At 35.9% G+C, this 72,089-nt stretch overlaps 1 protein-coding gene and 2 pseudogenes across 1 annotated transcript; 2 read left to right on the top strand and 1 right to left on the bottom strand.

Moving 5' to 3' along the window:
* The first annotated feature begins 19,240 nt into the window (after positions 1-19,240).
* Positions 19,241-23,219, top strand: LOC118062001 (putative disease resistance protein RGA4). The gene has a single exon (XM_035075669.2). It carries the CDS (start codon positions 19,585-19,587, stop codon positions 23,035-23,037), a length of 3,453 nt encoding a protein of 1,150 aa, XP_034931560.1. The 5' UTR covers positions 19,241-19,584; the 3' UTR covers positions 23,038-23,219.
* Positions 23,220-26,483: 3,264 nt separating this feature from the next.
* On the bottom strand, positions 26,484-56,224 carry LOC118062011 (pentatricopeptide repeat-containing protein At1g30610, chloroplastic-like; annotated as a pseudogene).
* Positions 40,110-43,998, top strand: LOC140954577 (putative disease resistance protein RGA3; annotated as a pseudogene).
* Positions 56,225-72,089: the final 15,865 nt, after the last annotated feature.

The raw sequence follows: 72,089 nt of genomic DNA on the forward strand, positions 1-72,089 counted from the left end.
AAAGATGCTCTTGCAAAATTAACATCTGCTCTCAGTTTCCAAGAGAAAGGTAAGTTTCCATCTCAACCACAACAAAATCCAAAGGGGCAATACAATGCAAACGCAAGTAGTTCTGGAAGCCAACACATGGATCAAGTCAAATCAGTCATCACTCTTCGTAGTGGTAAGGTTATTGAAAAACCCATTCTTGAACCTTGTGAGAAAGATGATGAGTCTATCTCTGAGGGTAAGGAAGGGGTTGAACCTGAACATTGCAAAGAAAAGGCTGATTCCCCGCCAGCACTTCCATTTCCTCATGCCATGACCAAACAAAGGAAAGTCAATCACAACTCTGAAATCTTTGAAATTTTCAAACAGGTAAGGATCAATATACCTTTGTTGGATGCTATTAAACAGGTTCCTTCCTATGCTAAATTTTTGAAAGATCTGTGCACTGTGAAGAGAAAACTGAATGTGAAAAAGAAAGCCTTTTTAGTCGAACAAGTAAGTGCCATTCTTCAGAACAATAATGCTTTGAAATATAAAGACCCTGGTTGTCCTACAATTTCTTGCTTTATTGGAGAACATAAAATTGAAAGAGCCTTACTTGATCTTGGAGCTAGTGTGAATTTACTTCCATATTCAGTTTTTCAAAGTCTCAATCTAGGTGAGTTAAAACCAACTTCTGTAACTCTTTTACTCGCCGATAGATCTGTAAAAGTGCCTAGAGGAATAATTGAAGATGTGTTAGTACAAGTCGATAAATTCATTTATCCTGTGGATTTTATTGTCTTGGACACGCAACCTGTTGAAGCATGTAATTCATTTCCTATTATTTTAGGACGTCCGTTTCTTGCAACTTCTAATGCATTGATTAATTGTAGGAATGGACTCATGAAGTTATCTTTTGGAAACATGACATTAGAGATGAATATTTTCAACGTTTGCAAGCAGCCTGGAGATGATAATGATTTACAAGAAGCAGATCATATTGAAGAATTAGTTCATGATCAACTTGAATCTACTTTGAGTAAAATTGAGTTGGATGAATATGAAGATTTGCAAATGATTTATTCTCAGGAAGAAATCAAGGATGAAAAAGGCACCGAAAATATTGATGCCGATCTTTTGTCAAGAGTGACAACAGATTTGATATCTGACATCACACCAATCGATGATTACTTTCCTGAAGAATCCTTACTTTCTCTCAGTTCAATGCCTTGGTTTGCTAAAAATATCAATTTTCTTGCAACAGGAGATTTGCCAGCTCACTGGAGTACCGAAGACAAAGGAAAGTTTTTGAACGAAGTGAAGAACTTTTACTTAGATGACCCTTATTCAAAAATTGTCCTGATCAAATATTTCAAAAATGCATTCCCGACAATGAGGTAAGTAATGTCATTAAACTTTGTCATTCTGAAGCATGTGGGAGTCAATTCTCATCAAGAGAGACGACTGCAAAAATCTTACAAAATGGATTTTATTGGCCCACCATGTTCAAGGACACACATGCATTCTGCAAAACTTGTGAAAATTGTCAAAAAGTTGATACTGGTCAAAAAGTTTTGCTTTATAATTCTCAACTCCATTTATTTCCTGAAAAACTAAGATCAAGATGGAGCGGTCCATTTATTTTGAAACATGTGTATCCTTATGGGGCCCTTGATATTGAGAATCCAAAGAATGACAATGTTTTGAAGGTAAATGAACATCGTTTAAAAGCTTACTTTGATGAGTTTCCTAGTGAAAATGAATCCACTGGTTTGAATAATCTTATTGATAAAGGTTGATTATTTTGTTTTTCTCACTTTTTTTTTGTTGCTTTTTAGTGTGACTTTTGTTTTGCTAGTCTCTCACCTCGGTCAAATGGCGGATAACGGTACTCCGTGACTCTTAAGTTGGTTCTTTCAGTTTCCCAAATAACTGATATTTGTATATATTTGTACAATTCTCTGCTCTTTCTCCCTTCTTTGAATATTTTCCCCAATTCTAATTTTAAAATGGACACCACTCTTGAAAAGTTGAAAAGGTATTTTCCCACTCTGCCTCAGAATGCGATTACAAAAATTTATCGTGCTAGGTGTGCAAGATTGAGGTTGTTAATGAATCATGGAATTCCTGAAGATATTCGCTGGCTAATTGAAGCAAAGGTCCGATTATCAGGTGAGTCCTCCAATTCTTTCATTTCACACATGCCTGGAACAGGTAAAAGCACTTTTGCAAAGAAACGTCGTGCAAAATGACTGAAAGTCTGTCATCGATGTGCCAGATGGACTTGTAATGCGACATGTCGTTCTTTAGGAATGGTATCTGTAAACCGTGAAGATAAAATACAATTCATTAAGGATGGCCTGAGTAAGGGGTCTTTAAATAATCTTTTATTGACCCTTGAGACGCATCCTAGTGGAGATGTGCATCGTGTAATTCATGATTTATGGCCACAATTCCATAAAGAACATGATCGACTTAGTCTTGGGAATCTGACTAAAAAAGACCCTGTTTGCCAGTTTTTAAGAAAACTGGATGGGAAGCCTATCCCCGACCCATAGAGGGCGTTTAAGCCGTTCTTGGACGTAAAACCAAGGGAAGATGTGAGCCACAATCACAACTACCTGTACATACACATGCTTTTTCAAAATAAATAATTAATAAAGAGAGAGAGAGAGAGAGAGAGAGAGAGTTTGTGAGACTACAGCTGGCCTACATATAGGTGGTATGATTGCATTTTCAATTTTCATCTATAAATTCTTCTCTTCCTTCCCTTCATTTCTACTCATCCCATACATTCATCAAATATAGAAGTGTGTAGAAATGGCATGTTCCTCAAGTCATCACATAAAAAATATTTGTGTTTTCGGTGGATCCAGTCCTGGGAAAGAAAAAGAGTTTTTAGAATCAGCAAATCATCTTGGTCGGGTACTAGCTGAGAGAAAGATTCATTTAGTGTATGGGGGAGGTAGCCTTGGGTTAATGGGAGGTGTGTCAATGGCTGCATTTTTAGGAGGCAGTCAAGTTTTGGGGGTTGTCCCCAAAGCTTTAGCAAATGGGGACATCATTGGAAAAACAATTGGAGAAGAACTACAGGTCCCAACAATGTCTGACCGACTGAATACCATGTTTAACCATGCTGATGCCTTCATTGCCTTACCAGGTGGTCTGGGCACATTGGAAGAGATCTTTCATATTTCATCTTGGGCCCAACTGCACATTCACCATAAACCCATAGGTTTGTTAAATGTTAATGGTTTTTATGATAAGTTGCTGTCTTTCCTTGATCAAGCTGTGGAACAGGAATTTCTAACATCTTCGGCACGACGAATCATAATCTCTGCTGCTACTGCTGAACAATTGATTGACCAACTACAATCTTTCATCCCTGTCATTGATCCCTGCATGAGTCGTCTAGATTGGTCAACTAAGGAAAGTCGTAAAAAGCTTAGATTAGATTTGAGCCTTCATCTGTGAAACCTTGTGTCTTTTGGTTTTTATTAATATCATATTATTTTGTTTTGTTACTTTTTATGTTTGTTTAAGTGTGTTTCAGGTTTGTCATTGTTCGCTGTTTCAGGTGATGTCTTCTATACTCTATCTTTCTACCTTCGAACATTGAGGACAATGTCTCGTTTTGGTTGGGGGGAGAGGGTAGTAGTTTTTTTTTTTTTAAAAAAAAATATATATATATATACTAACTTGCTAACTGTTTTTGCTATTATTAAAACCATTTGACAAAATTGTTATTAGGATGGCAGAGTATGGAATCAATTTTATTGACTCTAGAGACGCATCTTAGTAAGTTTCATTACCAAGGTCTATCATAATACTTCTTGAAATATTCAGGTTTACAAACTCTCACATTGTTATCACTTGATTCTGCTCTTATACTCATTTAACAAGTATTATTAAACCTTCATTTTCACACACACACTTTAACATATGATTGTGGGTTGCACATTGGATTATTACAGTAATTACATTCTTTTGTTGAAGGTAACAACTAAGGGTAAAGGATAGTATATAATTTGCAAAAAAAAAAAAAAAGAAGAAAAAGAAAAAAAAAGAAGAAAAAAGAAGAAAAAGATAGTATTGATGATAATAAAACGTGGATAAGTTTGGTTTCGTAGCCTCCATAACCTAAGCAATTAAGCCCGAAGGGGTGTTTTAACACCTAATACCCTAAAGTCAACTGACCTAGGAGCTATTGGCCCAAAGCTTGTTACATGGGTTAAGGAGAAAAGCTTAAGAGAATCAAACATTGCACTATCTACGTATTAGTATCTGCAACCCGAGTTGTTAAGCTCGTAGGGGTGTCTCAACACCTAATGCCCTAAGACCAACTGGTCTGGGAGTCATTAGCCTAAAACTCGTTACATGGGTTAAAGATACATTGTGTTTTAAGTTGTATGTGTATATAAATAAAAAGAAAAAAAAATAATCCCAACCCAAGAAAGTTCACCTTAAACATTTAAACATAATATTGTTTTCTTCCAACAAAAGCCCCATCATCTATGTTTTCATTGAGCACACAAAAAGAAGGTTTCTTAATATCTTGTTTAAGAAGTATGAAGCAGAAATATAAATTTAATGAGAGTTTGTTTATCTGGATAGATTAATGGAAGTTGAATGATGAATGCCTTGCTTTGTGGAACTTGCAAATTGTTTCTCTATTTTAACGCTTTAGATTACTAGGGACTAGTAATAAGCTGGTTGGGGGGTGTGATTAGTACTTAAAAGTGCATGTTTATCAAGGTTTTATATCATCATTTTGCACTTGAAGTATCAATAACTCCTTAACTAAAGGATGTTTTATAATAACAAGTTTGATATTATAAGATACCTTAATTTATGGTAAATGCTCATTTTAAATGCAGGATTATCACATAAAAAAAAGGATTTATTGATGAGTTTAAGCATTGAAAGTTAAAGGACAAAGAGATGGCCAAACTTAGAAAAGAGATGTCGGTGCAGTCCAAACCGGAACAGTGCTCGGTAATTGGATCATATCTGGAGCTCTAGATCTCGGATTTAGGTCCATTTTATATGGATGGAAAGGTAAAACATAGGCCTACAACTTTCATTTGGACACCAAGATCTAAGAAGGCCGTTTTCAAGTCCAAAATATAGGAACAACGAAGAAGTCCGAAGCTGTCCTGCAGCCCAGACACTATTTAGTGTTCAACCCATATCTTGAGTTCTAGAAGTCCAAATGACCTCATCTTTTTTTTGTTGGAAAGCTGAGACAATTTCCTAGAACATTCCTGAGGATTCTGGGCAAATTATGATGTTAGCAATGACGTCTTGTTCAGACAAGAAGATAAGGATTGTTATTAAGTCAAGATATGGCCACCCACTCATCAATTAGTCAACAAATCAATAGTTCCAAATTTTGGCCTATAAAAGGAGGCACTTGCCATGTATTGAGGCATCTTGGTTTTTCCAGATCAAGATCATGCTCTTGCTTTCTCTCTTTGTATTGCTTATGTCTTGCTTTCATTAATATCAAGTTTATGCACTTCATTTCCTTTCTTTTACTTAGTTAACTTCTTTCTCATTTATGTTCTTATCTTGTTTATTTATGTTTCTTTCTTTCATTATGTTTAGTTAAGTTAATTATGTCAAGGTGAAAAGGGTACACTAATGGTGTAAGAATAAGTATAATATAACTTAATATGGACCTTAACGTTGGATACTAACATGTTTTATATTTGTTATCTTGTTCACTTTTAATACTTTGCTTGTTAAATGGTTAATCTAGATTTATGTTGTATAACACTTGGTACAACAAAATACTTGGTACTTTCATAGCCCATACTGTATGGTATAACCGACACCTGAGCTATGAAAGGGACTTGATTTGTTGTTAACATAAGTTATAATCATGAATGCCTGCCAACATTTACAAGTATTTAGCTTTATTCGAATAAGATAATTAATGTAATCATGTTAACAATTTATAATCTGATTGGAACCTCCTTATGTGTGGTTTCCAATTGAGTAATAAGAGTTTATATTATACTTGTTTGAAGTACCATTAGTGGATCCTCTAACCTTGACATTTGTTTTTATCATTGTTTAATCCTTACGTTAATCTTTCATCTCAAAGTTCTCATTAATTTCTTCATCTTCTGCTTTTATTATTGTTATTATTGTTATTATTATTATTATTATTATTATTATTTACATTCTGTAATATATCCTCTTGATCTTTTCATAAACTTAGTAATATAGGCTGGAAACCTGTGACCCGATCTTTTGGATCATTCTCAGGTGTAACAACGCCACGTACTGAGTGTTATTGTTGTTATTGTTATTGTTGTTGTTGTTTTGTTGTCTTGTTATTTATAATTTATACAATTAACCTCTCTGTGGTTTCGACCCCGGTCTTGCCGGGTTATTTATTACTTCGACACTCCTGCACTTGGGAAAAGACATCAAGCTTTTGGTCGTGTCATTGATCCTCTGATTTTCGGCCCCTCTTTCTGGGTTTTCTTCTCCCTTTTATAGAGAAGCCAGCCCTACAACCAGCCCTGTCTTTGCAGGACTGGTGTTATGGAATCCATGAACAAGATTAATCGGCAAAAGAAACGTGGTCCAAGATCAGATTTGTTGCAGATTATCAGCTCCTATGCTGAATCAGAAGCTCTCCTGTTGAATCGGGATAGAGAAGACGCACGGCTGTTCCTTAGCAACGGTGCTGTTTTGGCTGGAAAACGAGAGTTTTCAATTTGACCCTTGAACTTGGGAAATTTGGCAATTGGACCCCTAAGCAATTTAAAATTTTCTTTTAATTTTACCCTCTTTTGATTAATTTCAATTAAATCCCTAAATTGGTACACTGTTTACAAAACAGTCCTTAATTCCTGGATTATTCAATTAGGTGCTTAATTCTTTCAAAATTGATCAATTAACTCTCAAATTACATCCCTAAACTTCAAAATTTGTTGTCTTAACCCCATTGTCTACTATATTTAATTTTTATTATTTGTTCAAAAATTGGGTTATGACAGTTGCCCCCTCTTTATAATATTTACAATACCAAGATATTGGAAAATTTCATTTTCCTTAGCTTTGTATAGTAAATTTATAAAGAAAAGTAGATACGAAAAAGGAGTCTTGAAAACTTCGAAAACAGTCGATTGACATATAATTTTTACAAAGAGAACAAGTGATTTGGAAGACAGCCCATTTATTTATTTATTTTTGTTTTTTTTTGTGATGATATATTGTAATGGGTTACCGGCCCAAATGGTCACATTGTAATGGGTTACCTGCCCAGTATAGGTTGGTATATTGTAATGGGTTACCGACCCAGATGGTCACATTGTAATGGGTTACCTGCCCAGTGGAAAAATACAAGGATTTTTTTTTAATAAGACGAGGGCTCGAAGGCGCGCTCGAATGGAGATAAGACGAGGGCTCGAAGGCGCGCTCGAATGGAGATAGGATAGAAAATGCATTACCTTTGATGGTCGAGGGCTCGAAGGCGCGCTCGAAAATAAATAAGATGAAGGCTCGAAGGCGCACTTGAATGGAGGTAGGATAGAAAATGCACTACCTCAGGTGGTCGAGGGCTCGAAGACATGCTCAGAAATAAATAAGATGAGGGCTCGAAGGCGTGCTCGAATGGAGGTAGGATAGAAAATGCACTACCTCAGGTGGTCGAGGGCTCGAAGGCGTGCTCGAATGGAGATAAGACGAGGGCTCGAAGGCGCGCTCGAATGGAGGTAGGATAGGAAATGCACTACCTATGATGGTTGAGGCTGAAAAGTGGTGGAAAAATACAAAGATTTTTTTGGTGGTCTAATTCTCATTGGCGGCCTGCCCAGGTTGAAAAATTCTCAAAAGTGAAAATTTTTCAAAAGCAATTTCAATGTTCGCCATTTCAAGGTGGCCTTCCACTGGATGGGTTCTGTTCGAATTTTTTTCTAATGCAGAAATCATTGCTCAATGTCTCAAAGTTTAGATGATATGCATGCATCTTTACCTGATTTGAAATATAGGCCCCCATTTCTTCACAATCTTCTTGTTGATTAGTTGGTGAGATCTTGCTATCTGATTTGAGTCATCTTTGTCGCTTGACTTCTAGCCCACTCAAGTTGGCCCATGTAAGTCTACTTCCAAATTTGTTTGAATAACTCAGCATTTGTGGTGCCCATCGTGACCCATTTGCTTGCTAAAGATTTTCAGATTCGTCAAATAATTTGAGAGGATTATTCATTACCCCTCGTCTCACTGCTAAAAACATTCGATATCACTTACTGAAAGGATCGAGTTGTCTTTTGTAAACCAAAATGCCCCCTTGTCTGGTTGAAGGAAATTACCATCTCCTTTTCTAGAATCTTTCCTTCTAAACACAATGTTACCCCCTTGTATTGGTTATTGCCCCTAAGTGTGCTTCTGTCAGCGACTTAGAAAAATAAAGGTTTTAAGAGGCCATTCTCTCATTTCTCTCCTTTTCAGTTTGGTGGAGGAATATGGGTCTAGAATGAATCTTGAAATCTTGATCTTGTATTTTGAAAACAAAAATTATTTCGATGTGAGTCAAATAACAATTTGCTTTTGAAATCTTGCAACTCCTTGGTTATTTTCTTTCTGAGAAAAGAGATTATTTGCTCTTGTGTTTGGTAACGAGGTCTTCTATGAAAATATATCATGAGATGACCTTCTGTTTTGAAGTGAAGGGCTCGAGAAAAAGCTCTAGGTTTTATATGAGAAAAACTTGTCTCTTTTTGAACATTTATTTTTATCAGCATGAATAATAATGAGTAGTTTATTCTTGATGTCATGAATCTTATGAAAAAGTATTCTTTGCATTTTGAGAGCATTGTTTATTATTCTAGATTGCTTGCTTGCTTGATTAGAAAGGACTTCTACAGGCACGTAACATAGGCTGTGGTTTTTGGCTATGAAAGAAAATGATTCATAAGGCTCAAAGAGTGTATCAGGGTTTCAAAGACTGAAGATCACGATCAATAGTTTGACTTTTGACGTCATTCATATTTTCCTTTGCCGCTCTTCTTTGATTTGCCCCCTTTTTCTTCTTTTTCATTGCTCCGCTAGAGCATACTCACTTTATCTTGGTTATCACTTTTTCTTGTGATATGGGCATGCCCCCTAGTATTTGAGTTTCTTGGGCTCTTTTGCCTTTTGGCTTTCTCACGGCTTTATCCTCTTTCTTGATCACTGAAATTTCACTTGCCCCCTTTTTTGTGATGTGGGCATGATCCTAGCATTTGAGTTTCTTGGGCTCTTTTGCCTTTTGGCTTTCTCACGGCTTTATCATCCTTCTTGATCATTGAAATATCACTTGCCCCCAGTGTAGGGTGTGATCTTAGTCGAGATTTTTTTTATGAAAGAAAAATTATTTAGGCTCAAAAAGGGTTTGCAAGGAATGTACTTATTTTAGAACGTGAAAGGAATAACAAAGATGGCCTTTCCTCATTTCAAGCTCAAGCAGCTATGATCAATAAACTTTGACCTCGTATAGTGTGATGGTTTATTCTTTGCAAAGATGCATTTCATGAGTTATGAGTAACAAGTTCACTACATACCATTATTCATACATTTAAAAACACATGATTCAAGAGTAATGGGGTAAGGGTGTTTATTCTTTTTTTTTTCACAATTGTTTTGCTAATTTAGTCACCTCAATGATGGAGTTGCTTGATTCACTTGTCATTCTACAAGTAGAATGTCAAAAATGTCGTTTTTGAATAAACATCAAATTATTTTTTTTGAAATCAAAATGCTAGATCAATTTTTTTCAAAACTCCAATAGGAAAACTGATTTTTGGTAAAATAGATGAATTGCGTCTATGAGATCGCACAAGGCTTCAAAGATGTGTTTGTGAATCTTTATAAGAAAACTCTCTCAGAAAAAATGAATAATGCTAATCGTAAACACGATTGAATGACAAACTCATTATTTTCATTGAAACTTTAGAAAATAAGTTCAACAATAAAGAACTTATGACAACATCTTGGGCTATGAATACTGGCATGATAACATATAAAGGGGCTAAACATTTATCGATCATTGATTGGAATTTCTGGAATCTTTCAATCATTCATTCTCCTCGACAAGGGCATCTTTTCAATAGTCAATTGAAATCAAATGTAGATAATTCTCGACCTAATATCACCATAGCTTTATCTTCAAGATAGTTGCTTTCTAGGAATCGATGTGAAGTAATTAGCTATAGAAATGATAAGTGTCTTGGCAACCACCTTCAGTGAAACCGTTCTTCTCAGTCGGGTTAGAAATCTTACCTAACCCAATGGCTTGTTCAATCCTCTCAGCTATCACAACCAGGTCAACGAAATGTTGTGCAGAGCTTCTAACCAAGTATTCAAAGTACGGAGCTTTAAAGGTGTCGGAAAATAAAGTGATCATCTCTTTTTCCAACATGAGAGGGTTAACTTGTGCAGCTAACTCACTCCATCTCCGGGCGTATTCTCTTATGGACTCCTTGTTGTCCTTCTCCATAGCTTGCAAGCTTAAATGATTAGGTCCCACGTCGATATTGAACTTATATTGCCTCATGAAGGCATCAACTAAATCCTTCCATTTTTTAACCTTAGTATTGTCCAACCGCATATACCAAGTGAGGGCAACATTACTCAGACTGTCTTGAAAGAAATGAATCAGTAGTTTCTCATCATGAACCACCTCAGCCATTTTGTTGCAATATGCTTTGAGATGAGTTATGGGGCATTAAGTTCCCGTATATTTAACAAATTCTGGCACTCTAAATTGTTTTGGAATGACTACGTTGGGCACCAAACACATCTCAACAGCCTTTATAGGATCATATAGGTGAATTCCCTCAAATGCCTTCATCCTTTGCTCAAGGGCAATGAATTTGTTCAGCTCATCTTCTTTTACCATTTTTCCCTTTTGAGATTCATTCTTCGTAGAATCAATGGTAAACGATATTCTTTGATGTTGGGCTTCCAACTAGGCTCTTTCTTCGTTTTCCATTTGTCCTTTCTCGAAAGGGTTTATTATATGTAGGTTTCAAATGGGAACCTATATTTCAACCTGTAAATGTAAATCATGCAATTTATGCAAAAATGTTGATTCAATTAAAAATGCATATGGAATGCATACACGTCCTTCACGTGATGACAACCTAATAGGAAGATCCTAATTGTTGAGTGCATTAAAGGGTTGATCATTATCTAGTTTCAAAGGGTCTCTCGCATGCTCAGTGATCATCCATGAAAGGTCGATATGAGGCTTACAAGTAGTGTGAAAATAGAGGCCCTAAGTAATATCAGTTTGGCATATCAACCACTTCCAAGTAAACAATCAAACGAGAGTTGGATGGTTTCACGAGTCTTACCCAGGCTAAAGCCGTTGGGGTACCGTTACTTTTCCACTTATCCTAGATTTTCAGGTGTGTGCTCTTAACGTGTTGCATGACAATATAAACAATGATGCATGCTAAAGCAGTAAATGCAAGAAAAATAAACAAATAAACATAACATAACAAACATTATAGCAATTGATAAACAAAAGGCAAAGCTTAGTCCATTAGTCCCTAGTGGAGTCGCCATTCTGTCGCACCCGACATCGCAACAGCCTTAAAAATTTCTTTAAATCTTTGAAAAGAACGGATTTCTGACATCATGTTCTTTGATGAGAATATTCTTGTTTAAGGAGTCGCCACCTAGTATTATGGTCGCTAGGAACCCTAATTGGTCAGCAGAGATTCTATAGTTCGGGACTGATTACGTAAAAAGGAAGATATTATCACCCCTTAAACGTCCTGCCTGAGGCAGGCTGCATTGCTAGTTTCGTCTTAAATTGCTAAATGTTTATTAATTTATGCTATGTTAATTTGCTTATAATATTCCTGACTCTGGCGTCAGTGAATATTCAACTACGAATATTTCCAACTCTAGCGTTGGTAAATATTATGTAGCTAGAAAATAAATTAAATCAATATTTTTTTTATTCCTGACTCTGGCGCCAGTGAATAAATAAATAAAAATGAATTTATTTTTACGCATGCACATATATTTTTTATTTTTCTAGCTAAATAAAATGCAACAAATAAAATAATATAAATTTAAACCGGTGTTTTTATTCCTGACTCTGGCGTCAGTGAATAAACCAATAAATTTACATTATTTTTTATTCATGCATATGCATTTTTTATTATTTTTATTTTTATTTGTTTATTTTTTTTTTTGGGGCTGGGCTGGGCTAAACCCAGCCCAGCATACATATCTTTGGCTGGGCTCAGCTCAGCCCCACAGGGCTGGGCTAGGCCCAGCCAGCCCAGCCAGGTCACTAGCCCGAGCCAGTGACCAACTGAGCAAACTGATGATGCACGCGTGAAGCACTTTCATGCGTGCATCAACAGTGCGAACGTAATCAAATTACCTTCGCACTGTTCAAATGCAATTCAATCACTGGAGTGAAAACAAATGGAAATGGGCGCACCTGTTTCAGACGACTGTGAAGAAGGCTATAGCGCTGGTGGAGTTCGACTGCTTGCTGTTTCAAATGATGCTGAGGAAGGTTGCAACGCCGGTGTGGGTTCTACTGTTTTCTGTCAAATGCCAAAGGTTCGGTGATCGATTGGGATCCTGCAGAGATGAAAACAGAGTTAATCCGTGATCCTCTGCCTTTTCTCTCCTTTTCTGGCGATATATTTTTTGGATGAAAACTGGTTTCTTGCAGGGACGAAATCGGGGTTGATGTTGTTGTTCTTCCCTGTATTTTCTTTTTTTTATTGTGTTCTGTTTTCTCTGTTTTTTTCTGGGTTTCTTGCTTTGTTTCTATGGGTTGATCCTCTGATTTTCGGCCCCTCTTTCTAGGTTTTCTTCTCCCTTTTATAGAGAAGCCAGCCCTGCAACCAGTCCTGTCTTTGCAGGACTGTGTTATGGAATCCATGAACAAGATTATCGGCAAGAGAAGTGGTCCAAGATCAGATTTGTTGCATATTATCAGCTCCCCTGCTGAATCGGAAGCTCTCCTATTGAATCGGGATGGAGAAGACGCACTGCTGTTCCTTAGCAACGGTGCCGTTTTGGCTGGAAAATGGGAGTTTTCAATTTGACCCCTGAACTTGGGAAATTCGGCAATTGGACCCCTAAGCAATTTAAAATTTTCTTTTAATTTTGCCCTGTTTTGATTAATTTCAATTAAATCCCTAAATTGGTACACTGTTTACAAAACAGTCCTTAATTCCTGGATTATTCATTTAGGTGCTTAATTCTTTCAAAATTGATCAATTAACTCTCAAATTACATCCATAAACTTCAAAATTTGTTGTCTTAACCTTATTGTTTACTATATTTAATTTTTATTATTTGTTCAAAAATTGGGTTATGACAACGTACAAGTGTAATTTCAAATAATCACAATAGATTTGAGAAGTACCTTTCCAGCTCTAGAAGCATCCAGTACCATTCGAAGATGACGGTTTGCATTGAAGTGGAACCCATGGTGCTACCATTCGAAGATGACGGTTTGCATTGAAGTGGAACCCATGGTGCAACATCTTTTGATAGACGTACTCAAAATCATCCCACCTGTTCTCTGCAATGCTTGCATCAAGCATGGTGTTGAAAGTATAGATATCTGGTATTACCCGAAACTTGTAATCAGATCTTCTGCTGATATGATTGCCATTAGTCTAGCATCTTGTTGAAAAGCTCATTTGCTTCTTCAAACAATCCATGTTCTAGATACGCTTTCAGCATTATGTTGCAAGTAACAAGATTTGGGGGGCAAAAGTTCCTCATTTGATTGAAGATGTACACACCGTTTTGAATGTTTCCAGAGTCCAGACAAGCTTGGATTAAGCCAGTGTAAGTTACTACAAGCGGCTTATTAGCAACCTTGCATATTTTCTCAATCTGTGAAATGAAAGGAGGTTGTGATGGACTGTTTGTTCAAAGAAAAGCTAGTGGTAATAATAAGCACACAAATTGCAGGTAGTTGAAGTGACACCAAACCTGTTGCAATCTACTTGTTTATATCATGGAGTTCTACAAAAGCATCAATGAGTGTACAAAATATATAGCTTTAAAGCTTGCAAACTATTAAATGCCCAAAGAGACATCCCAGCTGTTAGGAAAGGGCCCCAATTGTGCAGCCCAAGGCTTCTTCAGTCTCTCAATGAACCAAAGACGCACTTGCAAAACATGCATATTCTTTGTGCATTCAACAGCAGTATAAACTGAAACCTTAACGGAATTTGCACACACATGCCAATAAAATCTTGTTAGTTGTAATGAAAGGATAGTTAAGTTCAGTTGAGCTTATGAAGAAAAAAAGAGAGGATATAAAAGAGTATTGATTACACACCAGTTTCCTATCTTCTGAATCTTCTCCTCTATTTTCCACATCGGAACTTTTGTCTTGCCAATAACATCATTGGATTGCTCAAAGCTTTTGAAGGCAGCCCTTTCCACTTCAAAATCATCACCATAGCCCCTTTCAAGAAAAGCCTGATCACTTCTTCTTGACAATCCGTTTTTCTGCACATATCTCTTGTCAGTAATTTTATCAGCTTGACTACGATTCCTGACAATTCCACCATTCATTTTGTTGACTCCAGAACCAATGTTCTCTTTTTCAAAAGCTTTCCCATGAATGTTCTTTTAACGTCTTACCATTGGTAAAAAATACTAATTTTGTTCTGGAAAAAAACTGTCGGTTGTCTAAAGAACAAGTACTATCTCTTAGTCAAGGTGAGAAGAATTTACGTGTTTTTCTCATGATTATCTAACTTTATTTAGGCCCCGAAGTAATTTTTTTTCTTTTGAAAAGTAGTCAAATTTTTTTTTAAGAATATTGTAAATATTGTTTTATAAAGTGATTTTTATTTTAAAATATATCAAAATAATTTTAAGCAAATTTTTTTTTTAAAATTTTTACTCAAGTTCCAGCTTTTGTTAATTGATATCAAAAGAAATGACAGAAATGTAATAAATCCCAATGAATAGAATCATGGGCAAATGACACCCTTTTTTAAGGTGCATCCCCTCACAATTTTGCATGCGCAAAAAGTCTTAGACCAAAAATTCCACATGAAAAGAAGCATCGTATCATTGTCACTCACAGAGACAACTTTTCTTTCTTTCTTCTTCGTTGTCCTGATCCTATATTATAGTTTTATAATAAGATCAATAGATTTAACATTTTCCCTTCCACCTTGGACCATCTCATTCATAGTTGTACTGTAAATATAAATATATTGTGACACACAAGAAATGGAAATGATGGTCCACATGTAGTGGCATAGTTGCAACATGGTATAACCTATTACGAGTCTTGTATGTAAAATATGATTACATTATTTTTTAAAATATTTTTTTTTGTTTTGAAATTTATTAAAATAATATTTTTAAAATTTTTTGATATAAATACATCAAAACAATAAAAAAAATACTAAAAAAATATTAATTTAAAACTAAAAAAAAAACTTTTAAAATTACGGTCTAACCGCATAAACAAACACATTCTGCATGTAGATGTCGGGGGGGTTGGTTCTCACTCTTAGGTGAGGCTGGAATTAGTAATAGTAGTATTAGCTATTTGACCCATGTTTCACCATTGATCAAATATATATATGCAAACTTTTTACTGCATGTTTTTTGTACATAAAGAAATCTCAAGTGAAATTTAAAAAGTTCATGCATGCATATAATTAAAAAACAATTGAGAACTATTTATGCAAAAAAAAAAAATTATCAAGTTCAATTCCTACCCAATCAAAGTAAACCAACCAAACTCATGACCTAGATCACAAATTTAACAGGGTTCAACAATCTTTTTATAATATTTGATCTAAAATATACACCTATAAAATTAAGAACCTGCAAAATACCAAAGCGATTAGAAAAAGAAAATCAAACTGAAACAAATTATGTTATCCAATTAATAATCAACAAAATATTAGATGATGAAATTGAACAAAAAAATAAGCAAGGAAAAAAAAACAAATCCAATTCTAATGGATTAAAAAAAAAAAAAGAAGCTCAATCTCTCATGCTAAGAAAGCCTAGAGCTCTTAAACCTCTACAAAAAGGCATTGGTGCGTGCGCCTGAGCAGCCCACGTACCTAAACCTATTTTTTTTTCTTAAAAGGAGGATGCCTAGTCGTCTGCCTCTTAATAATTTGAAAAAAAAATAGAGGCAACACATCACCTGCCTCGCTCAAGCAAACAACATGTCGCCTTAACTGCCATGATTTTGGTGACCTCTAGTCGTTGAAAAATTAGGTCAGTTTGTTTTAGACTAAGGTAGGGTTTGGGAACGCGGTTGAAACCGCGTTTCCAAAAAATTCAAAAGTTTTGTTTTTATGCGGTTTATACTTTTTGGATCGTTTTGATGTGCTGATATCAAAAATAATTTTTAAAAAATAAAAAAAATCATTGGCATGCATTTCAGCACGAAAAGTTATTTGAAAAGTAATCGTTACCACACTGTCAAACACGCTCTAAGTAAAAACAATTTTTAACCATATTTTGACCTGAAAAAACCATGAAAACACATGGCAAACACATATTCATAGCCTCTAACAATCAAAAAATTAATTTTGAAACTCACAATCAACCCGAAATTAAAATTTTGTTCAGATTCAAATCCACAATTTCAGGCAAGTTTAAGGAAAAAAAACAACACCTTGTCTAAACTTTACTCATCAAAAGAAACCCATTGAAACCAAAATCACCTGTTTTGTGCTCGAAATCGGTTTCAATCGAGACTTTCTCTCTCTACTATTAGAATCCAGCCACTCTCTCTCTTTCTCTCTCGTCCCTCAAATCAAGGACTAAAAAAATAAGGAAAATGAAGTTTGGGATCAAAATTAAATTTTATAAATTGTGAGGGACTGAAAGCTTCTACTATGAAAAGTTGAAGGATTAAAGTATACATTTAGCCCTAATTTTAGCAAAACCATCCTTTATCTGTGTTTTTCATTTTAGTCATCTATTTTTTAATCTTGCAATTTATTCAAAAGTTTTGTTTTTATGTGGTTTGTACTTTTTGGATCGTTTTGATGTGCTGATGTCAAAAATAATTTTTAAAAAGTAAAAAAAATCATTGGCATGCATTTTGGCACGAAAAGTTATTTGAAAAATAATCGTTACCACACTGTCAAACACGCTCTAAGTAAAAAAAAATTTTAACCTTATTTTGACCTGAAAAAACCATGAAAACACATGGCAAACACATATTCATAGCCTCTAACAATCAAAAAATTATTTTTGAAACTCACAATCAACCCGAAATTAAAATTTTGTTCAGATTCAAATCCACAATTTCAGGCAAGTTTAAGGAAAAAAAACAACACCTTGTCTAAACTTTACTCATCAAAAGAAACCCATTGAAACCAAAATCACCTGTTTTGTGCCCAGAATCGGTTTCAATCGAGAATTTTTCTCTCTACTATTAGAATCCAGCCACTCTCTCTCTTTCTCTCTCGTCTCTCAAATCAAGGACTAAAAAAATAAGGAAAATGAAGTTTGGGATCAAAATTGAATTTTATAAATTGTGAGGGACTAAAAGCTTATACTATGAAAAGTTGAAGGATTAAAGTATACATTTAGCCCTAATTTTAGCAAAACCATCTTTTATCTGTGTTTTTCATTTTAGTCATCTATTTTTGAATCTTGCAATTTATTAATAAATGTGTTTTAATTGATCATCAATTTGGGCTTATAAGGTGCAATAAAAAAAACTAAAAAAAATCATTATTACACTTCACAATGATAAGTAGTGGCGTGATAACAATATTTTTGGGTTAACCTAGAACTAGGTTAAAATTTGGTTTAATTTTAAAGAAAAATTCTTCAAAACTATGTTGTATTAACCTTTTTTCTTAAAAGAAAAACTATATCTTTTTTTATTGATATAAAATAACTCAATTTAAATACTAACTCTTTTTTAAAAGAAAAAATATATCTTTTTTTATAGATATAAATCAACTCAATTTAAATGTAACATTTAATGTTAATATCTACAACAAGAATGTGCCAATTGCTTCACAAACATGCATGCCACGATTTTTATGTGCTGTGTCCTTTCATTTTGGTTTCTCAGACAGGGAGACCGTAAGGTCTTGTTTGGGGCAAATATAGTAGTGTAGGCTTTCCACATCCTTTCGGTTAAGTAGAGTTTTTATTTGAGAGCTCATGTGAATCCCACGCTAAAAAAGCTGAAAGCTGATAGATCTTTTTGAAGCTTCTTAGCTATAAGGTAGCTTTTTATAGAATATTAATCTCATCATATTATACTATATTTTAAAATATGGACATAAAATGTTTAAATTATAAACCGCATTATAGATATAAAGCGTTTACATTGTAGACCATACTATAAATGTTCAAAAGATCATGAGATACATTGTCTTTTCTATTTTTTATTTCAAAAGCTACTAGCATATGTTGGGTCAAAGAATGACCACCTGATTCAAGGCTTTTAGTTCTTGCTTGCCGCCAGACTCAAGTCTCTTGGTTCTAACTTGGCTATCAAATTCAACACGTTTAAAATATTCTTTATATTTTTGAAGTTTATGCATAACAAAACTATATATAAAATGTTTGGTAGAGGTGTTGTTGCGGTTGCTTTTTACTTGAAAATATATTAAAATAATTTTTTTTTATTTTTTTTTAAAATTATTTTTGATATTAGTGTATCAAAATGATTTAAAAATATATTGATTTGAATAAAAAAAAATTTAATTTTTTTCAAAAATATTTTTGAAACGCAAAAATAAACAGGGTTTTATGAAATTCCGTTAAGAAAACATATAAAAACTGTGTTTTAAATTTAATTTTTTAATAAATTTTATAATATAAAATACAATTTAATTTATTATCAAACACCTTACTTTATGTAAGTAAAAAACAAATAAAGCCTAAAGCGAAAGGAAAAACATAATCTGTATCGTCTGAGGGCCTCTTTTTCCCTGTCGAAAGGAAAAATTATCTTTTTTGTTTACTTTAAATTTTTTTTTATATATTTTCAGATCATTTTGATGTGCTGATATTAGAAATAATTTTTAAAAAATAAAAAAAATATATTTTAATGCATTTTAAAGTAAAAAATACTTTTGAAAAGTAATAACCAAACATTTTACATATATGTTTTTACTACATATAAACCTCAACCATAATTTTTATCAAATTAATATCTAAATCCAAATAACCTCATCCAATCATACTTTTTAAAACTTAATTTTTAAAAATTATAAACACAAAAACTATCTCAAAAATAAATACACCATCAGTTTCTCAGGTTCATGATCAATAGCTTGGAATCGTTTCCTCCTGTCGGCATGGTATTTGGTATAGTTTAAAAGTGATACCAAATACCATGCCGACAAAGGCGTACGTGGAATTTTCTTAGCCATGCCATAACAACATGACAGTAGTGGTTCGTGGAAGATGCTGCCAACAGCCATCAATCAATTAGGGAGGAAGGGACCCTCATGCAACTATGCTCTGTATCTCATCATTCCAAACACACCTCGTTTCATCTTTTAATATTTCACACCATGCTTCTCTCTCTCTTGTGCTCAAAATTTCTTCTTTGATCCCCCCCCCCCCAAAAAAAAAAAAAAAAAACAAACAGAGACGGAGAATATGGCAGCAGAGCTTCTTCTTACGTTTGCCTTGGAGGAGACTTTGAAAAGGGTGAGTTCCATTGCTGCTGAAGGGATCGGACTTGCTTGGGGATTGGAGGGCCAGCTGCGAAAGCTCAACCATTCCTTGACCAAGATCAAAGATGCGCTCCAAGACGCAGCCAGAAGGGCAGTAACAGACGAGTCTGTGAAGCGTTGGCTGCAGAACCTACAGGATGTAGCTTACGATGCTGAAGATGTTCTGGACGAGTTTGCTTATGAGATTCTCCGAAAAGACCAAAAGAAGGGAAAGGTACGTGATTGGTTTTCACTCCACAATCCTGTTGCATTCCGTTTGATTATGGGTCAAAAAGTTAAGAAGATCAATGAAGCCCTGGATGAAATCCGGAAAGATGCAGCCGGATTTGGGCCTGCATTGACATCTCTACCTGTAGATAGAGCTCAAGAAGTTAGCGGGGACCCAGATCGAGAGACACATTCGTTCCTTGACAGCTCAGAAGTTGTAGGAAGGGAGGATGATGTCTCTAAAGTTATGGAATTGCTGACTAGCTTGACCAAACACCTACATGTCCTTCCGGTTGTCCCTATAGTGGGGATGGCTGGCCTTGGAAAGACTACTATAGCAAAAAAAGTTTGTGAAGTAGTGCGGGAGAGAAAACACTTTGATTTAACAATCTGGGTTTGTGTTTCTAATGATTTTAGTAAAGGGAGGATTTTAGGAGAGATGTTGCAAAATGTTGATGAAACTACAAGTAGGTTGAGCAACCTAAATGCAATTATGGAAAACCTTAAGAAAAAGCTGGAAAAGAGGACATTTTTTCTTGTTCTTGATGATGTGTGGAATGAAGACCTTGATAAGTGGAATGATTTGAAGGAGCAACTGTTAAAAATTAACAGCATGAATGGGAATGGTGTTGTTGTTACAACCCGCAAAAAGCAAGTCGCAGACATGATGGAGACTTCTCCTGGTATTCAGCACGAGCCAGGAAAACTAACAGATGATGAATGTTGGTCCATTATTAAGCAAAAGGTGAGTGGGGGTGGACGAGAAACAATAGCTTCAGACTTGGAGTCTATTGGAACAGAGATTGCAAAGAAATGTGGAGGGCTTCCGTTGCTTGCTAATGTTTTGGGAGGAACTCTTCACGGTAAGCAGGCAGATGTGTGGCAGTCAATTCTAAAGAGTAGAAATTGGGATTCTCGGGATGTAAATGAAAAAGCTTTGCGCATATTGAGAATAAGTTTTGATTACCTGTCATCGCCTACACTGAAAAAATGTTTTGCATACTGTTCCATTTTCCCTAAAGATTTTCTAATTGAAAGGGAAGAGCTGGTTCAACTTTGGATGGCTGAAGGTTTTCTCAGGCCATCAAATGGGAGGATGGAAGACGAAGGCAACAAGTATTTTAATGACTTGCTTGCAAATTCCTTTTTCCAAGATGTTAAAAGGAATGAGTGTGAGATCGTAACAAGTTGCAAGATGCATGATCTAGTGCATGATCTTGCACTACAGGTCTCAAAATCAGAAGCGTTAAATCTGGAAGAGGGTTCGGCTGTTGATGGTGCATCTCATATTCGTCATCTAAATCTCGTATCTCGTGGGGATGACGAGGCAGCATTAACAGCGGTTGATGCTAAAAAATTGCGAACTGTTTTCTCAATGGTTGATGTACTCAACGGGCCTTGGAAATTCAAAAGCTTGAGAACTCTCAAATTGCGACGGTCTGATATCACTGAGTTACCAGATTCAATTTGCAAGCTGAGACATTTGAGATATCTTGATGTCTCGGATACTGCTATCAGAGCATTGCCGGAATCCATCACCAAGCTCTACCATTTGGAAACATTAAGATTCACTGATTGCAAGTCACTAAAAAAGCTTCCCCAGAAAGTGGGGAATTTAGTGAGCTTGAGACATCTTCATTTTGATGATCCAAAGCTAGTGCCAGCTGAGGTGCGACTCTTAACACGCCTTCAAACTCTACCGATATTTGTTGTGGGTCCAGATCATATGGTTGAAGAGCTGGGATGTTTGAAAGAACTAAGAGGAGCATTGAAGATATGCAAGCTTGAGCAAGTGAGAGACAGAGAAGAAGCTGAGAAGGCAGAACTGAGTGGAAAAAGAATGAACAAATTGGTGTTTGAATGGAGTGATGATGAAGGTAACAGCAGTGTCAATAGCGAGCATGTGCTGGAAGGCCTGCAGCCTCACCCAGACATAAGAAGCTTGACAATTGAGGGTTATGGAGGTGAAAATTTCTCATCATGGATATTGCAACTCAATAATCTGACGGTGCTGATATTGAAAGGCTGCAGCAAGTTGAGGCAACTCCCAACACTTGGATGTCTTCCTCGCCTTAAGATTCTAGAGATGAGAGGAATGCCTAATGTGAAATGTATAGGCAATGAGTTCTATAGCAGCAGAGACAGCGCAGGTGTACTGTTTCCAGCACTACAAATACTCACTCTATCCAGGATGTATGGTCTTGAAGAATGGATGGTACCAGGTGGAGAAGTTGTTGCAGTATTTCCTTGTCTTGAAGAGTTGAGCATTAAGTATTGTGGAAAGTTGAAAAGCATTCCGATATGTCGTCTTTCATCTCTTGTAGAATTTAAAATTGGCTTTTGTGATGAGCTGAGATATTTGTCTGGTGAATTTCATGGCTTCACGTCTCTTCGAGTTTTAATTATATATCACTGTCCAAAGCTGGCATCCATTCCAAGCGTACAACACTGCACAGCTCTGGTGGATTTGGGTATATATTGGTGCGGTAAAGAAATTCCTGGTGATTTCCAAGATTTGAACTCTTTGAAGAAATTGATTGTATATAGTAATGATTTTCAAGAATTGTCTTCGCTTCGAAGTTTATCGATTAGCGGTTGTGATAAGCTCATCAGTATTGATTGGCATGGTTTACGACAATTGCCTTCTCTTGTTTATTTAGAAATCACCGCGTGTCCCAGTTTGAGAGATATCCCAGAGGATGATTGGTTGGGCGGCCTCACCCAACTGCAGGAATTGAGAATCGGTGGTTTCTCAGAGGAGATGGAGGCTTTTCCTGTAGGAGTTTTAAACTCAATCCAACACCTCAACTTGAGTGGGTCCCTCAAATCCCTAACGATAGATGGATGGGAAAAACTGAAGAGTGTACCACACCAACTTCAACACCTCACTGCCCTCGAGACATTGGAAATAAGTTGTTTCAGGGGGGAGGAATTTGAGGAAGCATTGCCAGAGTGGATGGCCAACCTTTCTTCTCTTCGATCTCTTACTATTGGGGATTGCAAAAATCTCAAGTATATGCCAAGTTCAACAGCCATTCAATGCCTCTCCAAATTAAAGCAATTGAGTATCTGGGGATGTCCACATCTTAAAGAAAATTGTAGAAAGGAGAATGGCTCTGAGTGGCCCAAGATTTCTCATATCCCATCGATCTATATAGAGAATGAGTAGTATTATTCCGTTACTTTGTAGTACGCTGAGGAGAGAGAACCAATTAATATATTATCTAACTCCAACCATTTTGAATTTTAGCGTCGTTTATCTTTCAATGGCTAACACCATGTTATCTATTTTAACTGTTGTAGGAACCTCCAAGACACGACGCCATGAAATGGTTATTTGAAGCTTATGCATACTAGTGTTTATCAGGCTAAATGATGGATAAAATGTGTGACTTGCACAGTTTTCTGTGGTATTTATGAGATAAGTATGTTTGTTAGGAATGGATACTTAGAGTGTGTTTTGTATTATTATAGCTGTTGTGATTGTGATTTGAAAAAACTTATTTTATAAAAAGTACTTTTAATTGAGGTGGTTTAAAAAAAATAGATGTTTGGTTAATATATATATATATATATATATATATATATATATATATATATATATATATATATATATATATATATATGTTGATAGGGCTTTCAAAATAATTTTTAAAAAAATCTTTCAAACACTTAGCTTTTAAGGGAAAAAAAAAAAGGAGACAAAAGCCACTAGTTTCTCAAACAGGCACTAATAGGGTGTTCGGGAGTGTGATTGTGGTTATTTTTAAAAGTATTTTTTACTAAAAAATAAATTAAAATAATTTTTTTATTTTTTAAAAATTATTTTTAATATCAGCACGTCAAAATGATATGAAAATATTAAAAAAAAAATCAATTTGAAGCAAATAAAAAATATAGTTTTTTTAATTTTTTTAAAAACACTTTTGAAATAAAAAAAAACAAACAGAGTTTAAATATACTATTTGCCTTACATTTTTTAAAAACAAAATAAATTATCGTCCAAAGAAAAAACAAGAATTGATTTTTTTTAACATTAAAATCATAAAAAAATATATTAATTTAATATTTTTCAAGTAAAATAAACTCTCTTTTTTTTTACTCTTCATTGATCATTTTATTCATTTTTATCTCCTTTTCAGAGATAAAAAGAAGATAGCAAAGAGATGAAAGCATGTGTAGTAGTTTTTTATTTTTATTTTTATTTTTATTTTTGTTGCTGCAAAATGACACAATGAGAATGGCAAAAAAAGCCCTGAAGATTAGTAATAGTTTTATACTAGTATAATCTCAATCTTTGTAGAACCATTAGTAGCCACCAATGACTTATTCCATATCATACCCTTTTTCATGCCATCTTGATTCTCTAAAATCTCCTTTCTCTCTCTCTGTTTTTTTTTTTCATTTCGATAAATTAGGATAAAAACAACATATTTTTATGTTCGCTCTTAACAACTTCCCTTTTCTTTCATTACTATATTAAGGGTATAAGTATTACATTGTTTGTTATGCATGACATTCTTGTCATATTATCATGGTCTATACAGCAATAAATGACATGCATCCATAGACACAACATCATATCAAATACTATCAAAATATCTCTTACCTATAAAAAATAAAACAAGATGATATTCATCCATGATTTCATTGGGATCTCGATTCATCTACTTCAATTTGTAGGGTATATGGTGTTTTTTTTCTTAAGTTGCAACTTCTCTACTACTTCAATTAACACCACCTTTTCACAATTATCACTATCAATAATCGAATTACATACACTGTCCTTGATGGTACAAGTTGAAAGAAAAAGACTAGTGTGTAGCCAATCTTGATTTGAATCACTTTTAAGAATAAGCAAACTCTTTTGGATAATTGAGGTAGCACCATCATTATCTTATAAAACCTCCTCACTACCATATTAATCATCATAAATAGGATCACTTCTCTTCTCATTAAGCTATTTTACTTACAAATGTTTACACTTATGACTCTTTAGTTTATGGCACTTATAAATTCAATGTCCTAATTCATCATATCTAAAACACTAAAATTTAAAACCATATCTAGAAATTTAACTTTAACGTGATATATTCAGTTATCGATTCGAACTAAGTGAATGATATTTTTTTTCTTAGCGCATACCTCCTTATTATTTTGGTCAAATCAATTACCCTAATAACCTATTGTTTATCCATAATCAAAGCTCTCTTATAGGCTTACAAAACTATTTATAAAGAATGCAAACACAATACATCTTGCATGAACTATCATAATCTACTTTAAGTACCTAGCAATCAACTACTCTTTCTGAAAAATCATTCTTAGCCACCAGTTGGTAGAGTTTTCAATGTACTTAGCAATAGTTCTCCCATCCCAATGTATGGAGTTATTGGTAAAAAGTTTAAATGTATCCATATGGAAAAAAGTGTTCCTTTATCTTTCTCTTTAATTACTTCCACCAAGCATAAGCTCGCCCTTTTAATCTAATACCAATAAGCTTCACCCTTATCTGTTTTTAAACTTTTATGCACTTGAAAATCCTTTATACTTCATTCAACTAAACGATAAACTCTTCCACTTGTAAAGTTCCTACAAAATTAGAAAGTTTAATTTAAAAATCAAAATCTCCATGAAGTGCTGCCCAATTAAAAGGTTGCCTACTCTAGATTAGCCAGGGTTCACAATTACTCTCCTCCTATTCTTGTTGGGTGTTTTATTTCAATTGTCACGTAAGCTTTGCGATCTACCTTTGTATATCCTCAATTTCTAACTCATGAACCTTTTTCTCTAAAGAGGAAACCTCTTCATCCTCTCCTTGAACATGTTTAGTTTTATTATTTTTTCCAGCTATGGTTGTTTTGCAGCATACAACAAGCAAACAATAATCAAAGATTGTTAGATTCTGATACCAACTAATATAAACAGAAATAATACAAAAAAATAGCAAAATCAAACAAACACAATTCTACTAAAAAGGATCATCACACCAAAAACCAGAATTCAAAATTTTATTTCTTAATAATTTACAATGTCAAGTTGTTTTCTTTGTAAGAGATTTACAACTCCTTAAATAAAACTAAAAAAACACTTACACAAACTAAAAACCTTGAAAAAAAAGGCAATAAAATTCATAAACAAAATAAAAAAATAAAATTATTAAACATAATATTTTAAAATAAATAGAAAAAAAGATAATAACTAAAAAAAATCAATTTTCCAAAAAGAAAAAAATAATCTCCTCGGAAACTCTATTGTCCCTTCATTTATTCCACTAGCTAGTTTGGGCATGTAATCACAATACGAGGCTTCAAGAAACGTTGCTCATACATTATTTATAACCAAACTAAGGAACACAGTATATCACAAGCATTAACAAGTAGATACATCTGAAGCCATTTTAAAGGCTTACCTCACCTTCATAGAACTTGGATACCTATAACAAGCTTGACAGCTTGAAATGTTACCTTCATTGACCTTTGATACCTATAACAAGCTTGACAGCTTGAAATGTTCTACAGTAGAGATCCCATCGAGTAGTAGGTCGCCAAGCCCTTTACAGTGGTTTCTTGATAGATTGCGGAGCTTTATACTGATAGAAACTCCTTAATTGTCTTGAGGCATTCTCAGGACGAATAATTTCAAGACTCATTCTCACCCTAAACCTTATCATCATTACTAGGACATGCTGGTTTGCTAGCTGCATGAGTGCATTCCATTAAGATTTCAAGGATTTTCATGATTTAACTGTACAGAAAATCTATGTTTGATTGAATCCAGGAACCTATTATAATCACTACATGATATTAATAGATTTTGCAATACAGGGTTTGGCGAGTTGCTTTAAGCAGCAAGCACACGCACCTTATGCATTAGCCGTATGAGGGTGTCCTTTCTAAACCGCTGAGCGTTTTCTTCGAATAAATTCAACCAGACACCTTTGCAGAATGCTTGAGACTCTCCAGCAGAATTTGTGGTAATACATGCAAGAGCAGAATTGAAGTCTTCTTTTTCAAGCATCATGCAAAATCTTTTGTCATTGCTGCAGTGATTCTGAACAACAAAAATAACAAAGGATAATGCTTGTGTTTAAGAAGAGATTGATGAATGAAAAGCTTGAATACTTTATTCATAACTACAGCTCAATTTATAGAGCTGATACATAAAAAACTCCTACGATCATGATCCTACATTCAAGCCATGATCAATTGATAATGGAAATAACAGAGCTGTGAAATAGCAGCAAGAACAAGAGAATAGGAATAGAATTGACTAAATCAAAAATTAAAGAAGGAATAAAATTCCAGCTTAGTAGTCCTGAACATTATTTCTAACACTCCTCCTTGTTTAGGAGCTGCAAACTCCTAACTTTGTTCTCAGAAATTCGAATTTGTTGACTGGCAGTGGTTTGGTGAAAATATCAGCTGCTTGTTCTTCAGTTTTGCAGTAAATAAGAATGATACTCCCATCTTTCTGCACCTCTCTCAAAAAGAATAATTTGATGTTGAAGTGCTTGGTTTTCCCGTGAAACACAGGATTATTAGAGATGGAAATGGCAGCTTGATTGTCAACTAGAATTTCTATGCTTTCCTTTTTCTCCAGGTTAAGATCAGATAAAATTTTCCTCAGCCACAAAGCTTGATTGACAGCAGCTGTTGCAGCCACAAACTCAGCTTCAGCAGTGGATTGGGCTACGGTTTCTTGCTTTTTTGAATTCCATGAAAACACACCAGAACCTAAAGAGAAACAGTAGCCTGATGTGCTCTTCAAGTCATCAATTGAGCCACCCCAATCACTGTCAGAGTACCCGACCAGTTTGAACTCTCTACTTCTTGTGTATCTTATGCCAAAATTGCAGGTTCCTTTGACATATCTTATCACTCTTTTAGCAGCCTTGAAATGCAATTCACTAGCACAATGCATGAATCTAGACAAGATACTCATAGCATTCAAAATATCAGGCCTAGTTGCAGTGAGATACATCAAGCATCCAACAATTTTTCTGAATTGTGCCTGATCAACCTTCTCGGCTCCATCTTCTTTACATAGCTTCTCCTTTTGATTCATAGGAGTGCTCACTGCTTTGCAATCTTCAAGTTTGAACTTTTTGAGGATTTCTTTGGCATACTTCTTCTGACATATGAACACTTCATGTTCAGCTTGCTTAACTTCCATTCCAAGAAAAAAGGACATCAAACCCAAATCTATCATCTCAAATACACTCATCATCTCTTGCTTGAACGTCTCCACATTATTGTTGTTATTTCCTGTTACAAGCAAATCATCAACGTAAAGTGAGATGATAAGGATGTTATCACCATTTTGCTTGATGTAAAGAGTCGATTCAGAGAGGCTTTTAGTGAATCCCAAGTGCTGCAAATGTTCATCGATTCGGCTGTACCAAGCTCTTGGAGGTTGCTTCAATCCATATAGTGCCTTCTTAAGAAGACAGACTTTGTCCTCCTCTCCTTCATTTGCAAAACCTTCTGGTTGCTCAGTATAGATCTCCTCCTACAAAACACCATTTAGAAACGCTGACTTGACGTCCATTTGATACACCTTCCAATTCAGTTGTGCTGCAATGGCAAGTAGCAGCCTGATAGTGTCAAGTCTTGCTACCGGTGCAAACGTGTCTGAGTAGTCCACGCCAAAGATTTGTGCATAACCCTTCACCACTAGCCTGGCTTTGAGCTTATTGATTGAGCCATCAACGTTGAGTTTTGTTTGATACACCCATTTTACACCGATTACATTTCTGTTTTGAGGTCTTTCAACCAACTCCCACATGTTGTTTCTTGTGATCATGAGAAGCTCCTCCTTCATCGCAGCAAGCCAATTTTGATCTAGCTTGGCTTCTTCAAAGTCTGTTGGTTCACACACAGCAATGTTGCACCTTTGATACACATCAAGGAGTGACTGTGTGCCTCTAACAGGAGTGTCATCTGTCATGTTGATGTCCCAATCTTCCATGCTTTGATCATCTGTGTCTGAAACAAGATAATTGCCTTTTGGAGAGGCTGAATCTTCTTTGATTGCATCGTTCCAGTCCCATTCTTCATCTTCCAGGAATTGGACATCTCTGCTTATAACGATTTTTCCAGTTTGTGGCTGGAAAATGTTATAAGCCTTTGAAACTAAGCTGTAGCCAACAAAAATGCCTGGAAGTGCTTTCTTGTCAAGTTTATCCCTCTTGACCTGTGGAACAAGGGTGAAGCACAAACATCCAAATACCTTAAGAAAATTCAGAGATGGTTTGTAACCATACCATGCCTCAAAGGGTGTTTGATCCTTCAAGGCTCTTGTAGGCAGTCGGTTTTGCAAGAACACAGCAGTGTTTGCAGCCTCTGCCCAGAATTTCTTTGGTAAATTCTTCTCATGTAGCAAGCATCTTGTCATTTCCAATATGAACTTGTTTCGCTTCTCACTAACTTCGTTTTGCTGAGGAGTATACAGAGTTGTTAGCTGATGATGAATGCCTGCCTCCTCACAAAAAACGTTGAAGGCATTGGAAGTGTATTCCTTGCCATTGTCTGATCTGAGGGCTTGAATTTTGCAGCCACTTAAATGCTTCTTTTGACATGAATCAGATTGCTTTGCTCTGTTACATGAAGACTGGTACAATTACACAGCATAGATCAAAATACAAAATAGCTTAGCTACACAGAATTTGCACACACATGCCAATAAATCTTGTTAGTTGTAATGAAAGGATAGTTAAGTTCAGTTGAGCTTATGAAGAAAAAAAGAGAGGATATAAAAGAGTATAGATTACACACCAGTTTCCTAGCTTCTGAATCTTCTCCTCTATTTTCCACATCGGAACTTTTGTCTTGCCAATAACATCATTGGATTGCTCAAAGCTTTTGAAGGCAGCCCTTTCCACTTCAAAATCCTCACCATAGCCCCTTTCAAGAAAAGCCTGATCACTTCTTTTTGATAATCCCTTTTTCTGCACATATCTCTTGTCAGTAATTTTATCAGCTTGACTATGATTCCTGACAAGTCCACCATTCATTTTGTTGACAAGATGATTCCTGACAAGTCCACCATCTTCAAAAGCTTTCAATATCCCGGGAATCTTTAGCATAAGCAAGATTTTCTTTTAAGCCAATAGTTCTATCAATGCTTGCTAAAAGACGAGTTTCATTGAAATCCTCTGAATCTGAATTCATGCTGCTAGTATGATCCCTCAACCATCGTCCATCACTCGTTGCCCCTCCCATTTTCCTTCTAAAATCAGCATGCACACCACTTACTTTTCCACCCACCTTATGATTGAACTCTCTAATTCTACCTCCTCTGTAATCAAGCTCAACATTAACTACATCTTCTTGACAGAGCATCCATCACTATTGTCACCAAAACTCATCAACTTTTCCATGACTCCAGACACCTTTTCTCGATTGTTAAAGCTCCTCAAACCCACATTGCTTTCATGTCTTACTGATGAAGGGGCATCACTCTCCTCTAAATCACCCTTCAAATTATATCTCCTATAATTGAGGTCCTCCAAGTCTGAATTCGTGCTACTGGTTCTATTCCTCAACCATCGCTCATCACTTGTAGCTCCTCCCATTTTCTTTCTTGCATTAGCATGCACGTGACTTTCTTTGCCACCCAACTTATGATTGAACTTTCTAATTCTACCTCCTCTGTAATTAAGCTCTGCATTAACTGCATCTTCTTGACCAGAGCATCCATCACCATTGTCACCAAACTCATCACTTTCCATGACTCCAGACACTTTTTCTCGATTGTTAAACCTCCTCAAAGTCACACTGCTTTCATGTCTTACCCGATGATGGGGCATCACTATATCCTCTAAATTACCCTTCAACTTATAACTCCTATAATTGAGGTCCTCCAAGTCTGAGTTCGAGCTCCTGGTGCCATTCCTCAACCATCGCTCATCACTTGTAGCTTCTCCCCTCTTCCTTCTTACATTAGCATGCGCATGACTTTCTTTGCCATCCACATTATGACTGAACTCTCTAATTCTTCCTCCTCTGTAATCAAGCTCTGCGTTAACTATATCTTCCTCACCACTGGGTCCATTAGCATTCTCGCCAAACTCATCACTTTCCATGACTTTGGACACCTTCATCGTCCTTCAAACTTATAACTATTTTGACTTATGTACTTGATTCTTTTCTCTTCCAGTCTTAACAGACTCCATAGCCTTCAAATACTCACCAAAAGATGGTTTAAATTCTACCTCTTTCTCAATAACCCCACCACCACCAACCAACCGATTATCAGACTCGTCTTTTTGCAATGCCTTAACTCTTAAACCAACAACTCTCATTGCTTTCCCACGCTTGCTCTTCAATGGAACACCAGAAATTGGAGGTCTCCAAGAATTCAAAGGCCCACATGAAGAATATGGTTTCCAGCTACAATTACAGGTTAAGTTCCCATTTCTTTCAAAACCAGATAAACCGTTTTGCCCATTTGTCATAATTATCACCTCCATATTATCAATTCACACCACACAGTCTCACAAGCCAAGCAAACCTCTATCTTGGAGTCACTAATTATATTGATCAGCCTGTTTTATAATTTGATTCGAGATTTGGGTAATGGGTTAAATATATAAAAATTATTGATTATAACAATAAGTTTAACTAGTTTTTTTTAATGAAACAATATTATTTTATATAAAAAGTATTGATTAAGATAATCTTACATGAAATTATTATAGGATTAATGATCTAGTCATCAAGTTTATCAAATCGAATTAAATAAAGTAAACTGTTCAAATAATTCAAAAACCATCATGATCCGAGAGTTATCAGATTATTGAATCAACCAATCAGCGCAGACGGATTTGAGATCTATGAAGAAAGATGATGTAGACAGGTGAAGTAATGCGTTGAACTTCCGCCATAGCCTACACAGTTGATGAAGAAGGTAATTGGGTAATTTGTCACCTCTTTGCCTGTGTCTGGTCTGCATGGATACATCTCTTTCCAAGTGTTTGTCATGAACACTCCCAAAAACACTTAAAAATGTTTGTTTTTTAGGTAACTTGTTACTTATGGTTTTTATTTTAAAAAATAAGTTTTTGAAAAATATAATTACATGTGGTTTGTTGGATTTAGATATATATTCGATAAAAATTATGATTGAAGTTTATGTATAACAAAAAATATATATAAAATGTTTGGTAGAAGTATAGTTGCGGTTGTTTTTTTACTTGGAAATGTATTAGAATAAATTTTTTTTATTTTTTTAAAAAATTATTTTTGATATTTAGTGTATCAAAATGATATAAAAACATTAAAAATATATTAATTTAAATTAAAAAACATTTAAATTTTTTCAAAAACATTTTTTGAAACGCAAAAAATAAACAGGATTTTACGAAATTCTTTTAAGAAAACATGTAAAAAACTAAAAATTACTATATAAAAACTGTGTTTTAAATTTAATTTTTTAATAAATTCTATAATATAAAAACACAATTTAATTTATTATCAAACACCTTACCTTATGTAAGTAAAAAAAAATAAAGCCTAAAGCAAAAGGAAAAACATAATTTGCATCGTCTGAGGGGCCTCTTTTCCCCCGTCGAGGTTTTAAAAATGTGGAAGAAGTTATTCTAAATACATACAATGCTGACAGAGGCGAATGTGGAATTTTCTCAGCCGTGGCATGACAAATTGACAATGGTGGTTCGTGGTAGATGCTGCCAACATCCATCAATCAATTAGTACAGGAGGAGGATGTGATTTATTTTATTTTTTAATAATAAATAATTATATTATTTTTAATGAATTGTTTTATTTTTATTAGATGTTTTTTTTATTAGTAGTACCAAACTTCGTTCATTTTAAAAGTATAACTAGATTTTATTTAATATATTTTTATATTCCTCATAAAATTTCAACTCAATCTGATTGTCGAATTAAAAATTACATCCAATAACGTAAAACTAATTAAATTATGATTTTTTTATCAAATTTATTAATTTCTTTAAAAATTCTAAAATTTATTCCAAGCTAAACCATCATATTTAGAGGTTCTACATAAATTTTCAGAATTTTTTCATAATTCAATCGAGAATTATAAATTTATTTTTATATAAAACTAGTATAAAAATATTGATAAAATCTTAACCTGAGCTTAAAATAAATAAATAAAAATAAAGGTTTAAAGGAGGTTTTGATAGTGGGAAGCTTAGAGGGAGTCTCTTTCTTTCCGGAGAGGCAAATGCGGTTGCTTTGCTTTATGGAAAGAAGAGAAGGGAACAGAAGAAAAGAGAAAAGATGTGTTCACCAAGGAAAGCAATCAAGAATCTTTGCTTTAAAAAAAAAAAAAAGAATCTTTGCTTTTCCACACAAAGAGTGTAGTGCAGGGCAAGGCAATACTAGAACAGGTTATCTACGGTGACTTCCTCTGTATCTTCGAGCTTTCCACGCAGTCACAGCTTGATGATTTTCTCTTTCCTTTGTTACTTTGGGGCGTCACGAATGTCTTTTTGGAAATTTATTAGGATTTTAATTTTAAGATAATTAAAATAAGTATTTGTCAAAAAATTGATAAATTAATTTTACATAAAAAAAGTCAAAATTTTCTTTTATTATTTATTTTTTATCTTGACAAAAACATATATATTTTTAATTAGCAACATAGTTTTTTTAATAAATAAAAAACTTGGTAATTTAAATAAGTATTCAAGAATTTTTAATTATTTAAAGTAAAGGGAAATCCTGAATGGTTGTTAATAAATTTTTAAGTATTCAAGAATTTAAATAAGTATTTTCCACACCCTTCAAGAACACCTACCCTTTCTTTATATCTGCGGCTAAAAATCTAGTGATAAATTGACGAAAAAATGTGGAAGAAGTTATTCTAAATACATACAATGCTGACAGAGGCGAATGTGGAATTTTCTCAGCCGTGGCATGATAAATTGACACCAGCCATCAATCAATTAGTATAGGGAGGAACGGACCCTCACGCAACTTTCTCTGCTTTAATGTTCAATGCATTCCAATGCTCACTTTCATTTCATCTTTAAAATACTTCACAATTAATTTTGTAAAAAATTAATTAATTTTTTTAAAAAACATTTTTGAACATAAAAGTAATTATTTTATAAAATATTTTTTATTTAAAAATATATAATAATAATAATAATTTTTACAGCTACCTTTAAATCTGGCTTTTAGTGGGGCAAATCTATATGGAACGTGACTTTCACTTCTATGTTTGTTGTGGGGTACTATTATGTGTCAGTGGCTTGATGCTACTTGCTTATCACTTTTTGTTTACTATAGGAATGGGGAGATTCTAGGAAGGAGGTGTTCTATGATAAGATGGTTTAGAGAAAGATAAGAAGAGAAGAGTATTTGAGAGAATTGTTCTTATTGATTCCCCTCTCTCACAGAACCTGTGCCTCTAAATAGGACACATTACAACGGTAATACAATGAATTAGGAAAACCCGGTACTAGAGCTGAAGACCAGGAATGCTTCCAGCTCATCCTTATCCCGCTACTTATTTGCTTGACAATTTCAACTAAACAAAAGTAATGACTAATTCAACTAATTAATTCAATACGTAGCACAGCCATGCCAAGCCATGCAGTGAACTGGAGAGTGTTCTCATCAATCCATCCCCCTTTGAACAGCCTTGTCCGCAAGGTTGAATTGGGGATAAGTCTTGGTAAATCGCCATAAGTTCTCCCATGATGCGTCCTCAGGAAGAGCTCCTTTCCATTGAACCAGAATTTCTGTTTTTGGACGATAGTTCCCTTTCTGAATCACCCGCCGGTCTAAGATGGCCTCTGGTTCTGGTAACAAAACTTCCTCAGCTGAAATTGGTGGCAATGTTACCACCGTATCTTCCACAACAGGTCCCCACTTCTTTTTTAGCAAACTCACATGAAACACATTATGTATCCTTGCGTCTGCAGGTAGGTCTAATTTGTAAGCCACAGCCCCTACCCGTGCAAGAACCCTAAATGGCCCAAAAAATCTTGGGGATAGCTTTAAGGAACTCCGAAAGGAGACTGATTTCTGGCGATAAGGCTGCAGCTTCAAAAACACATAATCCCCGACTTGAAAGGAGACTTCACGACGATGCAGATCAGTGCACGTCTTCATGCGCTCTTGGGCCAACAACAGGTGACACCGAAGATCACGTAATATCACCTCCCTTGTCTTCAGAATGTCATCCACAACCTGCATTTTTATGGTGCCTGGAACATAAGGAACCGAGGACGGAGGAGGAATCCTGTAGACTGCTTCAAAAGGGGAGATTTTACTTGCCGAATGCACTGCTGTATTATACCCATATTCAGCCCAAGCAAGCCACTCCATCCATTTTTTTGGTTGATCGGACGTGAAACAGCGTAAATACTGCTCTAGAGTCCGATTTACCACCTCGGTTTGTCCGTCGGTTTGGGGATGATAACTGGAACTGTAGCACAATTTTGTGTCATGCAGTCGAAACAAGGATTTCCAGAAATCGCTAATAAAGATTTTGTCGCGATCGCTCATAATTGAAAGCGGCATCCCGTGCAATTTCACCACATTATTCATAAAACATTTTGCCACTACTATAGCCGTGAATGGATGTCGTAATGGCATAAAGTGTGCATACTTTGAGAGACGATCCACCGCCACCATAATCACGTTGTACCCTTGTGATAGAGGTAACCCTTCGATGAAGTCCATCGATATATCGGTCCAAATCCGCTGAGGCACCGGAAGAGGCTGAAGTAACCCAGCGGGCCAAAGGGTCTCATGCTTACACCTTTGGCACACCTCACAATCTCTAATAAATTGCTTGATGGAACCGTGAATGCTCGGCCACAAGAAGCTAGAAGAGATGCGTGTGAGAGTCTTGAGGTACCCAAAATGACCCCCTGCCGGGGAAGAGTGGCCATCGGCTAATACCGCAGGTAATAAGAAGGAAGTGGAGCTTAAGTGGATCTTTCCTTTTTACATCCACACGCCATCTCGTTGGACACACTTTAAGGATCGATTGGCAGCCAGTGTAGCATAATAAGGCTGCTGGAGAACCTCCTATTGAAGATTAACCCACCACTTTCCAATCGGCATGGACAAGGCGTTGAACTGAAGTGCTGCCACCCTCGAAAGCGCATCAGCACCTTGATTCTCCTTCCCCTTCCGGTACTGGATCTCGTAGTCAAACCCCATAATTTTTGGTAGCCACTGAGCTTGCGACGGTGTGGTGAGTCGCTGTTCCAAGAGGTACTTGAGACTGCGATGGTCCGTTTTGATCACAAAGGACCTTCCCAGTAGATAAGCTCACCATCTTCTCACTGCCTTCACCACAACTAACATCTCTTTGTCATAGGTTGACAAGGATTTCGCCTTTCCTTTTAAAGCTTCACTGTAATATGCGATGGGTTGATTGTTCTGAGTCAAAATGGCACCTAACCCATCACCACAAGCATCACACTCTACCACGAACTGCTCAGCAAAATTTGGCAGACGCAAAACCGAGGTTGAAAGGAGGGCCTTTTTCAAGAGATTAAAGGCAGCAAGAGCCTCCTCGTTCCAGCTGAATCCTTCCTTAGAGAGGAGCCTGTTTAAAGGAGCAGCTAACACCCCAAAGCCTCTCACAAACTTTTGGTAATAACCAGCTAGCCCCAAAAACCCACGGACACTCTTGAATGATGTTGGTACTGGCCAATTCTGGACGGCTTGAACCTTCTGTGGGTCGACCGCAACCCCTTCAGCAGAAATAAGATGCCCCAAATACCCCACTGTCAATACCCCGAATTGGCATTTTGACAGCTTGGCATATAGCTTATTGGTCGCTAGGACATGTAGCACCTTCCGCAAGTGTTGCAAATGATCCTCCCAAGACCTGCTATATATCAAAATATCATAAAAAAAAACCAAAACAAACCGTCTCAAATGAGGTCGAAAAAGGTCGTTCATGAGACTTTGAAAGGATGCGGGAGCGTTTGTCAACCCAAATGGCATGACCAAAAACTCGTAGTGCCCATCATGTGTGCGAAATGCGGTATTCGGAATATCTTCAGGATGGTCCCGGATCTGGTGGTACCCGGAGCGCAGGTCAAGTTTTGAAAATACCTTTGCGCCATGTAACTCATCAAGTAACTCGTCAATTACCGGTATAGGAAATTTGTCCTTAACCGTAATTTCGTTGAGTGCTCGATAGTCCATGCAAAATCGCCAAGACCCATCCATTTTCTTTATCAGCAACACTAGGGATGAAAAAGGACTCCGACTTGGGCGAATAATTCCTGACTGCAGAAACTCCTTAACCAGCCTCTCAATTTCATTTTTTTTTATAGTGTGGGTACCGATATGGCCTAGTGTTAACTGAGGGCTGATTCGGTAATAAAGGAATTCTGTGATCGTGGTTGCGCGTAGGGGGCAACTCCTTCAGTTCCTCAAACACATGAGAAAACTCTGTCAATACCTGCTTGAGTTCGGGTGACCATGGAGCGGCTTGTGTTACATTCTCCTCTGGAACCTCATGAACAAAGAACCCCATGCCTGAAAATTGCAGCAACTCTTTTTCGCTTAAGGGAGCAAGGTCTGTGCTGGACAATCCTGTTAATACATGAATTTTCCCATTCTGTTTGAATGACATACGAAGTGTCTTGTAGTCCGTCTCAATTGGTCCCAACGTCCTCAACCATTGTACTCCTAAGACTACTTGACAGGCTGCCACGGGAAGCACAAAAAAATCAGCTCTTATTGTAATTCCCTGAATTGAGATGGATAACCCAAGGCATCTTCCCGTGCATTCTATCACCTCCTTGTTTCCCACCGTGACTTTGAATGTCCTACCACGAACCACCCGTAGTCCCAACTTGGCTGCCACAGACTGGTCAATGAAGTTGTGGGTGCTGCCGCCATCTATGAGGATGATAATCCCAGTGTGCCCGATCCTTCCTGTCACCCGAAAGGTCTGAGGGTGATCAGTACCAGTCATTGCATGAAATGAGATGTCAGGAATAGCTTCTTCAGGTGTCTCAATTTCCATCTCCTCATCCTGTTCTTCATCCAATTGCTGCATATCCACCATCATAAATAACTGAGGTTTAGAACAACGGTGGCCAGGTGTATACCGTTCATCACAATAAAAGCACAACCCTTTTTCTCGTCGCTCCCTTGCTTCCTGCCCCGTAATTCTGCGAACATGTCCACTGTAGGATCCAGCATTCGGAGATGGCTTAGGTGGGGGTCCCATAAGTCCCACCGTGGAAGGCTGTTGAGGTCTGGCTTGATTAGGAAGTTGTTGGCAGCTGTCTGATCGGAGTATTGGTTCTCTTCTGAAACTGGTTCCTCTCTTCAATTAGGTGAGCCACGCTAATGGATTCAGAGAGTGTTCGGGGTTGCTTCACTCGTACATCAAGGCGAATTTCATCCTTTAATCCAGCAATGAAACACCCCACCAAGAAATTTTCAGGAAGACCATCCACCTTATGAGAAAGTTTTTCAAAGGCCTCCTGGTATGCATTAACAGTGGTGGTTTGTTTGAGCCGTGATAATGCTTCGGACGGATCCTCATAATTCGTTGGTCCAAAACGATGAAGAAGTGCCGTGACAAATTCATGCCATCGCAATTGTCCCCTTGTCTTAGTGTACCACCGATACCATTGCAGGGCTACATTGGTCAAGTGAAAGGATGCCAATTGAACCCGTCGGTTAGCCTCAATATTTTGGAATTCAAAATATTGCTCTGCTTTAAATATCCACCCAGTGGGATCGTCTCCTTCCCCGGCATACGTTGGGAAGTTCATCTTGAGAGTGGTGTGACTTCTCTCTAATTGAGACTAAGCTGACGTGGAGGCCGATCATTGAATGAGCCCCTGGTCGCAAAGGGATTGTCGTCCCTGTCATGGTTGCGAGTGGATTGGGCCATCCTGAGTGCTTGCAGCTCTGCCATAACACCTTGTAGAGCGTCATTGACTCTAATGAAATTGAGAGTCAGTTCATCAAAGTGGCTATCGTGTCGAGCAAGAGTTTCCGTGACATCCATGCTAAAGTCTGCATTAGTTTTTCCGCGGGTATCCAAGAATCGGAAGGGCTCTGATACCACTGATAAGATGGTTTAGAGAAAGATAAGAAGAGAAGAGTATTTGAGAGAATTGTTCTTACTGATTCCCCTCTCTAACAGAACCTGTGCCTCTAAATAGGACACATTACAACGGTAATACAATGAATTAGGAAAAACCGGTACTAGAGCTGAAGACCAAGAATGCTTCCAGCTCATCCTTATCCCGCTACTTATTTGCTTGACAATTTCAACTAAACAAAAGTAATGACTAATTCAACTAATTAAATTCAATACGTAGCACAAACCATTGCCAAACCATGCAGTGAACTGGAGAGTGTTCTCATCATTCTACCACTGCATGAAAGTCATATTCTCCAGCCTGTTGATAATGGAAGTATTCAGCTATCAGGGTGTGTTTGTTTATTCTTAGTTTACATGTTTACGGTGTAAAAGATAAAGTTAGATATTTGATAATACACTAAATTATGTTTTATCTGTAAGACCTAATAAAAAATTAAATTTGAAATGCGGTTTTTTGTAAAACAGTTTATACATGTTTTTAAACTGAGTTTCATAAAATTCTTTTTATTTTTACATTTCAAAAGCATTTTTTTTTAATTTAAAAAAAATTATTTTTTTCTTTACTTCAAATTATTTTTATATCTTTTCAGATCATTTTGATATGCTGATATCGAAAATAATTTTTAAAAAATAAAAAAAATATATTTTAATGCATTTCAAAGTAAAAAACACTTTTAAAAAGTAATAACAACCAAACATTTATATACATATTTTTACTGTATATAAACCTTAACTATAATTTTTATCAACCTTAACTATAATTTTTATCAAATAAATATCTAAATCCAAATAACCTCATCCAACCATATCTTTTTAAAACTTAATTTTTAAAAATTATAAACACAAAAACTATCTCAAAAATAAATATACCATCAATTTCTCAGGTTCATGATCAATAGCTTGGAATCGTTTTCTCCTGTCGGCATGGTATTTGGTATAAAGTGATACCAAATAACATGCCGACAAAGGCGTCCGTGGAATTTTCTTAGCAACATGACAGTAGTGGTTCGTGGAAGATGCTGCCAACAGCCATCAATCAATTAGGGAGGAAGGGACCCTCATGCAACTATGCTCCGTTTCATCTTTTAATATTTCACACCATGCTTCTATCTCTCTTGTGCTCAAAATTTCTTCTTTGACCCCCCACCCAAAAAAAAAAAAACAAACAAACAAAACAAACAGAGACGGAGAATATGGCAGCAGAGCTTCTTCTTCCGTTTGCCTTGGAAAGGGTGAGTTCCATTGCTGCTAAAGGGATCGAACTTGCTGCTAAAGGGATCGGACTTGCTTGGGGATTGGAGGGCCAGCTGCGAAAGCTCAACCAGTCCTTGACCATGATCAAAGATGTGCTCCAAGACGCAGCCAGAAGGGCAGTAACAGACGAGTCTGTGAAGCGTTGGCTGCAGAACCTACAGGATGTAGCTTACGATGCTGAAGATGTTCTGGACGAGTTTGCTTATGAGATTCTCCGAAAAGACCAAAAGAAGGGAAAGGTACGTGATTGGTTTTCACTCCACAATCCTGTTGCATTCCGTTTGATTATGGGTCAAAAAGTTAAGAAGATCAATGAAGCCCTGGATGAAATCCGGAAAGATGCAGCCGGATTTGGGCTTGGATTGACATCTCTACCTGTACATAGAGCTCAAGAAGTTAGCTGGGACCCAGATCGAGAGACACATTCGTTCCTTGACAGCTCAGAAGTTGTAGGAAGGGAGGATGATGTCTCTAAAGTTATGGAATTACTGACTAGCTTGACCAAACACCAACATGTCCTTCCGGTTGTCCCTATAGTGGGGATGGCTGGCCTTGGAAAGACTACTGTAGCAAAAAAAGTTTGTGAAGTAGTGCGGGAGAGAAAACACTTTGATTTAACAATCTGGGTTTGTGTTTCTAATGATTTTAGTAAAGTGAGGATTTTAGGAGAGATGTTGCAAAAGATTGATAAATCTATTGGTGGGTTGACCAATCTAGATGCAATTATGGAAAACCTTAGGAAAGAGCTGGAAAGTAAGACATTTTTTCTTGTTCTTGATGATGTGTGGAATGAAGACCGTGATAAGTGGGATGATTTGAAGGAGCAACTGTTAAAAATTACCAGCATGAATGGGAATGGTGTTGTTGTTACAACCCGCAAAAAGCAAGTCGCAGACATGATGGAGACTTCTCCTGGTATTCAGCACGAGCCAGGAAAACTAACAGATGATGAATGTTGGTCCATTATTAAGCAAAAGGTGAGTGGGGGTGGACGAGAAACAATAGCTTCAGACTTGGAGTCTATTGGAACAGAGATTGCCAAAGAAATGTGGAGGGCTTCCGTTGCTTGCTAATGTTTGGAGGAAACTCTTCACGGAAAGCAGGCAGATGTGTGGCAAGTCAATTCTAAAGAGTAGAAATTGGGATTCTCGGGATGTAAATAAAAATCCTTTGCGCATATTGAGATTAAGTTTTGATTACCTGTCATCGCCAGCACTGAAAAAATGTTTTGCATACTGTTCCATTTTCCCTAAAGATTTTGAAATTGAAAGGGAAGAGCTGGTTCAACTTTGGATGGCTGAAGGTTTTCTCAGGCCATCAAATGGGAGGATGGAAGACGAAGGCAACAAGTATTTCAATGACTTGCTTGCAAATTCCTTTTTCCAAGATATTGAAAGGAATGAGTGTGAGATCGTAACAAGTTGCAAGATGCATGATCTAGTGCATGATCTTGCATTACAGGTCTCAAAATCAGAAGTGTTAAATCTGGAGGCGGATTCGGCCGTTGATGGCGCATCTCATATTCGTCATCTGAATCTCATATCTCGTGGGGATGTTGAGGCAGCATTTCCAGCGGTTGATGCTAGAAAATTGCGAACTGTTTTCTCAATGGTTGATGTTGATGTATTCAATGGGTCTTGGAAATTCAAAAGCTTGAGAACTCTGAAATTGCGATGGTCTGATATCACAGAGTTACCAGATTCAATTTGCAAGCTGAGACATTTGAGATATCTTGATGTCTCGGATACTGCTATCAGAGCATTGCCGGAATCCATCACCAAGCTCTACCATTTGGAAACATTAAGATTCACTGATTGCGAGTCACTAGAAAAGCTTCCCCAGAAAGTGAGGAATTTAGTGAGCTTGAGACATCTTCATTTTGATGATCCCAAGCTAGTGCCAGCTGAGGTGAGACTCTTAACACGCCTTCAAACTCTACCGATATTCGCTGTGGGTCCAGATCATATGGTTGAAGAGCTGGGATGTTTGAAAGAACTAAGAGGAGCATTGAAGATATGCAAGCTTGAGCAAGTGAGAGACAGAGAAGAAGCTGAGAAGGCAGAACTGAGTGGAAAAAGAATGAACAAATTGGTGTTTGAATGGAGTGGTGATGAAGGTAACAGCAGTGTCGATAGCGAGGATGTGCTGGAAGGCCTGCAGCCTCACCCAGACATAAGAAGCTTGACAATTGAGGGTTATGGAGGTGAAAATTTCTCATCATGGATATTGCAACTCAATAATCTGACGGTGCTGAGATTGGAAGGCTGCAGCAAGTTGAGGCAACTCCCAACACTTGGATGTCTTCCACGCCTTAAGATTCTAGAGATGAGTAGAATGCCTAATGTGAAATGTATAGGCAATGAGTTCTATAGCAGCAGAGACAGCGCAGGTGTACTGTTTCCAGCACTACAAATACTCACTCTATCCTGGATGGATGGTCTTGAAGAATGGATGGTACCAGGTGGAGAAGTTGTTGCAGTATTTCCTTGTCTTGAAGAGTTGTGCATTGAGGGGTGTGGCAAGTTGAGGCAACTCCCAACACTTGGATGTCTTCCACGCCTTAAGATTCTAGAGATGAGTAGAATGCCTAATGTGAAATGTATAGGCAATGAGTTCTATAGCAGCCAGAGACAGCGCAGGTGTACTGTTTCCAAGTATATCCTCCTTATCCCAAAACACTGGAACTCCTTAAGATTCCCTAATGCAATGAGTTCTATAGCAGCAGAGGGATGGAAATTACCAGGTGGAGAAGTTGTTGCAGTATTTCCGTCTTGAAGAGTTGTGCATTGACAACTCCCAACACTTGGATGTCTTCCACGCCTTAAGATTCTAAAGATGAGTGGAATGCCTAATGTGAAATGTATATGCAATGAGTTCTATAGCAGCAGAGACAGCGCAGGTGTACTGTTTCCAGCACTACAAATACTCACTCTATCCTGGATGTATGGTCTTAAAGAATGGATGGTACCAGGTGGAGAAGTTGTTGCAGTATTTCCTAGTCTTGAAGAGTTGAGCATTCAGTATTGTGATGAGCTGAGATATTTGTCTGGTGAATTTCATGGCTTCACGTCTCTTCGAGTTTTAAGTATACGGAGCTGTCCAAAGCTGGCATCCATTCCAAGCGTACAACACTGCACAGCTCTGGTGGAATTGGGTATATATGGGTGCGGTGAGTTGATCTCAATTCCTGGTGATTTCCGAGATTTGAATTCTTTGAAGAAATTGATTGTTAATGGGTGTAAATTGGGAGCTCTTCCAAGCGGACTACAATATTGTGCATCTCTAGAGGTATTATCAATAATTGATTGGAGTGAGCTTATCCATAGCAATGATTTTCAAGAATTGTCTTCGCTTCGAAGTTTATGGATTAGCTGTTGTGATAAGCTCATCAGTATTGATTGGCATGGTTTACGACAATTTGCCTTCTCTTGTTGAATTAGAAATCACCAGGTGTCCCAGTTTGCAGAGATATCCCAGAGGATGATTGGTTGGGCGGCCTCACCCAACTGCAGGAATTGAGCATCGGTGGTTTCTCAAGAGGAGATGGAGGCTTTTCCTGTAGGAGTTTTTAAACTCATTCCAACACCTCAACTTGAGTGGGTCCCTCAAATCCCTATTCAGATATTGGATGGGATAAACTGAAGAGTGTACCACACCAACTTCAACACCTCACTGCCCTCGAGAAATTAGGATAATGTATTTCGATGGAGAGGAGTTAGAGGAAGCATTGCCAGAATGGATGGCCAACCTTTCTTCTCTTCAATCCTCTTCTGATTTATAATTGCAAGAATCTCAAGTATATGCCAAGTTCAACAGCCATTCAACGGCCTCTCCAAATTAAAGGAATTGGTGATTATGGGGATGTCCACATCTTAAAGAAAATTGTAGAAAGGAGAATGGCTCTGAGTGGCCCAAGATTTCTCATATCCCAATCAACATATGGGTACACATGTTTAGGTAAATTGGGGTTTTAATTATTCCGTTACTTTGTAGTATGCTGAGGAGAGAGAACCAATTAAAGTATTTAAATTAATGAAAGCAATAATTAGACTTCATTATTTTAAGAATGATTTATTTCTCAATATCCCAACATTCTTTTAGACTAATATCAAAATTAACCAAATCAATTATAATCAAAAGCAATTATTAGATACTAATATCTTATTATCTTTTATTATTATGTTAACCAAATTTATACTTGTGATCAATGATAATATTAAAACCATAAATCATTATATTAATAACCATAAATCATTATTTTCTGTGGAATATATAGGACGGACACTATCAAATGTCATTATTATTTAGCTTCTACTATGTATCAAAATATACACATATCAATGATAAAATCAATAGCAATCCAGCATTATTCTAATATCATTCTTATAAAATAATTTAACTTATATTTATTGCATTGTCTATGCAGTATTATTTATTTTAAAATCATCAACTTTATATACAATTATGATTCTTAAAAACAAACCATTAAATCTTAAAATTAAAATACTTTATATACATATGAATTTAATGATGATTTGTTAAAATTGAAAAATTATAACCATGAAGTCAATAATTTAAAATGTCATTAGACTTTTGCTTTCTAAAAAAATTACCTAATCATTTCTTGCCTAACCAATTTTAACTTAGCTAATTTCATTTAATAACAACCAACAAGATTATTACTGAGATTACTAACCAATTACTTTTTAGTAGCAAATGCAATTAAAAGCTAAAAAACACTCTTTAGTTGACCCCAAGATTAAAAAAAAAAAAAAGGCAAACTGGCTCCCGCTTATTATAAAAATATAGATTTATAAATCTATATATTGATAATATATTATCTAACTCCAACCATTTTGAATTTTTAGCGTTGTTTATCTTTCAATGGCTAACACCGTGTTAGCTATTTTAACTGTTGTAGGAACCTCCAAGACGCGACACCATGGAATGGTTATTTGAAGCTTATGCAGACTAGTGTTTATCGGGCTAAATGGTGGATAAAATGTGTGACTTGCACAATTTTCTGTGGTATTTATGAGATAAATGTGTTGTCAGAATGGATAGTTAGAGTTGTTGTGGTAATTATTGTAGCTATTGTTTGTAGTTTGAAAATTATTTTATAAAAAAGTACTTTTAATTGAGGTGGTAAAAAATAGATGTTTGGTTAAAACTGGAAATTTGAGATTGAAGAAAAAATAATTTAATGTGTTTGGTTAAGAATGCTTTTAAAATTGAGGTTATAAAATAATTTTAAAAAATATATTTTAATATGATGATTTTTAACTATTGCTATTAAATCATAAAAATAAATCATACTTATATAAAATATTTTTTTTTATTATTCCATTGAACGATATACAATTCCATCACGTCTGAAATACATCCAACAATTTTCTTGGTTTCTTTAACACGCAACAACATAACTTGTAAAATATAATCAGGAACAAATTAGAATTGTGATCAAATTCTGCAAATACTATGTCATCAAGCAAATATAACACAATTAAAAAATAATTTTTTTTTTCTGGGTCGGACTCCGGTTCAATGCATTTTACTTCTCCACGAAAGGCAACCATCCTACACTATTCACTGAACAGTGTAGCATGCCTCCACTGTTCAGTGAAAAGTGGAGGCATGCTACACTGTTCAGTGAGCAGTGTAGCATGGTTGCCTTTTGTTGCCGCGCCAAGAAAGCAGTAGCTTGCTGCTTTCCATCTCCATGCGTTCCGCACGCAATTTATTTGTGGGAGACCGATGCACATTAAGTAGTTTTTTTTTCTTAACCAAACATTTATTCAGTGCATTTTTGAAGAAACGCAAACTCTAACGCGTAGCCAAACGGGATCTTAGTGGCCATGGAAATGGCCGTCCCAAGCCACCGCCGACTTGCTCCTAGTGTTATTACTGGTTTTATAACAGTTCGATGGCATTATAGTAAATTATAAAAGAAAATAATTCACGACACAAGAAAAACTTAACCAAGATTTCTTGATGTGTAATTGTATAATAATATTTTTTACCATTGTCGGATGGGAAAAAAAAAATCAAAAGCTAAAAGTATTTAATTGATTAAAAAAATGTGGTTAAATTTGTGATATCTAATCCTTGATCGGTAGTAAACTATATGCTATATTACTCTATTCACGAAAAATATCTTCATATTGGACTTTAAAAATAAATATAATCTCAGTTCCATCTAATACATATAAAATCACTAACAGGTTATATATATATGTTGATCGAGCTTCAAAATAACTTTTAAAAATCTTTTCAAACACTTAGCTTTTAAGGGGAAAAAAAAGGAGACAAAAGCCACTAGTTCTCAAACAGGCACTAATAAGGGTGTTCGGGAGTGTGATTGTGGTTATTTTTAAAAGTATTTTTTTACTAAAAAAATAAAATTAAAATAATTTTTTATTTTTTTAAAAATTATTTTTTAATATCCGCACGTCAAAATGATATGAAAAACACTAAAAAAATATCAATTTGAAGCAAATAAAAAAATTAATTTTTTAATTTTTTTAAAAACACTTTTGAAATGAAAAAAAAACAGAGTTTAAATATACTATTTACCTTACATTGTTTTTTTTTTAAAAAACAAATAAATTATCGTCCAAAGAAAAAACAAGAATTGATTTTTTTAACATTAAAATCATAAAAAATATATTAATTTAATATTTTTCAAGTAAAATAAACTCCTTTTTTTTTTTACTCTTCATTGATCATTTTATTCATTTTTTATCTCCTTTTTAGAGATAAAAAGAAGATAGCAAAGAGATGAAGGCATGTGTAGTAGTTTTTTTATTTTTATTTTTGTTGCTGCAAAAATGACACGATAAGAATGGCTAAAAAGTCCTTGAAGATTAGTAATAGTTTTTATACTAGTATAATCTCAATCTTAGTAGAACCATTAGTAGCGACCAATGACTTATTCCATATCATACCCTTTTCATGTCATCTTGATTCTCTAAAATCTCCTTTCTCTCTATCTCTCTCTCTTCTCTTTTTTCATTTCGATAAATTAGGATAAAAACAACATATTTTTATGTTCGCTCTTAACAACTTCCCTTTTCTTTCATTACTATATTAAGGGTATAAGTATTACATTGTTTGTTATGCATGGCATTCTTATCATATTATCATGGTCTATACAGCATTAAATGACATACATCCATAGACACAACATCATATCAAATACTATATAAATATCTCTTACCTATAAAAAATAAAACAAGATAATATTCATCCATGATTACATTGGGATCTCGATTCATCTACTTCAATTGTAGGGTATATGGTGTTTTTTTTTTTAAGTTGCAACTTCTCTACTACTTCAATTAACACCACCTTTTCACAATTACCACTATCAATAATCAAATTAAATACACTGTCCTTGAAGGTACAAGTTGAAAGAAAAAGACTAGTGTGTAGCCAATCATGATTTGAATCACTTTTAAGAATAAGCAAACTCTTTTGGATAATTGAGGGTAGCACCATCATTATCTTAGAAAACCTCCTCACTACCATATTAATCATCATAAATAGGATCACTTCTCTTCTCATTATGCTATTTTACTTACAAATGTTTACACTTACGACTCTTTGGTTTATGACACTTATAAAATTCAATGTCCTAATTCATCATATCTAAAACACTAAAATTTTAAAATCATATCTAGAACTTGAACTTTAACTTGTGATATATTTAGTTATCGATTCGGGCTAAATGAATGATATTTTTTTTGTTAGCGCACACCTCCTTGTTATTTTGGTCAAATCAAAAGCCACCTTTGTTAATTACCCTAATAACTTATTGTTTATCCATAATCAAAGCTCTCTTATAGGCTTACAAAACTATTTATAAAGAATGCAAACACAATACATCTTGCATGAACTATCATAATCTACTTTAAGTACCTAGCAATCAACTACTCTTTCTGAAAAAAATCATTCTTAGTCACCGTTGGTAGAGTTTTCAATGTACTTAGCAATAGTTCTCCCATCCCAATGTATGGAGTCATTGTAAAAAGTTTAAATGTATCCAAACGGAAAAAAGTGTTCCTTTATCTTTCTCTTTAATTGCTTCCACCAAGCATAAGCTCGCCCTTTTAATCTAATACCAATAAGCTTCACCCTTATCTGCTCTTAAACTTTTATGCACTTGAAAATCCTTTATACTTCATTCAACTAAACGATAAAACTCTTCCACTTGTAAAGTTCCTACAAAATTAGAAAGTTTAATTTAAAAATCAAAATCTCCATGAAGTGCTGCCCAATTAAAAGGTTGCCTCCTCTAGATTAGCCATGGTTCACAATTACTCTCCTCTTATTCTTGTTGGGTGTTTTATTTCAATTATCACGTAAGCTTTGCGATCTACCTTTGTATATCCTCAATTTCTAGCTCATGAACCTGTTTTTCTAAAGAGAAAACCTCTTCATCCTCTCCTTGAACATGTTTATTTTTATTATTTTTTCCAGCTATGGTTATTTAACAGCATACAACAAGCAAACAATAATCAAAGATTGTTAGGTTCTGATACCATCTAATATAAACAGAAATAATACAAAAAAATAGCAAAAACAAACAACACAATTTCTACTAAAAAGGATCATCACACCAAAAACCAGAATTCAAAATTTTATTTCTTAATAATTTACCATGTCAAGTAGTTTTCCTTTGTAAGAGATTTACAACTCCTTAAATAAACTAAAAAAAACACCTAAACAAACTAAAAACCTTGAAAATTAAAAAAAACAATAAAATTCATAAACAAAATAAAAAATAAAATTATTAAACATAATATTTTAAAATAAATAGAAAAAATATAATAACTAAGAAAAACCAATTTTCCAAAAAGAAAAAATAATCTCCTCGAAAACTCTATTGTCCCTTCATTTATTCGACTAGCTAGTTTGGGCATGTAATCACAATACGAGGCTTCAAGACACCTTGCTCATACATTATTTATAACCACACTAAGGAACACACAATATCACAAGCATTAACAAGTAGATACATCTAGATACATCTGAAGCCATTTTAAAGGCTTACCTCACCTTCATAGAACTTGGATACCTATAACAAGCTTGACAGCTTGAAATGTTACTTTACACAACAGATTTGAAGTTTCTATCCCATCGAGTCCTTTTGCATAGTAGTAGGTCGCCAAGCCCTTTACAGTGGTTTCTTGATAGATTGCGGAAGCTTTATACTGATAGAAACTCCTTAATTGGTCCACATAGTCTTGAGGCATTCTCAGGACGAATAATTTCAAGACTCATTCTCACCCTAAACCTTATCACATTAAGATTTCAAGGATTTTCATGATTTAACTGTACAGAAAATCTATGTTAAATTGAATCCAGGAACCTTTACACGAGGCCTATTATAATCACTACAGGATATTAATAGATTTTGCAATACAGGGTTTGGTGAGTTGCTTTGAGCAGCAAGCACACGCACCTCATGCATTAGCCGCATGATGGTGTCCTTTCTAAACCGCTGAGCGTTTTCTTCGAATAAATTCAAACCAGGCACTTTTGCAGAATGCTTGAGACTCTCCAGCAGAATTTGTGGTAATACAAGCAAGAGCAGAATCGAAGTCTTCTTTTTCAAGCATCATGCAAAATCTTTGTTTGACAAGAGGCGGCGAAGGAATCCTATCTTCCTGCTCCAAGTGCTTCCAAGTTATTTCCAAAACTTCTCCCTACAGTCACAATGGGAATTTGTAACTTCTCTTGAATTGAAGATTAGAAACAAAAAGAACACTATTGATGTTGTTTAATCGTTGCCACTACACACATACTGCATGTATTTTTGTTTTTATTAATATAGGCATGAACAATTCTTTTAGTACTAAATCTGAAGTCTTGAAAGGATAAAGTGAGAAATTGCAATTTTCTTGACAGTTTATATCTAAAATTTTGAAGAGGATAAGGACAAGAAAGTTAGATTTCATAACTCTGAATTCTGAGATTTTACACTTCCTAAAATTTTCAGAATTCAGAATTTTCTAACAGATGAAATTACCTAGAAGCATTTTACAAAGATTGCGTCCAAAGTGTACTAAAAAAGATAAGTTCTTATCATCCCTCCTAAGGAATTCAACAAGGCATCCATTTTATTCCTACAAGTGCTTTTGACTGTTCTCATATAATAGCACCTTGAATCAGGCTATTCAGTCAGGACGTAGATGCAGTTTGGCAGCCTAGTGTTATTTTTATGGAGATGCTATTAACATCCATTTCAATAATATGTTCACGTACAAGTGTAATTTCAAATAATCACAATAGATTTGAGAAGTACCTTTCCAGCTCTAGAAGCATCCAGTACCATTCGAAGATGACGGTTTGCATTGAAGTGGAACCCATGGCGCAACATCTTTTGATAAACATACTCAAAATCATCCCACCTGTTCTCTGCAATGCTTGCATCAAGCATGGTGTTGAAAGTATAGATATCTGGTATTACCCGAAACTTGTAATCAGATCTTCTGCTGATATGATTGCCATCATCTAACATCTTGTTGAAAAGCTCGTTTGCTTCTTCAAACAATCCATGTTCTAGATACGCTTTCAGCATTATGTTGCAAGTAACAAGATTTGGGGGGCAAAAGTTCCTCATTTGATTGAAGATGTACACAGCGTTTTGAATGTTTCCAGAGTCCAGACAAGCTTGGATTAAGCCAGTGTAAGTTACTACAAGCGGCTTATTAGCAACCTTGCATATTTTCTCAATCTGTGAAATGAAAGGAGGTTGTGATGGATTGTTTGTTCAAAGAAAAGCTAGTGGTAATAATAAGCACACAAATTGTAGGTAGTTGAAGTGACACCAAACCTGTTGCAATCTAATTGTTTGTATCATGGAGTTTTACAAAAGCATCAATGAGTGTACAAAATATATAGCTTTAAAGCTTGCAAACTATTAAATGCCTAAAGAGACATCCCAGCAGTTAGGAAAGGGCCCCAACTGTGCAGCCCAAGGCTTCTTCAGTCTCTCAATGAACCAAAGACGCACTTGCAAAACATGCATATTCTTTGTGCATTCAACAGTAGTATAAGCTGAAACCTTAACTGGGCAGGCAACAGTTATCAATACACAGATTTTTGCTTTTTGCAGTGATATAGCTCCCCGTGCTCATAAACTCTAATTAGCAACACACCATTCAATGCATGCGGATCGTTTAGCTACAATACAGTGTTCTTTATATTCAGTTTTAAACATACATGCACAACAGAAACATAGTAGATTAAGCATAAAAAGATTACCAGATCTAGTGCTTCTTGACACCTTCCAGATGTACAGAGACAGCGTGCAAGATCATAATAAAGAGCAGCTGAGCCCACAATTCCCCGTCTTTCCATATCTTTAACAGCCAACACAGCCTCTTCTGTCTTACCCTCTCTCCAAAAAGTATTGACGAGAACTGTATGTAACAAGAATTTGATTTCAAAATGAGGTTCTATAAAATCAAATGGAAGAAATGATAGATCAGTCAAGCACCTTTATAAACTAAGGCATTTGGAATGGAAGACTTCTGAACTTTTTTGAAGAACTCATGAACCAAGTTGTACTTGCCACAAGCAAGCATGACCTGCTCAAGTATGAGGCAGAAAACCATTTTATCATTTCCTGGTTATTACAAAAACTAAGATGTATATTCAAGAAAATGAGAATATCTAGCAAACTGTTACCAGTTCCATAAGTCCACTTTATAATACAACATGAGGCTTTTCATAGGAAACATTTTTCTTGATGGTAGGCAGGTCAAAAGGATAGCTCATGCTCATATGCTTTGACAATGATATTTCACACCAAAACCACCCTAAAAGATGCTAAAAGATGCTAGATTGAGCACCTATCTTAAAGAGCAGAAAATGATGGGAAATTATCACTTCATGATGCCATGAAATGGTACCCCCTCTTACTACTGAAAACTAACATTGGAATCCAACAGTAACAGATAGTAGAAAGTACCACATGAACACATGAGAGTGAATCAAGATCAAACAACCCTTAGAATTATCTTAATTGTGAAGTATCAAGGTGCAGTCATTTGAATATGAACCATAAAATTGAAAATGAGAAACAGAAAGCCCAACCAGAGAATTGATATTGTACAGCAAGTTCATATGACACCCTATTCAACCAAACTGATGTACCTAGGTTAGGTTACTAACTTCATACTGCACAAATCAAAGTCTTTTTTCTAAATTAAACCTTTTATTTAGCACTGGGTAAAACCTGGGGTACGTTCAAACCTCTCAGCCATCATGCACCAGGCAACAGGTGAGATGAATCTCTGGACGACACCATAGAGGTTGGTGGTAGGATTTGAACCAACAGTTCATGATGTACTTGTACTCAGAAAAAATAAGTCCATGTGCTTAGATTAGAAGTCTAGTTCTATGAACAGCTCTATGAAAGTTGAATTATGGAGTGATAATCATAGTAGCAAGTCAGCAAACATGACTAGCTGTTTATCAGAACAATGATAAACTCATACAACAAGGTATTGCTAAGAATCTAAGATACAGGTTCTGCTGATGTGAAATATTGTTAAGAACCATGGATAGTAAAAACAGCTATTACCTCCATAACCAGTCCATACGTTGCAGTAGAAGGTTGCACATCCTTTTCCTTCATCTGCTGTAAGACCCAAAATGCACCTTCCCATTGTTTTCGCCGAACACAAGCATTTAGGACCTACATACAGAAGGAATGTCAAAATGCCGTGGATGATCCTAGCTGGATTTATGCATTATGTAAATTGAAATGATTCACAGCTAATTGATTGAATATGCCAAGGGAAATAGATAATGCATGATCAGCAAGTTATGGCACAAGTCCATCCTTGGTGTTACACCCAATTTGTGGGAAGAGATGCAATGGATGAGATAGTCGAAATTCTTAGAATGATCATAAGACTACGGAAAATATGCCCTCTCAAAACAATATACAGTAATGATTTTACAAAGAACACAAAGCAACCTTTCAGGTCATCTCAAATTTAACAAAGTATGCTTATTGTTTAATCTGTTGATAACAAGATCAGTTCATACCTAGAGAACATGCAGAAAAACTATAGATTTTTAGATAACAGAGATAAGTCAAAACTTAGCTTAATGGGTATCATTTGGAAAGGTGTAGATTCAATGAAACGAACTTGTCATCCAAAAATTTCAGAGGGCTATTATGTCATCCAGCATAAGCATAAGGTGATGCATTATACTGGGTTTAGCAATTTCTTAAATATCCATAACATTAGCTTCTACCTTGATAACAGTTTTGAACTATCATGTATTTCAGGCTGACTTTGAGCACATGCCCACAAACACATGCATGCAGAGTTAATTACATTTGACATGCTTGGGACAACTAACAGTCATCAATATGGGTTTTGAAGGAAAAATTATAGTGCAGAGGTTACAGACAAATCTTTTCCAGATATAGACGGCTAGTTTACTGCCAAGTGTCACTAACCGCATTGTAGACAACAATATCAGGTTCCAACCCTAGGTCCCGCTTCCCAAGTGCCCCAGATTTGAACTTCTTGGGAGGAGATCGCATGCTATCTATGACATCAAAAAGTTCCTTCATATATCCTGCTTGTCCGAGAGTGACAGCTATAGAACGATAAGCTACTAGGTCAGGATACAAACACATTTCTTGCTGGAGAGAACAGGGGAAAAAAAGAAGAAGAAGCAATGACACAAGTCAGTGAGGATTTCCTTTTATATTGTTCAATTAAATAACCTTGTATTACATGAGAAAGGAGCAAGGCATCAGATGAAAATTCTTGAGCATTACCTGCATTGCATGAAATAAATTGAGTGCCTCCACAGGTCTCTTTGCCTTGCCAAGTACATGAAGTGCAGTTGTGTAAACATGACTGTATCAAGACATGATGATTTACCCAAATTATCAATCAAAATTTCCAATTTTGTGAACTTATGCAAGAGAGGATAAAATTTTGGATTGAGTGATACAAGTCATGAAAACTATATTTAGAAACAGAACAAGCTTTTTTTCTGCAACGTTAAAAGGTAAAAGAGTATATGTTGCAAAAAAGCTACACTCCAAAGAACTAAAGTGGGCTTCTCTTTCCTTACAGGACAGAGATTCACCCAGCAGTATGATGATGTTCAATTTAATCAATTATGTAGAACAATCTAGATTTTGTCTGGGAAGAAACTCTGAGAGATTATCTTTGAAATTTACCAAGCATCAAGATAAATTCCATTGCTCCTTGAATTTCAGTACTCCGTACTCTAGAAAGGCATTCTCCGTTCATGCATACAAACAGCAGTGCAAAGAAGATGAGAAGATGTTACCTTAGCCTGTTGGATTTATAGCGTTCTCGTATGTTAAGCCACTCGATAACTTGTAGCACTCGCCTCCAATTGCCCAATTTACCCAATATCTGGATAATCCTCAATACAGAATGATCTGTATATTTAACTCTAGCACTACGCATTGCCTTAGAGAACATCCACTCAGGCATATCAATATCAGCACCATTTAACCTGCCGAAATGTGCTACTTCAACTTGGCATGATAAATGAATCATCAAAGATACAAAGAATGAGACTGGTTCAAATGAAGCAATGAGCTACTTCAACTTGGCATGATAAATGAATCATCAAAGATACAAAGAATGAGACTGGTTCGAATGAAGCATAGAAAAGATAGATGTACATATTTAATGTAAGAGAACTTGTATGTTCACAACGTTATTGACACAAGCACACATGCCCACATTGAAGAAAGAATAGACAACTATTAGAAATTAGAAAGTTAATTTGATCTGATTTAAAATTGGGAATAGACAATTATTAGGAATTAGAAAGTTCACTTATCTATGATGTAAAATTTTTACCTAAACTTAATATCTATGACTTGATTTTATACTGGTATATAAAAATTACATCTAAAAATACAAAGAAAGGATATGTTAAAAAATCCAAGACAAAGAAAACAAGATTTGAATTAGAAATTATCAGGAACAAATTTCATTCCTAGTAAAATTAAAAATTATTAGGAATTGCTAAAAATATTTAGAATATGAGCATTTTAAGCACATGGATTTAGTTAGGAATTCCACTGGAATGCAGGTTCTCGAGAATTACTTTCTAAAACAAAACATCATCCACACAAAAAGACATTCCCTTCATTGATGTCTTAACAACTTGTTCCTCCATAATTTGTTTACTTTTATATGAACTGTCCTGCTTTTTGGAAAGAACAAACCAAGTAAGAAACCAACGGCACCCCTTGCCCCCCAAGGCTAAGGCTGTCCCACCACAACAAAACTGCTTGGTGTGACTGTAATCTAAACATGTAGTGAGGAGAAGGGGCACATTAATCTCTGGACCACTTGTTACAGTGGCAAATCAGAGTCCAATGAATTCAAAAATGTATCAGGTATCAGTACACAAAGTTGGAAAAATAAACAGGGACGGAGACATTGTATTGGAAATGCTTCTTTTGACATGAATCAGATTGCTTTGCTCTGTTACATGAAGACTGGTACAATTACACAGCATAGATCAAAATACCAAATAGCTTAGCTACACAGAATTTGCACACACATGCCAATAAAATCTTGTTAGTTGTAATGAAAGGATAGTTAAAGTTCAGTTGAGCTTATGAAGAAAAAAAGAGAGAATATATAAGAGTATAGATTACACACCAGTTTCCTAGCTTCTGAATCTTCTCCTCTATTTTCCACATCGGAACTTTTGTCTTGCCAATAACATCATTGGATTGCTCAAAGCTTTTAAAGGCAGCCCTTTCCACTTCAAAATCCTCACCATATCCCCTTTCAAGAAAAGCCTGGTCACTTCTTTTTGATAATCTGTTTTTCTGCACATATCTCTTGTCAGTAATTTTATCAGCTTGACTACGATTCCTGACAAGTCCACCATTCATTTTGTTGACATAACATGATGACATCCTTTTACAAGGAACTTATCGGGGCACCAAACTCCAAACTAGCAGTTCTGCCTGTTTGCACAATAGAAGCCGATGTCTGTCATTTGGGCCTCTGTATTAATATAGGATGTTTATCTAAGGGCTACTCAATTTATTGGGCCCAAAAAGTAACCTTTCAAGCAAGGTTGTCAATTCCGTTCTGTTCCGTCTGGAACGGCCGAAACATTTCATACCAATTTAAAAAACGGAACAAAACGGAACAAATTTCATCTCATTTTAAATCTCGGTCCGTTCCGGATTTTTCAGCTAAATTCCGCCTGAAACGTTCCGGTTTCATTCCACATGTTCCGTTCCGCTCTTGAAAAGCCATTGAATCTTGCTCAATTTTATTAATTAAACCACCCGATTATAAAAAACTCTTTTTTATTACTATTTTCAATAGCAATGATATTAATAATAATATTAAAAATTATTATTACTATTTTCATTAACAATGATATTAATTTTTTAAAATTAGATTTATCACTAATATATATGGTTTATATTTATGTTGTTTTTTTTCATGTTTACACTTTGTAGGAATTTGAGCATAAAAAAAAATGCTTTAGATTCCATTAGCCACTTGATAACGTTGAACTAACTTTATATTTAAAATATTTTTGTTAAAATATTTTACTTTCATAATATTTTGATATTTTATTTAAATTGAATTTACTTTAAGTTAAAGATCTATTTAATCTTAACTATTTAGAAATATTTTAAAAATTTGAAATTATATTTGTTTGGCATTGTGTTTGTATTGCATAATTTATAATTAATTTATCTTGAATTTGAATTATTTTTGTTGAATATATATATATATATATATGAACAGTACAACCCCGAAACGGCACGCCAAAACATTCCGAAACTGAAACATTCCATTCCAATTGAAAAAACAAAACACCTACCGAAACGGAATTGACAACCTTGCTTTCAAGTTCTCCTACTTCCACTTGTGAAACCCAAACAAAAAATCAAGACAAGACCCAGATTTTAAATTAGAAGAATCAACCCAATTGATCTTATTTTTTTAGCCAAAAGAATCAAAAACAACATCGTTCGTTTAACTGATTGAACATTGGAGTTTTGATTAGGTCAAAATCTAGGATTATGAAGTTTTTTTTATTTGATGGTAAAAGTATTTTCAAACTAGCATGTACATCAACGGAAACTATAACTTTTTTTCCAGTGATGTTAATGCCTTGTTTGTTTTAGGAATTTATTTTTCTAAAAATTATTTTCCACATTTTTTCATGTTTGATAAACATAAGAAAAGTTGGTCAAGAAAACTGAATTCCAATCAAAGAAAAAAAATAATTTTATGGCAGTAAAGTGTTTTCCTTTCCTTATTCTAAGAAAAACAATTTTCTTTTCTTTGTTGACAAAACGTGTATTATCTAAAATACAAATTTCTAACTCTCTCTGTGTTAAATCTTTTACAGAACAATTGAGGCATCTCTCAGCTCTTTTTTCAGGTAATTTTTTTTTCCTCAAATGTCTTTGTTTATCTTATGTTTTCATCCTTTTTATTTTTAATCTGTAGTTATAATAATAGTATAAATCTTGTGATATATTTGTTGTGTTTTTTTCATGATTTATCTTGTTAATTTACTACAAGCCATGCTCTGTATTTTTTTTTTCAGAAACCAAACAATACAATGCAATCCATTCAACCACAGCAAACCCAAACCCCTGGGAAAAATCAACCACAACAAACCCAAAATTTTTCCTAGAAACCAAACACAGCAAACCCATACACAAACACAACAAACTCAGAGAATCACCATTCCTTCGTTTCGCCACTTAAAGAATCACAACAAACTCAAAGAATCACCATTCCTTCGTTAAGCCGATGGCACCCTTTGTTTCGCCATTCCTTCCCTGTCGAGCCACTCTTCACCAGGCAACCCATACACAACAAACCCAAACCCCTGTATTTTTTCCAGAAACCAAACACAACAACCCATACACAGCAAACCCAAACCCATTTTTCCCATGCTATGATTTTTTCATAGAAACCGGGTTTGCTGTGTTTTTTCATAGAAACCAAACAAAACATTTTGTTTGGTTTCTGTGAAAAAAACACAGCAAACCCATGCTCTGTTTCTCATTTTGTTTTATCAAAAAGATATGCTTTCAATTCCCCTCCATCTCTTCATCTTCCTCTCCTTTTCTTTAATTGCTTCTCTTCTAGTAGAACCCGACCCACTCAATGCCCCCTTCCCAAATCTGCTACCTTTGGCTCTCTATCTCCTTCTCTTATGCTTTCTTGTAAATGCTTTTCTTCTCTGTTGATGATATGTGTTTCGTGTGCTTTTTAGGTGTGATGTGTGTGCATTGATGGTGATGCACAGTGATGTTGTGTGCGTTAATGATGATGATGATGCACAGTAATGAAAGGGGAATTGGTTTGGGTAGAAATCTTAGACCGTGAAATATTATGTGTGTTGATGATGATGATTATACATAGTAATGAAAAATTGAAATGGTTTGGGTAGAAAACTTGAGATCGTTAAATATTTATATACATAATTCATTAATAAATTATTGCATTGTTTGTTTTGGGATACAAAATTCATTATATAATTATTTCCTTTAAGGCATTGTTTGTTTTGGGAATCAGCTTCTTTGAGCATAATTTATTGTATTGATTATGTAAGTATTTTATATGCTTTTTTAATGTTTATTTCCCCAAATTTTTAGGTTTTGTTAGCAGAAAACTTCACTTTTTTGTTATGGATAGTAAGATTATTCATGAAGCATGTATGGGAGCAGTTGTAACTGTGATAGCTACAGGGGTAGCTATTATTGAACAAGAAAGAAATAGAAATTATATACCAAGAGAACCACGTATAAATGCAATTGCTCAATGAGAATTCTATATGGATAGCATTTTGAATCGAGGTGATAGACATTGCGTCGAATAAATTCGTATGAAACCAGTTGTCTTATATAATTTGTGTGATGTTCTCACAAGTCATGACCTATTACGATCAACTCAAAATGTGTTTATTAGGGAGTAAGTAATTGTGTTCTTACAAATTGTAGGCTAAAACCAACCAAATATTTCGTTTTATTAGTGGTATATACTATAGGCCAGTTAAAACTATCTATCGTTACTTTAGAATTGTTTTAAAAGCAGTTCTTAAGTTATACAAATACCTAATTAAGGACCCAGGAGATACAGTTCCCGCAGAGATAATGAATGATCGAAGATTCTATCCTTATTTTAAGATATGAGAACAATACCAATATTTTTATACTTAATTAATTACATCTAGAAGAAAAGGTTATAAATTATTTTTTCATGTTTATATAGGATTGTATGGGAGCAATTGATGGTACCCATGTTCCTGCAAATGTTCCTGTTGAGATTCAAGGAAAGTTTCGAGGTCGAAATAAGGAACAACACAAAATGTTTTAACAGCTATAACTTTTGATTTGAAGTTTATATATATTTTAGCTGGCTAGGAGGAAAGTGCACATGATTCACAAGTTTTGGGTGATGCATTATCAAGACCTAGTGGTCTAAAAATTCCAGAAGGTATATAATAAAGTATTTATTATATGCAATAAACATATAAAATGTTTAATTAGCTAAAGATAGTAAAAGGTTTTTTTTTTTTCTAATTTGTAGGGAAATATTATCTTGGTGATGCTAGTTACAATATTTGAAAAAGAATCATTGATCCTTTTCGTGGAGTTCGACATCACTTGAACGAGTTTACAGAACATTCATTAGAAAATAAAAATGAGCTATTTAATTTTCGACACTCTTTGTTGAGAACTGTTATTGAGCGAAGGTTTGGTATTTTGAAGAGTCGTTTTAGATCAATTGATGGAAAATCTTTTTGGTCTTATGAAACACAAGTAGATGTTGTGCTTGCATGTTGTATTATTCTTAATCACATTGTAGGAGTTGATCCTTATGACTTTTTTATGGAAGAAATATATTCAGAAAGTAAACCAATTAGACGAACAATCAACTTAAGTCAACGGGAGGAGAGGGAAGAGAATATGGAGTGGATAACAAAAAGAGAAATGATTGCATCAACCACGTGGAATGATTATAACACTCAAAGAAACTAGTAATTAAGTGGTAATTATATGTGTTTGTTTTTATTATGTTTTGCTTAAGTTTGTATTATCTTTGTTATGTATTTAGATTGTTTGTTGACTTTATTATAGTTTCTTATGTATTTTATGTATTCTCTTTTAAATATTAATTGTAGTTTTTATATTTAATTTATTAAATCTAAATATTGTATGATTATATTTTGTATAAATTTATAATTTTGTTTTTTGTAGAAATGAGTACCACACAGAATGAAAAATGCAAGGGCAAACACTTTACATGGTCTAAGCTCATGTCTCACATGCTACTTGAGATATTAGCTGAGAAGGCACTTAAAGAAAACAAACATTCTTCCACCTTTAGAGTAAAATCTTTTGTTAAGGTGGCTACATAAATTAGTCAAAAGTTCAATGTGCAATGCAAGCCTAAGTATGTTGACAACCATCTCAAAACTGTGAAAAAAGAATGGGGGATAATAACCAAACTTAAAAATAAAAGTGGCTTTGGTTGGGATGATTGTTTGAAGATGATTACAGTTTTGAAAGATGTATATGATGAAGAAGTGAAGGTATGATAGATATTATACTCTTCGTGATTTTTATATTTATTTTTGTTTCCAAAATGTTATACAAGGAACTAAAAAATTGTGTATTCTAAATTTTATGAATATGCACATCCCAATCATGACAAGTATCCCAACAAAAAACTTGATATGTATGAGGTAATGACAATTGTTGTTGGAAAAGATATAGCAACCGGAAATTATGTCAAATCATATGTTGATGTCAACTTGAAAGAGAACACTGAAGAATAATCAATTTCAATTAAAAATGAAAGGGAATATGAAGAAACTTCAAAAGAAAAAGAGACATCTTCCTCTAGTGCACAAAAGAGGCAACATAGGAAGAGAAATAACATGTATGAAAATGATAGTGTTGAAAAGTTGTTTAAAAAGATTGGAGATGTAGCATTTACAATCCAAAGCCTCAGCAAAAATTAACTTGATGTTAGTGAGCTATATACAGAAGTGATGAAAATTGAAGTCATTGATGAGATCACTCTTGGGGATGCATTTGATCACTTGGTCTAACATGAAATGATGGCAAAAACATTTATGGCAAAAAATACTAATTTGAGGAAAATTTGGGTTCAGAATTTTGCAAACCAACACTGTTACAAGCCTGATTGCTAAGATGATTTTACTATGATAAGAAAGTTTATGTTTGTTATTTGGCAAGTATGTTTACTTGTTTAATTCGGTCTAGCATGTTTATGTTTGTTAGTTTGAACTAATATGTATGAATGTTACATCAAAACTTAATATTTATGCATGACCATGTTTAATGTAAGATATTTATATTTATTTCTTCATGCTTATTTGATATATATTAAAAAAATATTACAGGGATAATTGTCTATACCCGTAAAAAAAAAAATCTTTATCCAAAAACCCCATCAAAATATTTGTATTTATTGATCTTTTTAAAAAATCTTCATACCAAAAAACCTAAATATCTAACTCTTACTTAATACCATAAATTAATTTGGCTCTCTTCATATGAAAAAAAAAACATATTTTAAGCTTTTAAAATTGAAAAAAAAATATTAATAGGTTTTATTTATTAAAAATTTCACAAGGTTATATCTTTTTATATGACATATATATATAAAAAAACTTAATTCATTAATAAATTATTTTTCAATTCATTTTACATGACATAATCAAATACTGAAAATAATCAAATACTGGAAAGTGTTTTCTAGTTTATTTTTCATAACACTACCAAACATCAAAAAATAATTCATTTTTCAAGAATTTATTTTTTTAAAAAAATAACTTTTCAAAAAACACCTACTTTCCTCCAAACAAACAGGATCTCAAAATATATTCCTCAAAATGTATTCTTCGCATGGACTTAGAGGAGTTTAATTGGAGTGTTTGAGGACAGAGTGCTACATGTGTGCCCTAATTTATCCCAAGGAAATCACTGGAAATCACTGGTTTTTTACTTGGGCGAATGCACAGAGAAGTTTTACAAATGAGCCAAGAACAATTTACAATAATTCATAAGCACAGACAACAAGACCATCCATGTTCCCTTTACATCTTTACGTCTTCCCTTTCCTGTCAAAAGTTCATCCTCCCAAGGAAACAAAAAAGGCATGGCTCAAGTTCATGAGCCATCCGCGTGGTCGTTATCATTGTCGCCTTCATAATATTCATCGTCGCGTTGGATTTGCTTGTCCTGGGTATGCTCTGAAATGAGAATTCATTATAAATTAGTAACAGGGAAAAACATCTAGATGAGAAAACAAAAAACTCAAAAGGAGCAAAAAGTGCACTAGTTTAAGACACCAATGTGCTCCACCGTGTGTGCAGCCATCAGTGTGAGAGCACATAATTTTGAGTATTCAACTTACGATCCATGCGCTCATCAGGGTTTTGCTCATCTTCATCAAAATCGGGAATGTAGAAGTCAGGAGGTACCTGCAGATATGATTGTCATCGTCAACTAATATCTAGTTTAGTTTCCTTTAATCCTTTTGCAAAGCACTGCAGATTTGACTAATTGAATCTTTGATTGGTTAGCTTAGCTACTTTAACAAATACTTGCATCTAACTCACCTCTTGCATCTGTACACTTGGAGCATGTTGGATGCAACGGAGATTGTCTAGTACTTGCATTTTGATTGTGCTAAGATAAGATTTGCTATTTAAGTTCTCCTGCTCACTCAAACAAAAAAGGAAGTGATTATATTAGCATACCATTGGGCAGTTCTGTGTCTAAAAGAACTCCTGTTTCAACGGTCCAACATCGAGCAACATTCAAGTGTTGGGAGTTCTTTTAGTGCTGGAAACAGTACACCTGCGCTGTCTCTGCTGCTATAGAACTCATTGCCTATACATTTCACATTAGGCATTCCACTCATCTCTAGAATCTTAAGGCGTGGAAGACATCCAAGTGTTGGGAGTTGCCTCAACTTGCTGCAGCCTTTCAATCTCAGCACCGTCAGATTATTGAGTTGCAATATCCATGATGAGAAATTTTCACCTCCATAACCCTCAATTGTCAAGCTTCTTATGTCTGGGTGAGGCTGCAGGCCTTCCAGCACATCCTCGCTATTGACACTGCTGTTACCTTCATCACTACTCCATTCAAACACCAATTTGTTCATTCTTTTTCCACTCAGTTCTGCCTTCTCAGCTTCTTCTCTGTCTCTCACTTGCTCAAGCTTGCATATCTTCAATGCTCCTCTTAGTTCTTTCAAACATCCCAGCTCTTCAACCATATGATCTGGACCCACAGAAAATATCGGCAGAGTTTGAAGGCGTGTTAAGAGTCTCACCTCAGCTGGCACTAGCTTTGGATCATCAAAATGAAGATGTCTCAAGCTCACTAAATTCCTCACTTTCTGGGGAAGCTTTTCTAGTGACTCGCAATCAGTGAATCTTAATGTTTCCAAATGGTAGAGCTTGGTGATGGATTCCGGCAATGCTCTAATAGCAGTATCTGAGACATCAAGATATCTCAAATGTCTCAGCTTGCAAATTGAATCTGGTAACTCTGTGATATCAGACCATCGCAATTTGAGAGTTCTCAAGCTTTTGAATTTCCAAGGCCCGTTGAGTACATCAACCATTGAGAAAACAGTTCGCAATTTTTTAGCATCAACCGCTGTTAATGCTGCCTTGTCATCCCCACGAGATACGAGATTTAGATGACGAATATGAGATGCACCATCAACAGCCGAACCCTCTTCCAGATTTAACGCTTCTGATTTTGAGACCTGTAATGCAAGATCATGCACTAGATCATGCATCTTGCAACTTGTTACGATCTCACACTCGTTCCTTTTAACATCTTGGAAAAAGGAATTTGCAAGCAAGTCATTAAAACACTTGCTGCCTTCGTCTTCCATCCTCCCATTTGATGGCCTGAGAAAACCTTCAGCCATCCAAAGTTGAACCAGCTCTTCCCTTTCAATTTCAAAATCTTTAGGGAAAATGGAACAGTATGCAAAACATTTTTTCAGTGTTGGAATTGGAGCAAATAAGAACATACCAACAAGGGCAAGTTGAATTTCTTCACAAACCTAACACATTCTGCATGCCCTGCAACAAACATCACAATGCACACCAGATTAATACATCACCAACTGGCTTAAGACCATTCATGCAGCACCAACAACAGAACAAGCAAATTAACTGCTCCGTGTTAGGACAAATGCACAAGGGAAGAAAAAGAAATGTAACAATTACAATTACAAGCAAATAACTGCTACATGTTTTTGTGTCCGTGTGTGTGGGCGGGTTGAAATCTGAACTTACTGTTTTAAATAGTCGAGTGAAGCTAGTGTCATCGATTCCATCTTTCAGTGGAACATTTATAGCATACAATTTTCCTTCTCTTTCTCCTAGTTCCTTCAATAAGAACCATATCAGTATTTTATTCCAATTTCACTTGGTACAAGACTTGTCTGGAACAAGAATGATATATAGATAAAAGGTTCATAGAAACCAGGGAAAATATTAGGAGGCAGCAGAATATTTCTGAGGTTGTTGCATCCCTGTTTCACTAAATATCAGGGCAGACAAACTGAGTTTGAGGGGGAGAAATATAATGTTGCATCATTCAAAAAAGAAGAAGAAAAAGATTTAGAGTAACCAGCAACGCTTTGTATGAAAACAGAATAAGGTAACAAACACAAAAATACAGTTGCTTGACATTAGGAATATAAAAGAATGAAAAAGCATTAAATAATCACCTTAACATCACCAGTTCCAGGAAAGAACATATCTCCATACTTGTGAAAACTCACAGTCATCACCCTGTCAAATGATAAACAAAAATTTTGTATTTCTCATGGCTTTACCATTCCACTACCAGTCCAAATTCATAATAGAATATAAGCTTTCACTACCTGTCAGTGAAATAAAAGGCTTCTTCAACACCATCACCATGATGAACATCTATATCAATGTACAGAACACGAGCATGGTGTTTCAGAAGCTCCAAAATCCCCAAAACCAGGTCATTGATGTACAAAAACCAGATGCCCCGCACTTTTTTGCATGATGTAATCCACCAGCCCAATTTATAGCAATGTCACACAGTTGATTGTTCAACCTATGTGCAGCATCTGTCAGAAAATGTCAGTCAGCATTTAAGGTTGAATGGTAAATAAAGCTAAATGGTCAAACCAAACAATGCTATGACAGCAGTCTTCTCTTGTTTTCATTTACCTATAGTTCCACCAGCATAAATCTGACAAAATTCAAACAAGTTTTCGAAGACAGGGCAATCACTCTCCTCTAAATCACCCTTCAAATTAGAACTCCTATAATTCCACATGAAAAGAATTAAGCATGCGCATGACTTTCTTTGCCATCCACATTATAATTGAACTCTATAATTCTTCCTCCTCTGTAATCAAGCTCTGCGTTAACTACATCTTCCTCACCACTGGACCCATTAGCATTCTCGCCAAACTCATCACTTTCCATGACTTTGGACACCTTCACTCGATCCTTAAACCCCCTCAATTTTACAATCCTTTCATCTCTTTCCAACAATGGCGCATCATTCCCCTCTAAATCATCCTTCAACTTATAACTATTTGACTTATGTACTTGATTCTTTTCTCTTCCAGTCTTAACAGACTCCATAGCCTTCAAATTGTTGGGATTTGTTATTAATGGGCAACCTACCCAAAGATAAAGAGCAAAATGAGAGAGAGGGATTGTGAGAATGTAGAAGTGTGAAGAGAGAAAGAAAGAGAAGGGCTGCCACCAGCAGCCCTGCTGCCTTATGCAGCTGCTGCTCTATGCAACAATGAGAGATGGGAGTTAAGTGGATGTGATCCTTCTCCATATGTTGTATTCTTTCTCTATCTCTAAATAATATAGACTCTCTCCCGTGGATGTAGGCGATTTGCCAAACCACGTTAAATATTGTGTCAGTGTGCTTGCCCTCCGTTGAGCAATTATCAGTACATCACCGGTCGGGATTCCCCCAACAATTGGTATCAGAGCATATGGTTTAAGTGTTGTTTGATTTTTGCTCAAAAATAAAAGTTGTCAAAATTATGTTTTGACCATACCACTGTGTAGAGGAGGAAGAGACGAAGCCACTGTTGAAAACCGCGTCGAAATCGGACGTCGGACATGGCCGCACGCGCCGGCGAGGTCGCTGCCCACGCGCGCCACGCGTCGCACGCATCTTCTCCGCCCTGATGGGTCGACCCGACCCAAATACCAGACGACCCGACCCACGTGGCTGACCCGGATAAGGATGACATCAGCATGATGTAATGGTGATGTCATCATACACAGTCAGCATGCCATGTCAACACCTGTCAGAGCCACGTCAGCACAGTGGGACCCGCCGGTCAGGTCATCCGTGAGCCGAGCCGAGGGACATGATTCAATGTAGCGCAGTCTACGTGCAACCGGATCTGAGATTGAATCTGAGCCGTTGATCAGGCAAAAATTGTTTTGATCAAAACTTAGCCGTCTAAAGTGCGATTTGGACGATTCAAGACATGTTTCCAGCTAATTTGATCATTCCGGATGCAATGGTACGGTCTGATCGTTGAGATTCGAGACCAAAAATAGCGGTGGTGAATTATTAAAGAGAGATTGCCCAATCAGGAGGCATCTGAGGGTCTTGATGGAGGTCGATGGAGATGAAGAAGAAGAAGGTGCACATGTTTACCCAATTACATGTGCCGAACTGTTAAGTGGGGAAATATAATGCCTTAATGGAAGGCAAAATTGGGACACTCTAGACACCCGGTTATGTGGACAATTAGAGGTGTTGAGTGAAAATTGACGAAGACCAATCTTGACGAATCTAAGCACTAGTAGTCTCACTAGATGTTGAGAAATCATGTATTAAACCTATACATTCCAGATCACTTGTAAAGGAAAGTGGCAACAAAGCTAGCAAATGGTTGTATATACGGAAGACAGTACGATGGATAGATATGGCCTAAGAAGTTATGTCTAGGAGATTGGGTTTTAAGCGGGACCGTTGTGACCCCTCCAATCTTTCCTGGGAACTTGTTTAGTGGAAGGATTATCCATACAATACTATTTTCGTATATATAGCAGTTTGTAATGAAACGGTTGAAGACTAGCAAGATGACGGCTCAAGGGGAACAGTTGGGTTCCGTATGATCAAGGATCTGATGGAGTGGTGATTTCTCCAAATAAGTTAGATTCGTTGACTGTGATTTCTCGAAGGGAGAATTGATGAAGACCCTAATAATGGAAGAGAAATACAGCAAGGGGATAAAGATTGACACCCTATTCTGACTTGGATAAGTGTTATGACAGGATGAGCTGCTGTCAAACATAAGCAAGGAATAGGGAGAAATCTGGAGAACAGAAATTGCACGAGAGCACACGGAGATTGTGCAGGAGTACCCGTAGGATCCTAACGAGGTACTGTATTGAGACAACAGGTGCAAGGAGAAGAAGAGTTCCCAGATGAAGCTCAGAGCAGAGACTGTATGAAGGTTGTGTCTCTTGTGCTCTTGATGAAGGCAACAAGCAAAGACCTTTCCAATGCATGCAAAGATGGAAAGATGAGCTGTTGCAGAGGCACCTAATTGAGGGGGTGCGAACACCTGTGATAAAAGGCGACCGTCTATGAAAGGCGAAGGCACCAAAGAGAGTTTGGTGTAGGTGGAGTTGTCAAGTGTGATGATGAAAGACGCAGAAGCTCCAAACATAGAAATCAAGGTGGAGGATTGCGAGGAGTATACCGCAACTTTCTCTTTCTATGTAGTGAGTGGCAGTAATATCTCCCCAGTCCACATGGTGGTAGAGAATCTTGGAGCCACTAGAGACATCCCCGATGAAGGAGGATGTGGCCGTCTCATGACGACAGGTGGAGATACCTTAGGAGAAGGTGTGACGACCATGTTATGAGTCCAAGTTCAGACCGTCTCATGACGACAGACAGAGACACCTTAGAAAGAAGGTGTGGGCCATTAGAGGAGCCCCAGTTCAGACCGCCCATGACAACGGGCAAAGACACCTCAAAGAGAAGGTGTGAGGGCCATGATAGGAGCCCCATTTCAGACTGCCGCATGACGACGAGCGGAGACACCGAGAAGAAGGTGTGTGGGCCACGACATGAGCCCAGTTCAGAACGCCCCAGAGCCAATGTGATGGCTAGATATGAGTGGACAGGTGTATAGCCAAATGAAGTGGCTATGATGAGTATGAAGAGAAATGCAGGATTGACTTTCATGGATATTGCCCCCATGCTAAAGATCAATGAGCTAGAAGACATTTACCTTGGACAATAAGTGAATGACTTGTGGAGCATTAAGACGCGACTGCTATGAAGGAGTAGAGGGCATGCGCAGGTTTCGGGAACAAGTTGACTCTTGTCAAGGTGGTAAGCTCGGTGAAGGCATTTTAATACTCACAGTATCAAGACATATATGGATCAACCTTTAATGGGCTACCCCTATAGGGAAAGGTGGAGAGCTACCTGAACTCTTGAGACTAAGAGCGAGAGACTCATGGAGAAGTAAGGCGTGGTTCCTAGGGTGGAACAGAGGGCAGGCGCAACTCCTGGTTGAGTAGACTCTTGGAAGAGTGGTGAGCTCGTGATCAGATTGAGATACTCGGTTAATGACTGTCGCACTTGGAAATAGAAATTTCTGTTTGAGGGGGTGTTGTAAGCCTTGGTGTGAGGCTTGATGAATCATTCCGGACCGAGCATGATTGATTCGCTTGAAGGGGAATGCGTCCCAGAGACAAGCGTTAACACTCTTCAGATGTGAAGTGGCAGACCATCTGGTTGAAGTGATCCTTTAGTGTGAGCAAGGGTGTGTTTTGGTGACTCTAGTGATTGAAAGGTTTGGCGAGTACCTGTAAACTTGGCCACGGACGCTCTCGGAATGGTAAGCTTGGAAGAGCTGCAAGATGCAAGATTGTGCTGAAGGAGCAAGAGGACAACTGCCCATATAAATGTCAAAGGGGGTGATTGTTGGGATTTGCCATTAATGGGCAACCTACCCTAAGGGGTAGGGTTACCATTTGTCAATGGTGGTTGCACCCACCATTGACAAATACATCAACCCATGTGCAGCTGCTGGATTGAAGAAGAAGAGCTGCCATCCTTGCCTATAAATAGGCACCCAAAGATAGAGAGCAAAATGAGAGAGAGGGATTGTGAGAATGTAGAGAGTGTGAAGAGAGAAAGAAAGAGAAGGGCTGCCACCCGCAGCCCTGCTGCCCTATGCAGCAATGAGAGATGGGAGTTGAGTAGATGTGATCCTTTTCCATGTGTTGTATTCTTTCTCTATCTCTAAATAATATAGATGATATAACCATATTATTCGATAGTTTCACCCGCATTTAACTAGTGTTTTGTGTATGTTATTTATATAAAATGTCTTGATATTCTTTGTTTTATGTTTTGAAGACACTTTTGGATGAAAGATACAAAAAGGAGTAAATTGGAGGTAATTGGCAGATTTGATGTTTAGTCGATGTTTTGTGCAGAGCGTAAGTTCTAAAGGTTGAAACGAAGTGATTCCAATGGCATTACAAAGCTAACATCCATACCTTTCTGGAAATGTAATGCAAGAAAAATAAAAAGAGAAAGATCATGGAAATCACATCCTTCAAAGTCAAATCTCGCAGTCTGCCAATGTTGACCTTTACCCATTCAAAATTCAATATCTGAAGCTTCAGAAGTCCAATTGATGCAAACTCAATTGTTTTGGATTCCTTATTGAAAGCTCTATAAACGCTCCAAATTTCAGCCAAAACCGATGTCATATGAGGGAGATATGAGTTTTCAAAGATGACAGCTGAATTCTGCCAGCAAGCAGATTGCGTGAAGAAACGAATCCAAATTTCATCCAGAAGCATCCAAACCGACATACAAGTGTTTCTAGAAATTTAGATCCTCTAGTAAATATTCTAGAAGGTCAAAGAAGGCAGCCACCAATCTCAAGCCAACCAGCAACCACCAGCCGCCAGTCGCCTTCACACTACCACCATCTATTCATGTTCACACTTGAACCTTGATTTTCTTACTTACAATTTGTGTATAAATAGAGGGTGAGTAGAAGGAGGTAGAAGCAAGAAGAGAAGAAACACAAACTCTCCCATCTACAAATTCTTCCATCTTTAGGAGTAGTTGTTCAATAGATATGCAAGGCTAAGCTCTTTTCTTGGTTGCAAGGATACAACAAACCTTCGGATTTCAAGAACCGTGAGATTTATTCTTCCTTTTATTTTTAGTTTATGTTATGAATGAGTATGATTGTTTTCCTTTGCATATTTCCTATGATTGTTTATCTTAATTGCTAGAGTGGACTCTAAGTTATTATTGTGAACAATCTATTGCTAAGTTTGATATCAAAACCGGAGTTGTGGTATATAAACTTGTGAAGCAACTAAGCTTGATAATTGTAGCGGAACTACGTTATTAAACTTAGGGAGAACATTCGATCAAAGCAACACAAACTGACAACTTGGTTGTTAAGATTAATTAATTTATCTGGATCTTAAGGCTGCCATTGGATTAAATCATTAGTGCGGACATTGTGATTATTTGTTGGTTAGGGCTAGTTATACGACAGATCCGTTAATTAACCAATATTAAGAAAAGATAGAATTCATAATATAAACTGGAGTTTCGTTTCAAGGATCGGTTCTAATTTTCGTTGGTGGATGTGTGCTTACAACCAAGGTTTGTTTTCTTAATATATTTCAGTTTCAATTGATTTTATTTGCTAGTTTAATTTCTGCCATAGTTTAAATCATTGCAAATCAAACCCCCCCATTGCATAACGTATAACATAAAAATCTGAACTAAACCTTCCTTGTGGGATTGACCCCTTGCTTGCTCTATACTATCTTGTGTGTTTTAAGCTAGGGTAATTAATTTGTGCGACCGCGACATCGCAATAATAGACTCTCTCCCGTGGATGTAGGTGATTTGCCGAACCACATTAAATATTGTGTTAGTGTGCTTGCCCTCCGTTGAGCAATTATCAGTACATCACTGGTCGGGATTCCCCCAACACAAATACTCACCAAAAGATGGTTTAAATTCTAACTCTTTCTCAATAACCCCACCACCACCAACCAACCAATTATCAGACTCGTCTTTTTGCAATGCCTTAACTCTTAAACCAACAACTCTCATTGCTTTCACACGCCTGCTGATTAGTACATAAAAGTGCATATTTATCAAGGTTTTATATCATCATTTTGCACTTAAAGTATCAATAACTCCTTAATTAAAGCATGTTTTATAATAACAAGTCTAATACTATAAAATGCATTAATATATGGTAAATGTTCATCTTAAATGCAGGCTTATCAAATAAATCAAAGGATTGATTGATGAATTCAACTACTGAAATTTTGAAGATAAAGAAGGGTGAAGCTTAGAAAAGAGATGTTGGTGCAGTCTAAATTGGAATACTATTCGGTATTTGGGTCATATCTCGAGTTTTAGATGTCCAAATGATCTAAAATTTTTACACACACTTGGTGAGACATAGCCCTACAACTTTCATGTGAACATAAAAATCTAAAAAGGCCGTTTTCAAGTCCAAATTATAGCAACAACGGAGAAGTCTGAATCTGTCCTGCAGCCCGAACACTGTTCAGTGTTTGGCCCATATCTGGAGTTCTAGAAGTCCAAATCACCTCCATTGTTTTTTCTTGGAAAGCTGAGTCAATTTCCTACAACTTTCATGCTTTCAAGTGGACCCAGTTCTGATGCTAGCATTTTCGTTTTATTCAGACAAGAAGATAAGGATTTTCACAAAGTCAAAA

This window comes from Populus alba, chromosome 1, assembly GCF_005239225.2.
Source record: "Populus alba chromosome 1, ASM523922v2, whole genome shotgun sequence".
In the NCBI taxonomy this organism is placed as follows: Eukaryota; Viridiplantae; Streptophyta; class Magnoliopsida; order Malpighiales; family Salicaceae; genus Populus; species Populus alba.

What these genes read in the sequence shown, in the direction of transcription:
- LOC118062001 (XM_035075669.2), top strand. Translation starts at nt 19,585, where the DNA reads ATGGCAGCAGAGCTTCTTCTTACGTTTGCCTTGGAGGAGACTTTGAAA.